The sequence below is a fragment of the Coenobita brevimanus genome, chromosome 28 (assembly GCF_032717465.1).
Source record: "Coenobita brevimanus isolate Jiangsu-jjx chromosome 28, ASM3271746v2, whole genome shotgun sequence".
Taxonomy (NCBI): Eukaryota; Metazoa; Arthropoda; class Malacostraca; order Decapoda; family Coenobitidae; genus Coenobita; species Coenobita brevimanus.
This window is the reverse complement of record NC_136981.1, coordinates 6960739-7027413: the sequence shown is the minus strand read 5'-3', so window position 1 is coordinate 7027413 and position 66675 is coordinate 6960739. Positions and strand designations below refer to the sequence as shown.

Here is a 66675-nt window from a genome sequence, read left to right as displayed (position 1 = left end):
GGATCACAATACCATCATGCAGTGACTTCTTAACTTCCATACTCACCTCCCTATTTCTCATCACTGCTTTCAGTGTGCCAACAGCCTTCCTTCCCTGCTGTACCCTTTCACGTACTTCATCCCCCAAAGTTCCATCCTTACTCATCACACTACCCAAGTACTTGAATGCACTCACATTCTCCATATCCTCACCATCCAACCTCACTGCACACTCTGTGACTTCATTCCTCTCAAACACCATAACTTTACTTTTGTTTACATTAACTTTCAGCTTCCTCCTCCTACACACTGTCCCAAATTCATTCACCAAACCTTGCAACTCCCATTCATCTTCACTCAACAATACTGTATCATCAGCAAACAGCAACACCGGAAGCTTCCAAATCTCACCCTCATTCATTAGGGCCACCCCCACATCCACTGCCCTACCTTGTACCTCCTTTACGACCCCATCCATATATATATTAAACAGCCATGGAGACATTACACACCCCTGTTTCAGTCCCACATTGAGATCAAAGAACTCACTCAGCTCACCATCCACTCGCACCGTAGCCCTAGCTCCCTCGTACATACTCTTCACAGCACTCAACAATTTCCCCTCCACTCCATATATTCTTAATACCTTCCACATACCTTTCCTATCTATTCTGTCATAAGCTTTCTCCAAGTCCATGAAGGCAGCGTACACTTTCCTTCCCTTCTCTAGATACTTTTCCACTAAACATCTTAGAACAAATATCTGATCTACACACCCTTTTCCCTTCCTAAATCCCCCTTGTTCTTCTCCAAATAGCTCCTCTGTCATATGCCTAACCCTATCAATGAGTATTCTACCATATATTTTACCAGTCACACTAAGAAGGCAAATACCCCTATGGTTACCACATACTTCTCTCCCCCTTTTCCTTTGTACAGAGGAACAATTATACCTGATTTCCAGTCCTCTGGAACCCTTCCCTCTTCCCAAGCCAATCTACACAACTTCCATATCCACTCCACAACAATCTCACCCCCATACCTAAGCATTTCACCACACACTCCATCAATTCCTGGGGCCTTTCCCAGCTTAATCTTCTTCATCGCTTCCACTACTTCTGACCTACTGATCTCTTCCTCCCTCCTCTCATCTCTTCTTCTCCCAGCCATTCCCCAACCACTTATACTCACACTGCTCTCACTCTCTACATTCAACAAATCCTCAAAGTGCTCCTTCCATCTCCTCAATTTCTCTCTCTTCTCCACCAACAATCTATTATTCCTATCTTTCACTCCCCTACTATTTCCCCTTTCACACTGCCTTACTTTCTTTACCTCCTTCCAAAACAATTTCTTACTCTCCCTCCATTTCACACTCAGATTCCTCCCAAACTCTTCATCCACTTTCTTCTTACTCTCCTTCACCAGTCTCTTAACCTCCTTCTCCTGCTCACATATACCTCTCTCTTCTCTCTCTCATCTTCTCCCCTACCTCTACTCGCCAACCATTCACCATATGCCTTCTTCTTTTGTTCCACAGCTCGTTTCACCTCATCATTCCACCATGCTGTTCCTTGCACACCCTTGCATCTCCTCCTCACTCCACAAACCGCCTCACACGCTGCGCTTATCTCTTCCGTGAATATCTTACATACGTCTTCCACCCCTTCCATCTGCTCTAGCTCATACCTTCCCAGTCTTTCTTCCACTATGCTCTTATACTCTGTCCTCTTCTCACTATCTTGCAATTTCTCCACTCTTCTCACAGGAGCTGCTTCCTCCTGTCTTCGCCTTCGCCTACTCAACCACTTTCTTTGCAGCTCTACCTTGGCCATCACTAAGTGATGGTCCGAGACTCCATTCCCCCACCCTCTCCACACCCTTGCATCCAACACTTGTCTTCTCATTCGCTCATCCACACACACGTAGTCTATCATTGTCTTTCGTTCAACAAGTTCACCATCCATCCTCCTCATTACTCTCCATGTATACCGGTGGATCATCTTATGACGAAAGTAGGTGTTGGCTATTGCCAACCCCTTACCAGCACAGATGTCCACCAAAGCACTACCATTCCCATCTACTTCCGCTGGCACACCCCACTGACCAACCACTCCATCCACTCGTACATTCCCGACTTTGCCATTCATGTCTCCAATCAACAGCACTCTCTCGCTCCTCTCAAACTTGTCCATACATGCTTCTACTCTCGCCCAAAACTCATCTTTCACTCTTGCCACTTGATCCTCTGTTGGAGCATACACACATACAATCGCCCATGCTTGTATACCTACTTTCATCCTCACCCATACAATCCTTGCACCCACTGTTCCATACTCTCTTATATTCTCCTTCCACTTCTTGCTGATCATCAGACATACTCCCTCTCTTGCCCTCTCATTCTCACTGACTCCCGCAAATATACCTACACCGTATTCCCATTCTCTCATCCTTTCACCTTTCCATTTAGTTTCAGTCAATCCACATATATCCACTTTTGCATCCTCAAGCACCTGGACAATCTCTCTCTCTTTCACTTCATCATTCACTCCTCTCACATTCCACGTTCCTACTCTCAGAATGTCCTTTGTCCGTTCCTTAGTCGTCAACGTATGGTCCGTCCGGGTCCGAGGCGCTTTATTTGCTTTTTTAGTTAGTTCTTTTTACGGGGTGGGGCACTAACCCACCACCAACCCTTTTAGTCGCCTCATACGACAAGCAGGGATACTGGGGGAGTATTCTTGAAACCCCCCTACCCCCAGGGGGGGAAAAAGGGGACAGTAACCACCCACTTCGTCAGTGAACCTTTTCGCAACCTGAGCGAGGCGCGAACTCCCGTCCACCAGTTGGCAAGCGGGAACGTTACCACTGCACCGATTCTGTATGTTTGTTTGTTGGTTTGCTGGTGGTCGAATCAGGCCACCTGTTCCCAAGTTATGATTCATTTCTGGCCTTTTGACATCGAGCGGAGGCCACCGAAGGCTGCCTTTAAGCGAGTAGTAGTAGTAGTAGTAGTAGTAGTAGTAGTAGTAGTAGTAGTAGTAGTAGTAATAATAATAATAATAATAATAATAATAATAATAATAATAATACATTGCAAAATATATTAAAAATAATAATAATGATAAAAATAATAATCACATTCATCATCATCATCATCATCATCATCATCATCATAATAATAGTAATAATAATAATGATAATAATAATAATAATAATAATAATAATAATAATAATAATAATAATAATAATCCATAACACAGGTAACCATGCAACCAAAAATATCAACTTAAGTGAAAGGAAGAGGAAAGGATGAAGGCGTGAGAGAGAGAGAGAGAGAGAGAGAGAGAGAGAGAGAGAGAGAGAGAGAGAGAGAGAGAGAGAGAGAGAGGACTGTATGCCCATTAAATTCGGATATTATAAAACATTAACTGAGGATAAACCGGAAAGGAAAAAGTGTTAAGATAGGCAAACATGCTCTTTAACTTCGAATATTTTAAAACGTCAACCCAAGTGAAAGGAAGAGAGAGAGAGAGAGAGAGAGAGAGAGGGTAAGTATGGAACGTTCCTTTGTTGCAGCTCACGTGACAAGCTACCCAGTCTCTCTCTCTCTCTCTCTCTCTCTCTCTCTCTCTCTCGTCTGCCTTTCCCCTCTCTAAATGTGGACGGCAGAGATGGACAAAGGAAGACCCGAACCAGTACTACTAACCTCTCACTACAGACAGACAGACAGCAGACAGACAGAAAGACAGATAGATAGACAGACAGGCAGGCAGACAGGGATACGCAGACACACACATACAAACAGACAAAAAGAAGGGAAGAAAGACAGACAGACAAGCAGACAGGGACAGACAGGCAGACAGACACACAAATAGGCAGACACAGAGGCAGACAGACAGACAGACAGGTAGACAGTAAGACAGACAGACGGACAGGCAGACACAAACAATGGCAGTCGATTTCCATTACCTTAAGGGAGTGCATTCATAATAAAGTAATTAGGTAATATTCAATAATTCCTTCATCTCGATTTATTATTATTATTATTATTATTATGAAATTGCAGTATATTATTTTCCTTTATTGAAGCCTCGTATGAAAAGGCTACAGATGAAGTTAAAGTTGACAAAAATAAAGGTATAGTAGTAGTAGTAGTAGTAGTAGTAGTAGTAGTAGTAGTAGTAGTATAATCAATAGTACACAATTACCATGAAAAGATAATTACAACTAACAGTATTTCGAAAAATAATTGAAATTCCCTTATCACGTTTTCACTCTGACAATTAATTATTTTTTTTTCTAACTCTCCAATATCATGATAAATAAAAATTGTACTTATTTCCTCAGTTATTTAAGTTCATTATCACTTTTTTTAATTTGCAGGTCATTCTTTTAGTGTCTGATATAGATAGATGGATGGATGGATGGATAGATAGTGGGACAGAGAGATAGATAGATAGATAGATAGATTTAAAAATAGATAGATGATGGCTAGATAGATAGACAGATGAATAGGTATATAGATAGACAGATGAATAGGTATATAGATAGACAGATGAAAAGGTATATGGATAGATAGATAGATAGATAGATAGAAAGACAGACAGGTAGATAGATAGACAGATAGACAGATAGATAAGGAGTCTGGCAATCAGTACAATAATTCCCATACATCTTTTCCTCATTGACAGGTAAAAGAAATTCAGCTCATTAACCAGACACCACCCATTTAATCACCTCTCATCTCCTTCCTTTTCTGACAGGTCCGAAACTCTTATCTCTTATCTAACCCCTTCTCCCCGTGGATGACTGTCTCTCCCCTTATCTCCACGGCCTCTCCTCTCACTCCTGTTTGCACTGATAGGGAGATAAGACCTTGGATATGGCCTGTCTCCTCACTCTTCCTCTCAGCAATATTTCCTTCTCTTGCAGGTTAGTTTTCTTAAAGGTGGGGGTTAAGAGTGTTCTAAAATTATTATTATTATTATTATTACTATTATTATTGCAGTATTAATTCTTTTTCCGGAACCTGCGTCTTATTCACCTAATTTATGAAGAGAAATAATTATTTTAATAAAAATAATTATTATCATCATCAATATTATTACTATTACTATTATTATTATTATTATTATTACTATTATTATTATTATTATTATTATTATTATTACTATTATTATAATTATGATTATTATCATTACTCTACTGCTACTACTACTACTACTGCTACTATTACTACCACTACTGCTATTACCAGTACTACCATCATCATCATCATCATCATCATCATCATCATCACATAAAGGAAACTGCCTAAAATTTCTCTCTGTTAACGTCACCGTGTCCCAATTTACGACAAAATCCGGGAGCTGGTGCCAAGGTGACAAGGAGTGCCGGAGGGGAGTGCCAGGTGACCCTACAAGTGTGTCCTGGCATCCTACGTGTCCTGGGCAAGGGGTGGACTGCGGGACAGGCCAGATGGTAAAGGGGGAGGGTGAGGCAAGAGGCAGGACACACCAGGGCAGGCGGGGCCACACGCGATATTGCTTCATCAATGTGTTACCCATCCCCACTTTCCCTTTACCCCAGTCACGTTGCCTTCCCTGCCCTGCCAGACGCTGATGGATGCAAGGTCGCCGGGAGAACTGACATGCATTATATATATAAATTCAGTTCTCTCGTGTGTATATGTATGTGTGTGTATTGCGCATATATTTCTGGTGTATATCCATCTATCAATCTATATCTATCTATCCACTGTATCTATCTATCTGTCTATCTATCTATGCATATCTATCTATCTACTGTATCTATCTGTCTATCTACATCTTAATTCGTCTATTGATTCATTTCCCACTGTCGAATTTTTATGCTTTTTGATAAGAGCCGCACTGATCTATTTTTACAAAGTTTGAGAGGCGTAAGATTTTTAAAGTCTGGGATCAGAAAGATTTAGAATAAGATGTAGAAAGTTTAAGAAAAAGTAAGATTTAGAAAGTTTGAGAAAAAGTAAGATTTAGAAAGTTTGAGAAAAAGTAAGATTTAGAAAGTTTGAGGAAAGTAAGATTTTGAAGATGAGAAAAAGTAAGATTTTAAAAGTCTGAGAAAAAGTAGGATTTAGAAAGTCTGAGAAAAAAAGTAAGATTTAGAAAGTTTGATAAAAGTAGGATTTAGAAAGTTTGCGAAATGTAAGAACTGCTTCGTAACCGCACAATCTATTAGCTAAAAATAAGTTAATGATGCTGATTATGACGATGACGATATATATTTTTTAAACGTAAGATGAAGAGAAGAAGGAAAAACAAATTAAAGACAGAAAAAAAGAAATCCTTTTGGCAGACTACAGGCGTCCTTCATTCATTAAAAAAAAAAAAAAAAAAAAACAGTTGGACATGGATTGCCGTGTGCTGGTTTTTTTTTTTTTTTTTTTTTTAAGTAAAGCAACGTTATACTCTTTTCACCGTAACTTGATTCAGTTTTTCGTCCTTTTGCGGATAATTGCACGCAGCTCGATGATAAAATAAGCCAGTACTACGGCTCTATATCCTCCCCATCGCCAATCTTCGTGACTAGCATCATGTTCTAGTGCTGAGCCATCACTGCAACTGAGCCTTCAAGTTGGAGAGAAGTTTGTTTTAGGTCAAGTTGAAGTAAAATGGGTTTAGTTGATCCGGGTATACAAATAAAGACCCAGAAATGATCCCGTTAGTGAAGATGTACCAGATGACAGCCTCAGTGCCACAGCCTTCCCATTTCTCAAGCAAAAACAAGAGTTCGATAAGTGGCCGAGACTTCCGCGTTGGCCACTGCTGCGAGAGGCCACGTCAACTTCCAGGATCCCACGGGCATTCCCACACGCCCACATCCCCCACACCAGCACCTCCCCCACACGCCCATATCCCCCACACGAGCGTCTCCCCCACTCATTCTTTACCCTAATATTCCCCTACACCTCCCACACTTATCCCCCAACACCCATCTCCCTGATCCTTCCACTGCTATACCTCCTCATTCGACTAACACCTCTCACACCCACGCCTCCCACACTCACCCCGCCCACTATCACCCTCCCTCACCCACTAACATCTACACCAATCCCTCCCACACACACACATTCCACCCATTATCATTATTACCCCCCCACCCAATCCCACCACCCATATCCATCCTACCATTTCCCTGCCACTATTGCCCCCCTCCCATTTACATCTCCCACTAATACCCCTCCCCTTTACTCCCACTAGCACCTCCCTCCCAGCCCCTCCCTCTCACTCCCACGCCCTAACACCTCCCACATAGCTCCTTCCACTGGCACACTTCCCCTCCCACACCCACACCTCCAACTAGCACCTCCTACCCAGCCCCTCCCTCTCGCACCTCCCCTCCACTCACACGACCCCTGGCATATCCGGTGCGACCCCCCGACCTAAGTAGGAGGGAACGGACAGAGTGAGAGAGAGAAAGAGAAGCGCACACACACACACACACACACACACACACACACACACACACGCACAAAAAAAAAGTGAGATGAGCCGACCTCGAGTTGGGTATATAAGCTGGTGAGAGAGACTCGTGGGACACCATCATCTTCACTCCCTCGTGCCTCTCACACCTTCCCCACCACCGCCTCCTCCACCGCCGCCATGCAGCTTGTGAGTAGTTCAGCATCTGTAAAACTCAGCACTTCTCCTGTGCATCAACACTACACCACTATCACAATCCGAGCAGCCAACGACTCTGCCACAGTAACCTCTGACACTATCAACTCTGCCACCACCATTACCATAGAGAATGATTAACAGCCGCACAACGTAGCCCGTCCACTCCATATGTGTCAACACTGTCACTACCAGAGCAACGAGTGACTCTGCTACAGTAACCTATACCACTGTCAACCCATCAGCTCTGCCACCATTACCACCACTTCCACCACCAGAGTACGATTTGCCACCATTGCCACCACCCAAGAGGCGACCAATTCTGCCACAGTAATCTCTGCCACCATCACAGAAAACTACCGACATTGCCAGTACTACCATTACTATCACCACAGCTCCGGACAACTCTGCTTCACTTTCCCCTGCCACCATCACAGACATCGGCATCACTATCACCGATAAAACCACTATAAGTTCTGACACCATTGCCAACACCACTACACATACCAGCACACGCACCACTAATACTTCCTTCACCGCAACGATCACCTCTGCTATATTTATTACCACAAGTACACATTAGCAGAGCACCAACCATCTACATCATTTACCATCTGTCACCGCCAACTCCATCACCATCACCATCACCACTACCACAGTCTGAACACCATCCTTCTGTACCACCACGAACACTTCAACCACCATTCCTACGGCACAACCACACTCATCGCTCCTACCACAAAATTGGCTACCACTCTCACCCCTACCACCTCACCATCACCTCGTCGTGCCCAGGATTAATTGGAGTTTTCACCGCTGCTTATGTGAACGATGGAAATTTTTTGACAATACCGCAATGGATTAAAACCTTTGGAAGCCCCAGTATATACATGAAGCCTCTGGAGTTCATTTTCGCGTCGCTATCAGTTAACAATATCCGTATCAAGACGTCTTTTCACTCTCGCTACCACCGTACAGTTTATTCATCTCGGGAAGGACTTTTCGTGCTAAAGGATGAAAGCAAAATCTTCCGTAATCCATTTGGTATCTTGACACCTTTTCTATTATATTCTCACTACCACCAGACGATTTTCCTCAACTTAAGAAAGGTAATCTCTCGTGCTGAAAGGATTAACATGGATTTTGGTTTAGGTTTCCAATGACTGCCTCGAGATCTGGCTGGGTGCTTCTTCTCTGATGGGGCAGCTTGAATCTCTGTCCCACACCCGACGACTGAGCCAGGATGATAATATTCAACCAAGAGCATAATATTCCCCGTGCACTCTAACCTCGAAAAAGCTGGATTCTTTTATTCCATCCAAATACGCCTCACAGCATATAAAGTTATCCGAAGTTGCATAGTCTAAGTCCTACCACTCTATCCTTTCGCTGCCTTACACGATCTTGGGTATTTTGGGCTATTAAAGCTAAAACAGGGCCACTGTATTTAACTGCGAGAACTTTTAGCTGTCCGTATGTTAAACGAGACAATTTCCAACCCCTTGACTAATAGTGTTTCCCTCAGCTGGACAAAATCATCGTGTGACAACCCTCATAAAATCACTTAATGCATCCACAGAGGAGTAAAAGATAAAAAAAAAAAAAAAGCCTCTCTGAAATTTATTTTACCTTATATACTGGGAAGTAAAAAGAAATCTAGCTTTATATCTTATCGTTAAAATCTAGCTTTATCTCTTTAATCATTTCGCCTTCTTTGTTGACACCAGATTTATATTATTGTAAAGTAATGTGGGTTTGGAAAAAGGCTGCAAATTCGTCTTCCCAATTCCTTAGTCTCCAGTCCTTTCACTCCATTCTCTGGGTTCACTTAAAGGTCGAGAAAAAGATAACTGTTTTATGTTCATTTACCTTTTCTGTTCATCTCTCTCTCTCTCTCTCTCTCTCTCTCTCCATGCATGCCCTATCGTTACCTTGATGCCGTTTTTCCTTCCTGTTCAGCCATATAATCTTCCACCTTACTCTGCCCTCCGTCCCTCTCTCTCTCTCTCTCTCTCTCTCTCTCTCTCTCCCTCTGCTCATCCGTTAGTGTGCATAATACCCTATACCTAAAATCTATCTATCTATCTATCTATCTATCCATCCATCCATCTATTTATATTTCTCTCCATCCATTTATCTACACCTTTCCTCTCTCTCCCCCTTTCTTTCTTTCTTTATAAGCTCCCGCCCCATCTCCTCCCTCTTTCTCTTTCTCTCTCTATCTACCCTCCAAAATTCATCTATCTACCCCCACATTCATCTATCTATATACCCCCCAAAATTCATCTATCTATCAACCCCCCAAAATTCACCAATCTATCAACCCACCCAAATACATCTATCTATCAACCCCCCAAAATTCACCTATCCATCTGTCCCCTAAAATTTATCTATCTATCTACCCCCCAAAATTTATCTATCTATCCATCCTCCAAAATTCATCTATCAACCCCCCAAATTCATCTATCTATCTACCTTTTCCCCCGCCAGCTCCTTCTCACCTGCCTCGCCGCAGTCGCCGCAGCTGCCCCTCAGTTCACCACCCCGGCGTATCGGCCCGACTACCGACCGATCGCCATCTTGAGGGACGAGCGCGAGAACTACGGCGACGGCAACTTCCGCTACGAGTTCGAGACCGAGAATGGCATCCTCGTGAACGCTGTGGGCACCCCAGGGTCGCAGGGGCAGAGCAACATCGCTGGCTTCTTCAGGTGGGTTGGCTTGGGTTTAGTTAAGGTGGGTTGGGTTGGTTGGGTTGGGCTGAAATGGGTTTGGTTTGGTTTGGGCTGGGTTGGGTTAGGCTGGGTTGAACTGAGCTGAGGTGGGTTGGGTTGGGTTAGGCTGGGTTGGACTGAGCTGAGGTGGGTTGGGTTAGGTTGAGGTGGGTTTGGGTTGGGTTGGGTTGGGTTAGTTCAGGTGGGTTGGGCTGGCTTAGCTTAATTTATAAACAAAACAGATGAACCTTAGTACCAGGGAGGTAAAAGCAGTCATTGCAAGACTAAAAGAGGAAGGTATTTACTATGCTAAAGGGGTTTTTAAATAAAGCCTTCATCAACACACTCAAACACTATCGATCTCTGTTATACACTATCTATCTGTCTATCTATCTATCTGTCTATCTATCTACCTATTGCCAGATGCCTGAATTCCTGCCCTCTTCTATAAATCTCTCCTCTCTCCAGCTTACATCCCCCTCCTTCATATACCTCTCCACCCTATCCCTACATCTCATCCTCGGTCTCCCCTTCCTTCCTCCCCCTCCACCTCGACAACGCACAATACAGCACCACATCAGTACAATAAAACACCCGGAACAACTCAACACACTGAAGACAATGCAATATCAGTCATCATCATCCACATAAAACAAACACAAATGCATAGTAATTCCGACACACGCACACACACACACACACACACACACACACACACACACACACACACACACACACACACACACACACACACACAACACTGACTTTAATAATTCATCTAATCCTTCATAGTATATCCAGACACAAATTTGAAGCTGCAAGAAAAAATATTGATGTTAATTCTCTCAGCATACGCATTTCACTAATCCATATATACATTTTCTTTTCCTGTCTTCTTTCTTTCATTTTTAGTTCATAGCTATCTGATGTTATATTCACCACGCCTTACAAGCCAGCTCTCTCTCGTCCTACGTGGAAAAAAAATAGAATACATGTAGTTTCTCTCGTTGGGTATAAATTTCGTCAGCCTCTCGTCCCACACACACACAAAGGGGGCACAGTTTATCAGATGACACACTTAGGATATATCACAGTTAGCCCTACGAACAGGTTTCAAGCCCTGTTGATTTCTTTTAAGTCTCTCCTTTCGACTCAGCAGACCAATTTAAAAATAGAGACGAAAGACTAAGAAAACTGTCAGGAAGCTAACTGATTATACGTGCTTAATTTTTTCATCTATGTAATTGACTTTCTTGTTCCTTTTGCTCTATAATTGCTCTATAAATTCCTTCCGTCTTGAACAGGAGAATCTAAAAATACACCAAAGGAAAGCGAGACACAAATAAGAATGAGACCCGCTGTCCGCCCTTCGAACAAATTTTGCAGACTGACCTTTTTTTTTCACGTGGCCCCCTTTCCCTCCATCTTGAGAGGAGAAATCTAAAAAAAAAAAAAAGAAAAAGAAAAAGAATGAGTGAGACATTAAAAGGTCCACTCCCGCCCCTCTCAAGAAATCTTACGCCCTTCTCTCTCACACCTTTCTCTTCCTGGACACCCAGTTTGGTAATTCTTTTATCTTTGTGACTTCCTTTTTTTTTGGGATCCTACCTCGTCCCGTCCTTAGGTGGGAGTTAAGATTGTGATGTTGATGATCCTGCCTCACTCCATCCTTTAGGTGGGATTGTTTAGATGATGATGATGTGATGATTATGATGATGAATGATATTACCTCACTTCATCTTTTTGAGCTGGTTTGAGGTTAGGCAGAAATGATGATGATGATGATGATGATGATATTACCTCACCTCATCTCTCAAGCCAGGTGTGAATTAAGGTCGAGATAATGATGAATGATGATGATAATTTCTTTCCCCGCTTTTCTCCCCATCTCGACCGGGAAAAAAGTAAAAAAAACAAAAACAAAAGACAGATTTGGAAAGTGAGAGTAGGTGAAAGGCACCCACCCCAGTGCCCTAAGACCCCCAAAATGCAGTGGAAGGAGAGAAAAGTGGAAAGAGGAACAGGGAAGCTGGGAAATAAAGAGGAGGAAGAGGAGGAAGGGGGGGATGCAACAAGGAAGTGGAGAGAAGGAAGAAGAGGATGAGCTGAAAAAAGATGAGAGGATAAAAAGAGAGAGGAGAGCAAGGAAGGGAAACGGAAGGGGAGAGAAGGAAGAAGAGGACGATGGGAAAGAAGAGAAGACAGAGTAGAGAGAGGGAAAAGAGAGGTGGATAGGGAAGGGTGTGACAGGATGTGAGAAGAGAAGATGAAGAGAGGATAGAAAGGATGGAAACAGGAAGGGGAAGGAGGAATAGGAGAGGGAAGTGGAGGAGAGGAAGGGGAGTACAAAGGAGCACAAACAGCAAAAGACTTATTGGTCCTTTTGAGGCTGTTTGCTGTTGCGTAAATTATAACCAACGTAATTATTTTATGGAATAGAGATGTAGCAAGAGAAGGTAAGGAAGAGGATGAAACACGAAGAAGAGACTGGGGGAAGAGGAAGAAGAGTACGGCAGGTGGAGGAGGAGGAGGAGGAGGGAGGGAGAGGTAGAGAAAGAGGGGAAGAAGAGGTAGAGTAAGAGGGAGGAAGAGGTAGAGGATGAGACTGCATCGAGAGTAAAGATAAATGTAGTTTCTTCACACGACTAGATATCTGGTTTCTCTCATAGGTTAACCGAGTCTGTCTTCACCTCCGACCTGACCTAGGGAGAGAGAGAGAGAGAGAGAGAGAGAGAGAGAGAGAGAGAGAGAGAGAGAGAGAGAGAGAGAGAGAGAGCTGTACTGATCATGTCTGTTCTCTCTCTCTCTCTCTCTCTCCCCTAGTTCATGTTACTTTGGTCAACAACTCTCCTGCATTCAAGGTCATGTCACTCTCCATCTATTTCCCAGGTCATGTCACTGCAGGTCACATTTTTCACGGAGCCTGGAGTTCACGTCACTCTCCCATCTCGTAGGTCATGTCACACTCGAAGGTCATGTCACTCTCGAAGGTCATGTCACGCGATGGTCATGTCATTCTCGATGGTCATGTCACTCTCGAAGGTCATATCACACGACGGTCATGTCATACTCGAAGGTCATGTCACTTTCGAAGGTCATGTCACTTTCGAAGGTCATGTCACTCTCGAAGGTCGTGTCTCCTATCTCAAAAGTCATGTCACGCTCGAAATCCATGTCACTCTCGAAGGTCATGCCACTATCTCATCTCCAAGAGCATGTCAATTGAGGTCATATTGCTCCCCTAGCCAAAAGTCCCCATCCTTCTCCCAGGTCACGTCACAGCAGGTCAAATCACTTCTCCTCTCATTCACAAGACCTATTATTCCCCCATCCAAGAGGTCATGTCACAGGTCACGTCAGTTCTTAACCCCGGGTCACGCTGATGCAATGACTTCCTCTGAATGGGATGAGGAGAGAGAAACAGCTTTGTCACTCCCATTCACATTCCACATACATTCACCTAAGAGCCCAATTCAGTAATACCCATCTATCTACTTGGATGTATCTATCTACCTACTTATCTATCTATCTATCTATCTATCTATCTATCTATGTGGAGGAAGAGACACCTTGATCACTTATCCACACCACTTGCATTCATCAAACAGCCCGAGTCAATAAAACCCATCTACTTGCTTATAACACTCTATCTATTTATCTATCTATTGTCTAACTCCGCATCCTGTGAGGCTGTGGTTTCGAGGGAAGGGCCACACGAACTACCTTCCACGTGTAATAAACAGTTCTGCCAACATTAACTCCCCGAAAAACAAAAGAAAACATAATCCTAATCCTGCCTTTAGATATAACGCAGTCTAATTTCCTACCAATAATAATCTGTATACTGTAGTTCCCTGACTAAGAATAGTTCCAATAATTAAGCAAAAAAAGAAAGATCTCAGTCCCCCTGTCAAAATAAAAGCGGCATATTCTCCTTCCTGTACCTCAGTTTCCAGACAATTACCCCTAAAAAAAAAAAAAAAAAAAAAAAAAAAAAAGATAATGTCTCCATCAGCCTTTTTTATCGTTTTTTCCCACCTATTAAATATACGGTTTCCTGATCATAATAACCCAGGTCCCGAAGAGGGCAAAGAAAAAAATTAATCTTCCCATCATAGTTTTTCTCTTCTTAAGCCCCTCCCAGTGAAAGGGGGACAAGTTGTGACTCACGGGACGTTGAGTCGTGGGCAGGACAGAATGTGTGTGTGTTGTGCTATCAGGTTTATCGTCACTCAGTCCACAATGGTGACAGGGAGGGGAGTCGAGTTCCCTTTGTAGTGAGAGAAAGTGTGCTGTAACTTTATTCCCGGGTTCAAAGGGGCGTGAAATTTAGCGCTGATTATGGTGTAACAGGAAATGGTTCATTATCTGAGATGTTCGCAAAAGAATAAGAAAAAGTAAGGAAAATATACAAAGGAACCTCTTCAAGAACACGACCCCCCTCCCCCAAGTCCTTCGTTGCCATGATGTATGTTTCGGTGGTTCATCAGAGTCGATTCAGCCACGAACAACGACTGTTTCTTCAACATACAAATCACCGTGCAACTCTGAGAATGATTCGTCTACATTCTGGGGTTTCGAACTAACGAAGCAAGATTCGAACACAACTTTTCATTTGATGAGTCGTTCAACAAGATCTCTGCATTTCTGTGGAATCAGACAAACAAAAGCGCGATTCAAACACAACTTATATTTGCTGAATAGTTTTGCAAAGCCTTTTTATAGTTTCTGCAGATTCGAACATAGAGAAGCAAGATTCGAATCCATCTGATCACTAATGAGTTGTTTATCAAAGCCTTTATATTTCTGTGGTTCCGACTAAGCAAAGGCGAGACTCGAACCTATTTGATTATTGCTGAGTCGTTTAGCAATATCTCTAAAGGTTAAGACACATTTTCGATACAGCGTAAAGGAGTAGTTATCCCTATGTGAACACTGACACATGTTCTGTTTTTACTTCTTTTATCCGCTTCTCCTCACCTCCCACACACGCTTTCATCCCACCTTCCTCATCCCTTACCCACAAACATTCCTCAGTTTCCCCCACCCTCTCACCTGCCGTCTTCCTGTCCCCTCTTGCTCCTTTCCCACACGCCACCCTGCCTGCTCCCTTCCTCTTCCCTTCACACACACACACACACACACACACACACACACACACACACACACACACACACACACACACACACACACACACAGAACCTACTTTCCTTTCACCCTATCTTCATTTCCCCAACATACCCTCCTTATCTTCCCTCTCTTTCTCTTACTTACTCGTCACGCACATATATTTCTCAGCTTCTTTTTCCCTCATAGTATCCTCTCGCCCTTCCCCCCTTCTCCTAACCACACCTCATCCTCAACTTTCCCCTCTCTCTCACACCTGCTTGTACTCCTTCCTCCCCACCCATCTCCTCTCAGACACATTCCTCCCCATCTACCTTTCCCCTCATCATATCTTTCCCAACATGCTTTCCTCTCGTCCCCTCCTCATTCTTCTCAGTCCTTCGTCGACTTCCCTTCCTCTCTCTCCGTGATACCTGCCCATTCTTCCTCCTTCCTTCTCACTGTTCCTCCAACAACACCCTTCCTTCCTACTTTCCTTTTGCCTCACGCGTCATCCTCAACTTCCTTTTCCCATTTCCTCCTCCCACCCTTCTCCAACTCTTCCTCCATTCTTCCTCACACCTGCCGTCCTCCTTTCTTTCCACCTTGCCCTGTCTAGCACACATCTTCAGCTTCCTCTCCACACACACACACACACACACACACACACACACACACACACTTCTTTCTCTCCTCACCCTATCTTTAACTCTCTCTCTCTCTCTCTCTCACACACACACACACACACACACACACACACACACACACACACACACACACACACACACACACCTGCCGTCCCTCTTCCTTCTCACCTGGCCCTACCACGCCCTAATACCAGTTCCTCACATTCACTCTCTCGCTCTATCTTGACCTGGCGTTTTTGTCGGGGTCTCTCTCTCTCTCTCTCTCTCTCTCTCTCTTAATTTTCTTAGATGTATTGTTAAAGTTTTATTGAGTATTCCCAACAACTTTTCTTTTATCTGCTTTTTTTTTTTTCATTCAATAATCTTCCTTCCCAAGTTTTCCATGTTTTAATAAAGTTATCGGTAATTTTCAAAAGGTTTTCTACGTTTTGCCTCTCCGTTAGCTCATCAACTATCCCTTCCAAGCTTATTTATTTATATTTTTCTAGTAGTCTTCTTCGTTTTCTTTTCACTTACTCATCGCCCATTCTCTGTGAAGTGTGAGAGTCTATGTGTTTAAAAATTTAGTTATCAGTAATTTCCAAATGGTTTTCTTTTTCGTTCTCATTACTGTTTAACCCAGTTTATTATTGATTTTCTTTTGCAAGATCTTAATAGGACCTGCCAAGATTTCGAGGCGGTACAAAAAATCACAACTGGCACACACACACACACACACACACACACACACACACACACACACACACACACACACACACACTTCCCCCACAAACACACCTCCCCTATCCTATAACCTCACACTGACCACATCCCTTCCCGCTTCTCCACCCCACAGCTTCCCCCTGGACGACGGCACCATCGCTGAGGTCCGCTATGTGGCTGACGAGTTCGGATATCGCCCCGAGTCCCCCCTGATCCCCACCCCCCACCCACTCCCCGCCCACGCCATTGAGCAGATCCGATTCGCCGAGGAGCAGAGAGCAGCTGGCGTGCAGTGGGATCAGTATGGCTTCAGAATCAATAAGTGAACGTGACCCGGAATTTCCAGCTAACTCCAAACTTTGTACAGATTTCTTGGCGAGAGCACGCAGCACGAGGCATCAACGATATCATTATGTAGTGTGTAGCAAGATTATATATGTATAATTGTATATCCGTGTTTGTGACGATTTGCATGGCTTTCTCTTCTGTGCCACAAACCCCACACACCATAATAGAAGCTCACAAGACACTACAGCATCCAAGCTCATCTCACCACCAGGGGCGAAAGGAGCTCCACCCACACACCATTACAAAAGCTCACCTCACACTGCATCTCATGGGTATCCAAGCATCCTCTCAACCACAAGGGATGAAAGAGAGCTCACTTGCACTTTACGCATCCCCACGACGCAGAAAACACACTGAAGAATGAAAGTGGAAAGACATTAGCGTTGATCGTTCCATGTTTCCACGGTGTTAATTGAAGCAACAGACGCCCCTACACACACAGCACAATGACTCGTAGCTCTTAACACGATAACACAGGTTTGCAACACTTCCGCCACGCCCTCCTAGTCGCTTGTTGATCAAACGACTCGAGGTAGCGACACGGCCCCCAAAACAGGTCTCTTATGTTCAAAAGGAAAAAAAATAAAAGACGACAACAGCAACTCCTCCGCTTGCACACACACACACACACACACACACACACACACACACACACACACAGAAAGGGATACACAGCTAACCCACATGCTCATTTCCTGTTCGCGGGATGGTAAAGGGGACACTACACCTCCACTCCTCCCCCTCCTCTCTCTCTCTCTTGATCCAAACACCACACAAGGCCACACCACCCATCCCCACCAACACACAACAAAGGAGCATCATTCACAGGGTATATTTATTACATTGATCAGCAGCCGCAATAAAGTCTTCCTGATGTACGGATGCATTGTTTCCTTACAGCCCAAAACTGCCGTGTCAAGGATGTCTAGCGGTATTGTGTCATGTTCGCTAAATTGTACCGTATAATCCAACTTACTTACGGTGCGCTGAATAAGTGTACCGTACGCTAATTACACACAGTTTATCAGAGTCAAGAGCTCTAAATTGTCTCTAAGCTCTGTCAAAGTCTACTATTTCATTCCCTAAGCAAACTAGTATTATTCTGACTTGTATTTTTGGGGGTTGCAGAGTCGATTCATTTGTCTATAATCCCCCTAAAATATACAGGGATTTTGGACAGCAACTTCACAATCGTCTCCAAATGTTCCTTCACACAACTAAGTATTTCTTTACACCTTGCTAGGAAAATCAGTGATAAGGAGGTTTGAATCTCGTCTTATTAATTTGAAGTCTTAAATGTGTAAAGGAATTATTGAATGTTGATAAATAGAAAGGAAACATTGAAGGTCAAGTACCTGCACACACACACACACACACACACACACACACACACACACACACACACACACACACACACAGGCAAATGCACAGACACAACCCTGCACAGACAAACACACACAAACAAACAGGCTCAATCACACACAGTCACATATACAAACACACATACACACACAAAAGCGCACATACACTCTCACCCAAAGCACACACACACACACACACACACACACACACACACACACACACACACACACACACACACACACACGACCAGCTTCCAATTTGCTAACACTGGTCATCGGGGGAGGCCATAATGAATTTCGACCAAGCAAAAAGTATGAGAGATAATTACAGGTAAAAATTTGCATTTTTTCTGACCTCGGCGCCGTGATGATGATGATGATGATGATGATGATGATGATGATGATTGTGATGAAAGTGGTGGTTGTGTTGATGATGATGATGATGACGATGATGATAAGTGGTGGTTGTGATGATGATGATGATGATGATAGTGGTGGTTGTGATGATGATGATGATGATGATGGTGATGATGATAGTGGTGGTTGTGATGATGATGATGATGATGATGATGATGATGATGATGACGATGGTGATAATAGTGGTGGTTGTTGATGATGATGATGATGATGATGATGATGATGATGATGATGACGATGATGATAACAGTGGTGGTTGTGATGATGATGATGATGATGATGACGATGGTGATGATAGTGGTGGTTGTGATGATGATGATGATGATGATGATGATGGTCGTGATGATGATAAAGGTGATTTTTTTTTTCCTTGGCGTCGTCTGCTCTTAGTTGTTACCTACCATGGTCTAACACCTTGTGTATCTGTCTCTCTGTCTGTCTGTCTGTCTATCTCTCCAGCCATCTATCTATCTGTCTGTTCATCTATCTGCCAATCCAACCAACTATCTATCTATCTGTCGCTGCATCTATCTGCGAACCAAACCAACAATATCGGTATACCTGTCTGTCAGTCTGTCGATCATTCTGTTTGTTCGTCCATTTATCTGTCTGTCTATCTATCTGCCTATCTGTCTGTCTGTCTGTCTGTCTCTGTCTTTGTCTGTCTGACTATCTGTCTCTCCCATCCTGACAATCTCTCCATCTATTTTCCCTTCTAACATGCACTCTACCACCCTAACTACATAATCTCCATCAGGTTCCCATCTCAACACTCACACACGCGACCTCACGACACCCTACCCTCCTTCGCTCTCACGGGGAAACGTATGTGGCCTTCGATGTGGAGGGAAACGGTACCCATTGCTCGGGTAAAAGGAAAATTGTGGGAATATGGCGTGGGGAGGATGTGGAAGGGGTGTGGGAAGGTGAGACGGCAGGGAGAAGGGAGATGGAGGGCTGAAAGGAGGGAGGGAGTGAGAATGAGAGTGGAGAGAGGGAGAGGGAGGGAGAGAGAGAGAGAGAGAGAGAGAGAGAGAGAGAGAGAGAGAGAGAGAGAGAGAGAGAGAGAGAGAGAGAGTTAGCATATGAAAGAATGGTACAACAGATAAAACTGAAAGATAACTGGATGGATAAGAAGAAAAAGGAAGAGAGACTGATGTGGAGTGTAAAAATTCATAGTGAGAAGGTCGGGAGTTAAGGACTGAAGCTGGGAGAAAAGAAAATAAAGATCGAAGAAAAGAAGGAATGATAACCATTGATAGGTGAGAGGGAAGGAGGCGATTGAAGAAGAAAGCGAGAAGGTGGGGATCGAAAGAGTGAACCTCGATGAACAACGAAATGAAACGAAAATCAAGAAGAGGAAGAGAGGTAATAGAAAGGAAGAAGAAGTGGAAAAAGGGAGAGGGAAGAGGGAGTGAGGGAACAGAGGATGAATGGATAAGCTGAAAGATGTATTTGGGAGAATGAATGAAGATTGAGAGGACCCGTAGTGAAAGGTAAATTATTCTGGGAAGTTGACATGAGAGAGCAGTGAGGAGGCGATGGGAGGAAGTAGAAGGGATGGGAAGGAACAGGAAGAAGACGAAGTAGGAAGGGAAGAGGAGAGAGAGAGAGAGACGATGGAGGGAAAATGGAGGGAGGGAAATATCGGAAAGCGGGAAGAGGTGAGGTTAAGGACGAGGATGAGAGGTTGCGGGAGAAATGCGGAGAGTCTTCCCACAAATATGGTGATGTAATTTTTCCTATTTTTTCCTTTTCTTTTTTTTCTTACTTTCTTGCCTGCTTGCTTGCTTTCTTTTTTCTTTCTTTTTCTTTCTTGCCTGCTTGCTTTCTTTCTTTTTTCTTTCTTTTTCTTTCTTGCCTGCTTGCTTGCTTTCTTTTTTCTTTCTTTTTCTTTCTTGCCTGCTTGCTTGCTTTCTTTTTTCTTTCTTTTTCTTTCTTGCCTGCTTTCTTGCTTTCTTTCTTTTTCTTTCGTATTTTCTTTGAGCACTGGAGAGGACCCTAGTAATGAAGGGGTTAATGAAGGCTATCTATCTGTTTGTTTATCTATTCATCTATCTATCTATCTATCCATCTGTGTATGTATGTACGTACGTATATATGTATGTATGATTCCATTTATCTATCCATCTATTATGAATGAAAGAAAGGAAGAGAAAGAAAGAAAGAAAGGAAGGAAGGAAGAGAATGAAGAAAGAAAGGAAGAAAGAAAGAGAGGAAGAGAAAGGAAGACAGGAAGGAAAGAAAGGAAAAGAATGAAGGAAAAAAAGGAAGAAAGAATGAAGGAAAAAAAGGAAAAAAGATAGAAAGAAAAAAAGGAAGAGAAAGAAAGAAAGGAAGAGAATGAAGAAAGAAGGGAAAAAAGAAAGACAGGAAGAGAGGAAGAAAGAAAGAAAAGAAGAGAACGAAGGAAAAAAAGGAAGAAAGATAGAAAGAAAAAAAGGAAGAGAAAGATAGAAAGAAAAAAAGGAAGAGAAAGAAAGAAAGGAAGAGAGTGAAAGAAGAAAAGGAAGAGAAAAAAAGAAAGGATGAAAGAAAGAGAAAAAAGAAAGAAAAAAGGAGAAAGAAAGAAAGAAAAAATCCCAGCACTGAAATATTAATCCCTTCTTTTGCGACATTTATATATTAACCGTAAGACAAATATATTAATCTTCCAGGAATTATTTTAGCGGATGGATCTAAGAAAATGAAATGTTTGGGAAATGGAATAAAGTTCTGGAAAAGGAAGAGTGGGAGAAAGACAAAATAAATCTGGAAAGAGAAAATGGAAAGGAAGATACAGGAAGGAAAGGAGAGGGAAAGTGAACACGTGGTGGCCATGAGGAACAGGTGAGAGAGAGAGAGAGAGAGAGAGAGAGAGAGAGAGAGAGAGAGAGAGAGAGAGAGAGAGAGAGAGAGAGAGAGAGAGAGAGAGAGAGAGAGAGAGAGAGAGAGAGAGAGAGAGAATGTTGGGTTTTGAGAGGGAGAACTGCAGTAAAAGAAGGAAAGTCGATTCAGTATTACGTTGAGGGACGACAGATGGTGAGAATGTGGAAGGAGTGTTTGTGGAATATTACTTCTATTACTACTACTACTTATAATAATAATAATAATAATAATAATGATAATAATAATAATAATAGGAGGAGGAGGAGGAGGAGGAGGAGGAGGAGGAGGAGGACATGATGAAGAAGAAGAAGAAGAGGAAGAAGAGGAAGAAGAACAAGAACAACAACAACATCAACAACAACAACAATAAATACTACTACTACTACTACTATGATTACCATTACTATCACCACCACCACTAGCACCACTCCCAACTCCACCCTCACCACCACTTGTATTGTTACTACTACAACTTCTACTATTACTACTACTATTGCTATTACCACTACAACCACTGCTACGACTACTACTACTACCACTACCACCACCACCACCACCGTTACTACTAGTACTGCTACAACCACCACAACTACCACCACCACTACTAGGAGAATTAAAAGGAAAAATAAGCAAAAAATCATAAATAAGTAAGGAAGAAGGGCGAGGAATCCGTGAACCCACTTCTCATCAATTCAGGGCTTCCTTGGGTTATTTCCCGCCCCCTAGGTCATGAGGTCACACACACACACACACACACACACACACACACACACACACACACACACACACACACACACACACACAGCACACACAAAAACACTTAAGCAGAAACGTAAAACACACACACACACACACACACACACACACACACACAGCACAGCACAGCACACACACACACACACACACACAAACACAAATGTAAAACACACACACACACACACACACACACACACACACACACACACACACACACAGCACAGCACAGCACAGCACAACACAGCACACACAAACACTTAAGCAGAAACGTAAAACACACACACACACACACACACACACACACACACACACACACACACACACACACACACACACACACACACATTCATCCAAGCACTCCCTCTTTCATAGCCATTCCTTTTTCACTCCACAGACATTATCTCAATTTCACACTTCTCTCTCACTCATCCACACACTCAGTCGCTTACTCTCATCCCATCTTTAGTAGGGAAGAAAAAAATCGACCCTTTCTGTAGAAGTCATCCTTAAAGTGAACTGTCAATCGATCTATATATCTATCTATCAGTCCGTATTTACTGTATATATCTGTCTATTCATATATCTATCCATCCGTCCATCCATCTATCAGTTAATCAATTGGTCTATCTATCTCAATCTATCTATCCATCTTTTTATTAACACATATATATATTATCAAGGGACTTATTTTTACAGCATTCTAGGTGGAAACGCTATTTTCTTGTGTATTTTCTTTGTTCGTAAATATTCGTCTGAATGTAGAGGGCTTTTCAGATACCTTCAGACATAAAACGGTGAAATATACACTGCATTATTCTATTCCTGTGTTTTTCATCACACCTTATAACCTGTACGAAAATTAAATGAAAAAAGAAAATAATAGATGATTTGGGAGCATCGGTGTCGTTATAGCATACGCAGACTAAGAACATCATATCCGAAAATCATTAGAGAGTGACTGACGTACAGCTTTGATTCTAGAGATGCTCCTGTATCCAAAACACACACACACACACACACACACACACACACACACACACACACACACACACACACACACACACACACACAAGAACACTCACCAAGCCAGGAGCTGTCATGGGGGCGTGAGTGAAGTCGTAGCTCCACACTTCCTCGCCGGGGTGGGCCTCTCGTGGGACGTGTTGTGTTTATATGCTCCTTGACTGCCTCCTCGATGTAAAGCGTATGAACAACAGAGATGGGTAAAATTCTCGACTCCCTTATTTGCTTAGAGGTTCTCCGGTTATCCTTTCACCTATACAAACATCTATTTTTCTATGACACACACACACGATTAATTCCAGTGCTTCACGGCTTTATAATTAGCTCTTACCATCACAATCATATTTTTTTTCATACACACAAAGCCAGTTCTGCAGCTTCACAAATGACTAGGATAAACTTGGCGTATTACTCATTTTTAATCACATAGCCAGACCAGGTAAATAATGCACAACAATTTTAGCATTGCAAAACCGCACGCCATCTTCGTTTAGTTAAAGCCTGCAGTACGATAGCAAACACACAAACTTCACTTCACACTAATTCTCTTTTTAACATTTCACAAACTGCCAGCAGGACATAGATACACATTATTTATTATAGCTATCAACTGTCCAGAGAGAATCCAGTAATTTCACCTATTTCACCACGTCAAAGGCATAAAAACAGTGATGCTTACATGGTGGATAGATTTTACATTTAGGCACATTGTTCGTTCCATAATTCACACTTCGACACACCACGCACTGCCAGTCTGATCACATTTCAATCTCAGGGATACACCGCGCACTTCCTGACCTTTATCTCTGCTACTAACACTCACTTTAGCATCGTATAATCTTGAATAGTTCCGAGGGAGACGCAAAAAATCCAGAGTACTTCCCGTGTGATCTGTGGCCGCGAGAAACTGAGATGGCGTCCGGACACATCTCCCTCAGGACGGTCGCTGATTGGCTCTGGGGATGACGTCAGACCTTGTCCCTTTTTTCATTAGCCGCCGAACTGTTGCCTTTGTTTACAGTCCACTACCAGCCATCACTGCTTTTTAAACTACACGGGCATATTTCACCGTGCAACTGGATTTTACAGGCGGTGAGGCTTCTCGAATAGCATCCAAAGCCTTTTGGTTCTACCACACTTGCCCGAAATCCACACGATTCGAACACACAAAAAATGACGCACACAAGATTCGAACTCTGTGAAGCAGCACTGACCCTGCGCTTCGTTTCCTCGTATCTATTACATGCTTCGACCAGGTGTATACGGAAATGATTATCTTACCTTGAATTTTGATGCAATTATCGTAATCCAGAGGCCAATACTCGACATACTGAATATATATAAGGGAATCAAACTCTTTTCAGGTTGGCCATGAGGAGAGGATGGGGACAAATTTGGAGAGGATGGAGAATTGGAGGCTGACTAGAGGAGTGTGTGTGAATGATGTGGAGGGGGAGAGCGGGAGGGGGAGACCGAGGATGAGATGGAGGGATGGGATGGGATGGGGAGATGCATGAGAGTGAGAGCTGGAGGGAAGGCACTAAATGACAGAGGACAAGGTGACACGGAGGCGATTTGTTTGTGCCCACTCCTTACAGGATCAAAGCGCCTACCTAGAGATAGATAGATAAATAGATGGATAGAAAGTTAGATAGATAGACAGATGAACGGGGAAAGAGAGGAAAGGCGTAAAATAAATTAAAGAGAAAAAGACGACATGAACACGTAAAAAGAAAAATGGTAAAGGTGAAAGGAAACAGGTTGGAAGAAATTAGGGAAATGGGTGACTAAAGCATAAATAAATAAACTTGGCGACCTTCTCATCCCTTTTTCGTATTTCTTCCCATTCTTTATATTTGTCGTCACTTTCTTTATGTCTCTCAGATTAACACAATGACTTATGACCAAATGCTTGAAAAGAGAGAGAGAGAGAGAGAGAGAGAGAGAGAGAGAGAGAGAGAGAGAGAGAGAGAGAGAGAGAGAGAGAGAGAGACTAAATCCATCACCCAATCATTTTCTCACATTTAAAGCAAGTCTGAAAATAAACCAACAAAGTATGTAAAAATGAATATATACATTAATAAACCACTAAAGGAGATGGTAAATAGGTGAATAAATACACAAATAAAGGCTGGCTAATAACGGGAAGGTCCTGAATAATTGTGATAAAAAAATTTCCTTCTCATCATCTTCGATCATCCTAATTGTGGTGATTTAATACTTCTCGCCAAGTAACTTTTTTTTCCTGTACCCCCCCCCCCTGGTGAAAGTGGGCAGGCGGGTACGTGGGAGGTCAGTGTCACAGATTGATAGATAGGCTGATAGATAGATAGATGGACGATGGGTGGATGGAGAGTGGGAGCAGATAGGTAGATTGACAGACAGCCAGTAAGACGAATAGTTAGATTTATAGGTACAGAGAGAGATAGATAGATAGATAGATAGATAGATAGATAGATAGATAGAGAGAGAGAGAGAGAGAGAGAGAGAGAGAGAGAGAGAGAGAGAGTTTGCATCTTCACATCACCAAGTTAGGCATGATTCTTGTAATGGTGCGAAGAAATCCAACTCCATCACCAAGATGAACATGATTCGTATATAACTGCATCTAAGAATCACACCATTTCACTAAGGTCCTCTTGATTCTTGTGCTGGCATGTAAGAATCAAGCCATTTTGACGGCTGGTGATGATTCTTTTAATGCCATAAATAACTCCCACTTTTGATTCCAAGTTTTCATTTCCGTTTGTTATTGTTTTTTAGAATCTGGCGAATTTTTCCTGGGATAATCAGATTCCTTGGTATGTGTAACTCCCTTCCCCCTGTGTGTGTGTGTGTGTGTGTGTGTGTGTGTGTGTGTGTGTGTGTGCTTATTCTGAGTAAAAAAAATATTAAGAACGTCTCGCACTCAAGGTCCCCACCACCAAAAAAAAAAAAAAAAAAAAAAAAAAAACTCTCTGAATCTTCCTACCATCTATCCCTTAACGCCATTCTATTAGTATTCATTCTCTGATAGGTCTTTCATTTCTCTTGTTCTCAGCACCTCAAAATGATCTACTTAAACGACGGGTGGCTTGTGTGGTGAAGAGAAAAGCAAGTCTCCAGTCAAACATTATCATTTCCTTTCATTCCACCGTGTATCATTTCCACAGTCGTTGGAGAGGGGAGCCTTCATGTGGTGGCACTGATATAACCATGCGGCTCCACTGCCCGGATAACCATAAATCCATCAGTTCCCTCCCTGGTCCCCGAAAGGAAGACGGTTGACTGCAGGAGGAGGGCAACCACAGTCTGTAGTCCACCATCTGCTACTACTACTACTGCTACTACTACTACTACTACTATTACTACTACTACTACTGCTACTATTACTACTACTACCATCATCACCACCACCACCACCACCACAACCACCAATACTACCACCAACACCACCACCACCACCACCACCACCACCACCACTACTACTACTACCACTACTACCAAAACAACTTTCATCTAACTTAAGTCCTGTCGTAGTGAAAGGGTGAAAGGGAGGCTGAGGACAGAACATAAAGAAGTGAGCGTAAAAGATGAACTAATAAGGACACAGCAAGAGAATTTTCTGTCGTAAAAGTATCTGGGTTTTATTGCGAATTATCCTCTTTACTACAAGAATTATTTTTTATTAATTTATTTATCTTTTAAGTTGGGTATCATTAGAGTTTATTTTAGAAGAATCCACTCGCCTCTCTCTTTCTCTGTCTGTCTGTTTGTATGTATGTCTCTCTGTCTCTGTCTCTGTCTGTCTCTGTCTCTCTCCCTCTCTCTCTCTCTCTCTCTCTCTCTCTCTCTCTCTCTCTCTCCATCCAGGTCAAAAATTTTACAAGAAAGGTTAGATCAAGTACCAGGGAATAAACAACAAAAAAAAGGAAAAAAAGGAGTATTTGCTTTTTTTTTTTTTTTTTTATTTCTGTCTGTTGGCGATGGAGAGATTTTTTCATTAACACTTGCAATATTATTTTTTTCCTGGTCTTGCCCTGAATAGTCTAGCTGTGAATTATCTGTCTATCTATCTATCTATCTATTTATCTGTCGTCAGTAACCTTAATTCCGTAAGGGGTGCCACAGACAAATCGCCTTCATGTCCCCCTGACCCCTGCCATTCCACTGCCCTCCTCCTAACTCACGCCTCTCTCTCTCTCATATACCGATCCGTGCTCTCATCAAGGCCCGTATTCTCGTCGGTTCCCTAGCACCATTTCCTAAGCGATTTATTTTCCTTATTACACCTTACTGTCTTGCGTGTTACATAAATCCCTCCACTGTCGCCATACTCTGAATAAATAACGTACAAAAGGGTACTACCCAGCCGTATCCAGAAATAAATAGCTAAGGAAGTGGTGTTAGAGAGCTTCCTGACATAAATCCATAGCGCTGGGTTGCATGCTGAAACTCTAAATCGCAAAGGAGGGGAGCTGAGGGACGTTTGTATACCCGGGCAGTGGAGCCAACCTGTATCAATGCCACCACGTGAAGGCGCAAGGCAGAGATATCCAAGCATACTCCCAAACACACTTCATACATTCTGTCACTAACCCCGATGACCCACTGACCCCACACAAGGTCAGAAGTCAGCTAATCACTTTCCCACACATCTGCACTGCACTCAACCTGACCACTCTTTCAGGGACCTCAACTTGGCTGGGATTTTCGTCCTCTTTCAGCTTATTTCCGTCAGCTCAAGGGGTGTGAGTAGGGGGAAGGGCAGTGTTAATGGCAGGAGACAGGGTGACATGGAGGCGATTTGTTTGTGGCCCCCCTTACAGGATTAAGGAGTCTGGCTATAGATAGATAGATAGAACAAGCCTTCATCTTTTCAATAATAATTTGCTCCAGTATCCAAAGTTAGTAGAGATTTGTCTTTTTTTTTTTTTTTTTTTTTTTTTCCCGCTCGGTGTCAGAATGAGAATGTTACGAGTCCATCCATAGAACTTTTTGATCACTAGACTCCTTTTACCTTAACTTGGCCCTGATTTTCGTCCTTTTCATCTTATTTCACGCAGCTCAGTGGCAGAAGAAGACAGTGCCAGGGCTCTACATTTTCCTTCCCATAGCACTTCTTTGTGACTAGCAACATATTCTAGTGTTAATCTGTTTAGGCCAAGTTAAAGTATACAGCATTTTAACTATTACCCTTTCAGTCACATGGCGTTTTATATTTTTGTTCCAGTTACCTTCAGGCGATTATTTTGAGTTTGGGAGTGAAATTAGATAATAAATGGGTTAATGGAGACAATTTCTATCCCCAATACTGCGAAATTCCAAAGCTTATTTAAATCATCTAGCACCAACAAGAATAATATATATATATATAAAAAATAAGGCGTTGGAGTTTAGACGATAATCTATTGTTAAGGTTCAGTACTCAATGTGGAGAGAGGGACAATTTTAGATCAGGTTAATATGAAGAGAGAACAGGATCTTGTACTCAGCATGCATGATGGAGAGAGGGATAATTTTAGGTCAAGTTAATGTGAACAGAGCATGATGACTTGTTCCACATAAGGGCAGGGGCTGTTGGGAGAGGGAGGGAGAAAGGGGAGATGTAGGAAAGGGGAGGGAGGGAGGAAGATGGAGAGGAGAGATTTTGAATAAGAGGAGATAATTAATCAGGGGGGGAAGAAAATGGGAAGGAAGGGACCTTGAGGAGGGGGAGATGTGAAAAATGGGGAAGGGAGGAAGGAAGGGAAATAATGAAGGGGGATCTTGAGCAGGGGGAGATATGGGAGAGAGGGATGGAGGAAGATGGGGAAGGGGGATCTTGAAGAGGGAGGGGAAGAGGGGAGGATGGAGAAGAGGAGCTGGGGATCCTGAAGCGCTAAATAAGAAAAACCAGCCGGCTAAGTAGGACAGGGGAGAGGGGAACGCCTGTGTATATAAGCCTCTCTCTTCTGTCTCAGTCGCCAGTGGCATCCAGTCTTGAAACACACCAACATGAAGCTCGTGAGTAGACAGCAGGATACCCTCAACCATTTCACCTCGATGCCTTTTCATGCATTATTGCTTCTTTTTAGACGAATCTCAGTTAAAAGAGGGGAAAAAAAAAAGGGAGACAGAACGAAAATCTGGAAGTCTACGAGAAGGTTGCAAAGCTGAACAAACGAAGAATCCATTGCGACAAGTGGAAATTTAGGGTGGGAGAGAGAGAGAGAGAGAGAGAGAGAGAGAGAGAGAGAGAGAGAGAGAGGTTTGAGCTTGACTTCTCTATTTCCTCTAGCTTTTCGGGTTACATAGAGCTGAGACTCGCTGGAGATGGGTCCTGCGTAGCCGTAAACGTTAGAGTGAAAAAAAGAATTCATGCTCTATCTCGACTCTCTCTCCCATCCACCATTTCCAAAAGAGAGCTGAAATCAAAACTCCTTCATTTCGACATGGAAGCTCCTAAGACTGGATATCATAGGCAGAGGGACATGTAGAGATTAAAGAGGACAGTTACAGAACTAAGAGCATCGGTAAACTTTAGGATTTGAAAGCAGGGCAGAAAAGGTGAGAGAGTACGTTGTTAGGCGGGTGCTGAGCGCTCTTCGTAATCGGGGAGAAAAACTAATAGTCAGATCAAAGAAAAAAGTACAGGGAGAGAGAGAGAGAGAGAGAGAGAGAGAGAGAGAGAGAGAGAGAGAGAGAGAGAGAGAGAGAGAGAGAGAGAGAGGGGGCAGTAACAGGAAGGAAGTAATGAATCGAAAACTACTTTGACTCCAACCTGTATGGAAGCGCTGCGTAGGATTTTCTTTTTAGTCATTAAGGGTTAAATTTAGGTTTCATTTTCTCCTTTCCTAAGTTAAATATAAACGTCTGGAAGCTGCAAGAATAAGCCATTAAAACACAGTATCTGATTCTATTGGGTTAATTCTATTGCTACTTCTGTAACAATAATAATGATAATGAGAAAGAGAGAGAGAGAGAGAGAGAGAGAGAGAGAGAGAGAGAGAGAGAGAGAGAGAGAGAGAGAGAGAGAGAGAGAGAGAGAGAGAGAGAGAGAGAAACAGTCGTGAGCAAAAATTTGTCGCCAATTCTCCTCCGGTATTGCATCTTGCCTTCCCTATTAAATATCAATTCCCTCTAAACGACAAAGAGGATCCATTCTTCTCGTACTATTTGCTTACGTGTTCCTTAATGCAATCACGTAAAATTAATTCCTATAACACCTTCCCTCGTTTCAGCCGTCAAAGAAATGATGAAAAAAAACTAAAAATCTCAGTCTCCTCTCTCTTCCCCACCAGGTCATCCTCTCCTGCCTGGCTCTGGTCACCGTCGTACGAGGTCAGAGCTTCAGCCGCCGACCTGCCAGACCGTTCCGCACCGAGACCGCGAGACCCCTGCAGACCGGCCCGCAAATCGGCATCATCAGGGACCAGAGAGAGATGCACAGTGACGGCAGGTTCAGTTACAGCTTCGAGACCGAGAATGGCATCGTGGTGGAGGCGGAGGGGACGCCGGGGGTGGAGGGACAGAGCAACATAAGGGGGTCGTACAGGTGGGTATTACGGGGTCGTACAGGTGGGTATCAAGGGGTCGTACAGGTGGGTATTACATTAGGGGGTCATACAGGTAGGTATTACATTAGGGGGTCATACAGGTGGGTATTACATTAGGGGGTCGTACAGGTGGGTATTAGAGGGTCGTACAGGTGGGTATTAGAGGGTCATACAGGTGGGTATCAAGGGGTCGTACAGGTGGGTATTACTTTAGGGGGTCGTACAGGTGGGTATTACTTTAGGGGGTCGTACAGGTGGGTATTACTTTAGGGGGTCGTACAGGTGGGTATTACTTTAGGGGGTCGTACAGGTGGGTATTACATTAGGGGGTCGTACAGGTGGGTATTACATTAGGGGGTCGTACAGATGGGTAGTACATTAGGGGGTCGTACAGGTGGGTATTAAGAGGTCGTACAGGTGGGTATTACATTAGGGGTCGTACAAGTGGGTAGTACACTAGGGGGTCGTACAGGTGGGTATTACTATTATTGGGTATTACTATTATTACTACTACTATTATTACAACTGTTACCACTACCACCAGCACCACCACCACAAGTACTATTACTACCACCACCACCACCACCACCACTACATTCCCACTACAACTATAACCACAACAACAACGTCAATTTATAAGTTCCCCTAATCACCCCACACCCCCACACCCCCACAGCTTTCCCCTCCCAGACGGCACCATCGCTGAGTTCACCTACGTAGCGGATGAGAATGGGTACCGCGTCGATTCCCCACTCATCCCCACGCCACACCCACTCCCCATCCACGCCATTGGACAGATTAAGTAACGTGGCCATTTTTGTCTTCATAGTTATGGACAGATCAAGTAACTTAGTCATTTATTTCCCCTACAGATCAAGTAACGTAGCCATTGGACAGATTAGGTAACGTAGCCATTAGGACAGGCCAAGTAACGTATTATTTTTTTTTTATGGACAGATCAAGTAAAGTAGTAATTGTTATTTTTTTCGATATGGACAGATCAAGTAACGTATTAATTTTTTATGGACAGATTAAGTAACGTATTATTATTATTATTATCTTTTGTTATGGACAGATCAAGTAACGTGATAATTTTTTTTGCTATTTCTAGACGATTCTCTTAAATTCAGTACTGATTTTTTGAACTAAAGGCGTTTGACATATCTTTTAATATTTTCTTTATTGTTGAGGCTCTCTCCTAAGAATTAAGGCTCACTTCCTTGACGCCTTCAGTCCGAAGACTCTCTGTTCCTCCTGTCTTATCCCTGTGCTGGAGAGGGACGCCTTCATGTGGTGGCACTGATATAACCCGGTCGCTCAAGTACCTGGTTATAAAAGAATCCCTCAACTTCATCACTATCCCCCAAAAGGAGGATGGTGGACCAGAGGAGAACTTAGGATTGCTTTTCACTAGGTTCACATCTCACATGAACCCAGGGCTACAACAACAGCTGCTACTACTACTACTACATCCTTACTACCCAATGGCGATTTTATTCACCTTGGGGAAGAAAATGGAATGATTTAGGTCATATTTAATCTCTTTAATCCAGTCACTTCAAAGCTTAAATAACCTGAAGACAGCAAGAACAAACTGAGAAATGCGTCGTCGGATTCAAGGGGATGGAGCAGGAGTTACCTGTTCTATAGATTAATTAAGGTAAATATTAAGACGCTCTCCGATCACCCTGACAGAAAAGCCGAGGAGGAGAGAGCCAGGGGAGGATTTCCTGACCGTGTGGATTTACGAAGCAACACCCGACCGCGATTCTTCAGACGGTGATTCTACTCTCCACTGATTCACTCTTCCTCCGAAATGACGATTCTTCTCTCCTTGCGACTCTCCCCTCCTTCCAAATGATGATTCTGCTCTCCACTGAATTACTCTCTCTCAGATGAATATTCTCTCTTTGCAAGCTCTCTCCTTCCCAGACTATTATTCTACTTTCCTTTCAACGTCCCTTCCTCTTCAGGACCATGATTCCTCTTTTCTTTCTCTTACTCTAGCAATTATCTCCTCTTCATGCGTTTTCGGTTTCCTCTTCCTTCACACACACACACACACACACACACACACACACACACACACACACACACACACACACACACACACACACACACACACACACACACACACACACACACACACAAAACTGCTTCTAGTCAACGCATCACAAGAGCTTCCCTTTCCTAAATAGAATCATCTGTTATTAGCAAAAGTAAACAACAGTGGAGTCATCATGAGGAAAAAAAGCCTCTTTGCTGTAGTACTTTTCTTTTTCTTTTTTGTGGATGAGTGAAATCGTTCGACGGTGGGCGAAATAAAGCATAAAACACCATAAATAAAACAGTAAAGACCATAGTCCCCCTTTGTTTCACTCTCCTTCGCTCACCTGACGCCCTTAACCCATTCCAGGCCAGGTATGCTTTATTCTTCCTTCAGCTTTTTCTGGCCATTTCCTGACGATTTTATGCAGCTCAGGATTATTTTTAGAACTGAAAGGGTTAAAAGTAATCAAAATAAACCTCTTCAGTACGAGAGGCCATTCTCAAACTGGACAAAATATGTGCCTGGGGAAATGGGTCCAAGTAGGAAAAAAAAAATCCAATAGGTAAAGACAGTTCCATGGGAGAAACAGGTCCATGAGAGAAACAGGTCCGTGGGACTTGTTTCTCCCATGGACCTATTTCTTCCATACACACACACACACACACACACACACACACACACACACACACACACACACACACACACACACACTCACGTCAAGCATAGTATATTCCACGCTCTCGTATTGCAAGAGAAGGTGTAAAAATACCCTTGGTAATAAAGGAGTTAACACGTTATACTGATATCAAGGCAGCACTGGGATAAAGACAGTGTTTGTTGCTAAGTTTTATTCCAAAGTATAAAATGAATAATAATGTGTTGCGTTGTGGCAGGATCTATATAGGTGTTGGATCATTGCAATCTGGTGCCCTTTCTCTCTCTCTCTCTCTCTCTCTCTTAGTGGTGGGGGCGGCGGTCACCACAAAACAACGCCATTCTTTTCACATATACTAGCAAACTTTGTGTATAGGTCTGTGGGGCTTGGTAAGATGTAACTCTATAATTATATTTGTGTGTTTGTTAGGGGTATTATCTGTGCATGGACTCTAGGCTTAAGGTGGTTGCAAGGTGTGATTGTGTAGGTGTTAGGTGTTGGCCAGGTGTGATTTTACAGGTGTTAGGTGGTGGCAAGGTGTGATTGTACAGGTGTTAGGTGGTGGCCAGGTGTGATTGTGTAGTGTTACGTGGTGTCAAGGTATGATTGTACAGGTGTTAGGTGCTTGCAAGGTGTAATTGTATAGTGTTAGGTGGTTGCAAGGTGTGATTGTACAGGTGTTAGGTGGTTGCAAGGTGTGATTTAGTGTTAGGTGGTTGCATGGTCTGATTATGCAGGTGTTAGGTGGTGGCAAGGTGTGGTTGTGGAGGAGGTAGATGGTTGCATGGTCTGATTGTACAGGTGGTAGGTGGTTGCAATGTCCAAGTTTATAGGTGTTAGGTCGTGGCTAGGTCTGTATACACAAAGGAAACAGGTCGTGGTAGGTCGTGGCAAGATCGTAGCGACTCCCACCGAGGTTAGGAGGACGGAGAAGGCAGGAGACGGAACCCATTCTCGTCGGCGACATAATAAACCTCAGTCCTTGTGCCATCAGGAAAGGTGAAGCTGGAGGTGGGGAGACAAGAACAGGTAAAAAAAATCTAACATAACCCTCATTATAGAGATATCGTAAATTAAAACTACCTTCCTCCCCTCAGTGCCTGTATTCTTGTCCAGTCTCCCCTTTTTTAAGTTTTATTTTTACCATCTCATAATAGTGAGTCGTCCTTGAACACCATTTTCTTTAACTGCGAGGGACACTTTGGGTATACTTAAACCTTAATTCGTAAATTGGAATGCAACCCCCAGTTCTTTCATTGTCATTTCTAGAACGCCTGTGGATATTAGGTATGATTAGCCTGCATCCCATATTACAGAATGCAGTCAGCAACCATATAGGAAGGCGTAACATATCCCATCCGACTCACTGGCATCGGAAATTATCGTCAGGAATAGGGACTTTGCTTTCCACTACGCGGTTCAGTGTTTATGTATTGGACCATTACTGCCATCATCAATGTTTTTTCCTCTTAATGCCCGTCCACACCATGTGCTTGCTGGTGCGGACGGCAATTCTGCATCACTGTAACCTATTGAAGTTCTCTTTTTTGTCCACCTGAGTCCACTTGGGCCACCTTTATGAGTTACGATAATGCAAAGCTCCTTCCCTCACCCACCCGCACACACAAGCATCTGGTCTGGACGCGGTGATGATGATGATGATGATAATGAAGGTGGATTCGTGATGATTAATGATCGATGATTGATGACAACGATGACGATGATAGTGACTACGACGACGACGATGATGATGATGATAACGAAGATGGGTTAGTGTATGATTAATGATTAGTGATTGATGACGGTGACAACGACGATGGTGATGACAAAGACAATTGATGAAGACAAAAATGATGATGATGAAGAAAAATATGATAATGGGTCTGGTTAGTACTTGGATGGGTGACCGCCTGGGAACACCAGATGCTGTTGGCATCCCTACGTGTCAAGTGGGGTTGGTGGAGGATTAGTGCCCCTCCCTGTAAAACAATTAACTCTAAGCCATTGGCCACCCCGTCTGGGATACACGGCGTCTGGCAATGAATGAATGAATGAAAAATGATGATGATGATGATGATGATGACAGAATTGATGTGTATGAAGCTGGAAAATCGTAGACAGAAAAATACCCAACCTGTAGGATCCTCGAATGTTGCTTTGACCTTTTGACCCTGGAGTTCCCACCGCCTCCACTCTGACCCCGTCCCTCGTCTCAAAATCATAGGCGAATCTCCCATCTCCCGTATGCTCCACCCGATTGTCGCTCACGATGTCGATATCCTCTACAAAATCGATGGTCGGACCCACTGCTCGTAAAGCCGCATCTGCAAACTTGGCGTGGATACTCTGTGGAGCTGATTCAACGACGCGAAGGAGAAGACAGGCAAAGAGCAGCTACGGAAGAGGAAAAAATAAAACAGGAGCTCTGGGTTAGGCAGACGGTGCCTTGTGTGAAATTAACTATACTCTTTCTACTCTTACCTGGCCAAAAATTGCCAACTCTCTACCTTGAGTGATGAGTTGTAAAAGTGGATTGACACTGACTGTGATGCTAGTCATGAAGAAGTGCTAAGGAATGTATGTAGAGCCACCGATACATGTGAAATGCAGCTACAAAAGGCCCAGGTTAAAGGAAAAAACAAACATCATTAGCTACAGGATAATTTCATTTTACATGACAAGCATTCCCAGCCCTTTTCAGCTCACAGTCAACCATTACTCGTAGTTCTCCATGTATTCAGCAGGTCAACTCTGGAACTGTCATCCTCTGTCTTTATTTCCTATTGATGATAGCTTTCAGTCTTTTAACAATCCTTTCATAGAGATTTGCTTTTAGAAATGACTGGTTAATATCCTTTTGCAAGTTATTTATGTAGAGTATGGCGATGTTTGAAAGTTAAGAAACAGAATAGGACAGTAATGTGTAAAATGTAAAATAAATCGCTGAGGACAAGGTGTCAGGGAGCTTCCTTAATTGACGTGGAGACGGATCGTGGTGACTGCACAAGGCTCCTCAACCCTTTCAGTATGATTGTGTAAATGTCACCTTGTTCCCGTTCTCCTCAGACGATTTTAATAACTTAGCTGGAATTCCACTGTTTGAAGGAGCAAATGAAGACTTTATGTAACCCCTCCAGCTCAAACCGTCTCTCTTAAAGCTAAATAAAATCGCCTAGAGACAGCAGAATGAAAGGAGACAGCAGGAATAAAGCAGAAATAAAGGAGACAGCAGGAATAAGACAGAAACTGATGTCCAGGGGTTCAGGGGGTGAAGGCAGAAAAACGCTATGCATGTGCAAGTTGTGAAGTGAAAGTTCCGTGACCTCCGCCTCTCTCCCAGCTTGTGTAGTGCCTGTGTGGGTGTGGGAGGGTGTTCTGTGGGTCTGTGTGTGTGGGTGGGGGTGTAGGTGGGTGGGTATCTGTGTCTGTGTGTGGGTGAGGGGGTGGGTGGGTGGGGGTTCGGATGTATGTGTGTGGGAATGGGGATGTGGGTTTGGATGTGTGTGTGTGTGTGGGAATGGGGATGTGAGTTTGGAGGTGTGTGTGTGTGTGTGTGTGGGAATGGGGATGTGGGTTTGGATGTGTGTGTGGGGGGGGGATGTGGGTGTGGATGAGTGTGTGTGTGTGGGGGGGATGTGGGTGTGGATGAGTGTGTGTGTGTGTGTGTGTGTGTGTGTGTGTGTGTGTGTGTGGGTATGTATGTATGTGTGTGTATGTGTGTGTGTGTGTGTGTGTGTGTGTGTGTGTGTGTGTGTGTGTGTGTGTGTGAGTGGGTTGGTGGGTGGGTGGGGATGATTATGCATGTGGGTAGGTGGGTGGGTGACTGGATGTGTAGATGTGTCTGCCAGGGTTTACTCTTACCCTAAGTGTCATGTTTTGTTCCATTTACACACTGCAATTTCCACATAAAAACTTCTAATAAAGCACACAGATAAATAGGCAATAATATATGTCACACACCGTCTAAAAGCAGAAAGGGTAACTATTAAATGCCCCATTGGACTGAAGAGGTTAAGGCAGTTGTTCGTAATGAAAGAAAGGAATGACATGGCACGAGAAAAAGATGACTAACCAGCTTCATGCTTGTGGACGCTGTTGTAGGTTCTACTGGAGTTCCTGCGTCGGAGCTTACAGTATATAGATGCGGTCCACCTCTTCCCCCTCCCTCCTCCTCCCTCCCAGCTCCCCCTCGTCTCCCCTCCCTCCTATCCCCCGCCCCTCTCTCCCCCACATCTCCCCCCACACATCCTCTGACCTCCCAGCCAATCCAACCTTCCCTCTCCTATCCCTCACTTTTCTTTGTACGTATTCTGCCATTCCCCTCCATCTCCACCACACTTCCTTTGCCACCTGCCCATTCTCCCCTTCCCCTCCACATCCCCCACCCTCTCTCTCTCTCTCTCTCTCTCTCTTTCTTTATCTCCTACCCATTCTACCTTTCCCCTCCATCCCCACCCCATCCTCTACCTCATACTTATTCTATCCATGCTACTCTCCCCATCTCCCCACACCTCCCAACCCTCCCTTCCATGTCACCTCTACCCCTCCCCCTCTCACAGCACCTTGCCATCTCCAGCCCTTGTCTGGGAAATATACATAGCACACACGTATCGCTATTCCTCCCCCCCTCGTCCTTGCCACTCCCCATTCCTAACCCCTCCGCCACTCCCTCCTCCCTTCCCCCATTCCTATCCTCCATCCACCCACTCCGACTCTCAAGTTTCTGGCAGGTGTGTGTGTGTGTGTGTGTGTGTGTGTGTGTGTGTGTGTGTGTGTGTGTGTGTTAGTGGTTTGTAGTGCGTAAGTTAGCGTAACTGAGTGTGTGTGTGTGTGTGTGTGTGTGTGTGTGTGTGTGTGTGTGTGAATGTTGATGGTTACAATGCGGAAGTCAGCGTAACGACGTGTGTGTGTGTGTGTTCTTACCTAATTGTTTTTACCTAATTGTATCTTTACAGGAATGAGTCAAGCTCGTACTGTCCCGTGTCTTAAACCATATTTATCGTACATATCCTTAAATTTGTGAATTGTGTGTGTGTTTTGTGTGTGTGTGTGTGTGTGTGTGTGTGTGTGTGTGTGTGTGTGTGTATCCCTGCTTGCTTCATCGCCTTAATCAGAGTATTCTCCTCTTTAATATTCTCAGCTTCCAAGTCTCAATCACTAGCTGCATATAAAAGTTCGTCACATACCATAAGAGAATACCAGAGTCGTCCTGAGCCTAAGAAATTAATGGTGACGATAGAAGCTCTCAGGGTCCAGTAATTTACCCCTAGATGAAATAAATCGTACGGCATTAGCTGGGATAACATTGTTAGAAACGACCCGACTATGAAAAGGCTAAGACCAGATTCTAAGGCCAGCTTTGATTGGTGACGCAGCTGACATTTTATATTGGAAGAAAGATGCACGTTGGCTGGAACATCTTAAATACCCCTCCAAGAAAGATGCACAGTGCCTGGAAAATCTTAAATACCTCTCCAGAAAGATGCACAGTGACTGGAACATCTTAAATACCCCTCCAGAAAAATGCACAGTGCCTGGAATATCTTAAAAATCCTTCAAGACAACTACACAATGACTGAGAAAGCTTAAATGGCCTTCAGAATTATAGAAGCCTTCACACTGAGACTCCCATTCAGCACACGATTATCCGGTCTGCGAAGGAAGCTCCCTCACACCTTTTCCTGAGCGATTTAGTTTGCTTATTACACCTCATTGTATTCTCCTGTCTTGTATGAATCCACCGGAGTCCATAAATTCATAGTACTGTCTTTTTCTGCCACTGAGCAACTTGAAATAAGCTCAAGAGGGTCGAAAATCTATCTATCTATCTATTGCCAGACGCCTCAATCCCGTTTGGGGTGGCCACAAACAAATCGCCTCCAAGTCGCCCTGTCCCCCGGCCATTTCACTGCCCTGCTCCCAACTCACACTCCCCTCTCTCATATACCTCTCCACCCCATCCCTCCATCTCATCCTCGGCCTCCCCCTCCCTCTTCCCCCCTCCACCTCACTCACATACACTCTCTTCGTCAGTCTTTCAACCTCCATCCTCTCCACATGGCCAAACCACCTCAGTGTGTTCCTCATAACGCTTCCTATCACATCCATATCAACACCACAACGCTCCTTTATATCCTCATTCGTCAGCCTGTCTCTCCACGTGACTCCACAGGCTCCTCTTAAATAACTCATTTCTACTGCTCTCACTCTTGACTTGTGTCCTTCCAATAATGTCCAAGCTTCACTTCCGTACGTTAGAGTTGGTATCACAATACTGTCATGTAGTAACTTTTTCACTTCCATGCTCACTTCCCTGTTTCTTATCACTGCTTTCAAAGAACCAGCAACCTTTCTTCCCTGCTGTACCCTTTCAAGCACTTCACCCTCCAAACCTCCATCCTTACTCATCACACTACCCAAGTACTTAAACGTACTCACAGTTTCCAAATCCTCACCATCCAACCTCGCTGTACATTCACTAACTTCACCTCTCTCAAAGACCATCACTTTACTCTTCCCTACATTCACCTTTAGATTCCGTTTCTTACACACTCTCTCAAACTCATTCACCAAGCCTTGCAGCTCCCCTTCGTCTTCACTCAACAAAACAGTATCATCTGCAAACAACAGTACAGGGAGTTTCCAAACACTATCCTCTCTCACCAGGGCCACTCCAACATCCACTACCCTACCTTGTACCTCTTTTATTACCCCATCCATGTACAGATTGAACAACCATGGAGACATGACACATCCCTGTTTCAAACCAACTTTCAAAGAGAAAAATTCACTTAGTTCACCATCCACACGCACTGCAGCCTTAGCACCATCGTACATACTCTTCACAGCATTCAACAACTTCCCATCTACTCCATATATTCTTAACACTTTCCACAATCGAAAATCATAGGCCAAAATTAGTGTGATAAAACAAAAACATGAGTCGGTCAGCTTTGGTCTCCCAGTCTTTGAGCCGAAGTTGCCATATTGTATCAGTAATAGGTCTGACTTTTTTCTTTTTTTTTTACGTGGCTCCTTCCCTCCCATCCCTTTTCCCCAGCCACCTGACTCCTTCCCTCCCATCCCTTTTCCCCAGCCACCTGACTCCTTCCCTCCCATCCCTTTTCCCCAGCCACCTGACTCCTTCCCTCCCATCCCTTTTCCCCAGCCACCTGACTCCTTCTCTCCTATCCCTCCTCCTCAACCACCTAACTCCTCACATCCCTATTATCCCAGGGGCCTCCTCCTTCCTACCTCCTACATTCCTTTCCTCTTTCCCATCTACCTGGTATTTCCTTCCTTTCCTCCTCCTCGCTTCTCGCTCCCTGTCTCTCCTCTCCCAGATCAAGCTAGCACACACACACACACACACACACACACACACACACACACACACACACACACACACACACACACACACACACACACACACACAGCCGTCATCGTAGTGAAGGGGTTGAGCAATCTCTGGGTTTAGCTGCTAACTTTTGTATATATATCTATTCTAACTTCAGTCGATTTTATTATTTTAAGGGAATCCATACACGGCAGTGGAGGTGATGGCTAATTTTTCTTTATTATTATTATTATTATTATTATTGCTATTATTATTATTATCATTATTATTATTATTATTATTATTATTATTACTATTACTACTACTACTACTATTACTGCTCCTGATGTTTCTGTTGTTGTCGTTGCTATGATTGTAGTAGTAGTAGTAGTAGTAGTAGTAGTAGTAGTAGTAGTAGTAGTAGTAGTAGTACTAGTAGTAGTAGTAGTAGTAGTAATAGTATTAGTAGTGATGGTGGTAGTAGTAGTAATAATAATAATAATGTTAATAATAATAATAATAATAATAATAATAATAATAATAATAATAATAATAACAACAACAACAACAACAACAACAATAATAATAATAATAATAATAATAATAATAATAATAATAAAGTAAAAAAAAATAATAACAACAACAACAACAACAACAATAATAATAATAATAATAATAATAATAATAATAATAATAGATAAAAAAATAATAATGATAATAATTGTTGGTTTTGCTATTATTATTATTATTATGATTATGATGTTGATAATGATGAAGCCAGTTCACATTAACCAGCTTTCCAGATAAGAAAAAAAAAATCGATACGAAAATAGTTACTGATTACTAACCAGACAGTCTTAATCACAGTACTGAGTGTTATTTTCTTTCTTCTGTCTATTGTTTATTGTTAGGCGGTATAAATATCACGAAGAGTATTAATTCTTTTTTACATTTACAATACAAACAGTGGAAAAGTTATTGAAAATGCAGTTACATAGATATCGCTGTTCAAGACGGAGCATTCCCGTACTTGGTTTGGTTCATCTTGACTTCCGTGGCGTTTAGTTTTTTTTTTTATTTTTTGTTACTTTCCTCCAATTTGCAGCTTAAATTTAGAAGAACTCACACTTTTCTTCGTCTTTGTGTGTATTTGAGTGAAACCATAAGCAGATGGAAAACAATAACGTGGGTTACAATACAGTACTGTACTCGGGACTGGCCAAGGCATTGTTTACAAGATCTTCCTCTTAGTTAGACCACACGTAACATCCATGGCAATATTTCCGTACATCTCGTCATTTGTGAGAGCCAGTTAAGTGCATAAAAAGTAACATTTAATAAGTGCACAGTATTATGTCGCCAGTCTGTGATCTCAAAGGGTTATTTACAAGATTATCTGGGGAGGTAAGTAATGTCAATTGAGGTACAGTCGGCTCCACTTCTGCGTGCCCCACCCAGCAGTGCAAGCGTTGTCTCAGCAGTCGATTAGCATTATTCTGAGCCTTCATATCTTCTTCACCTCTTTCCTGATCAGCAGTGTGTCAGATTATACTTACATTTCGTGGTTATCAGTTCGCATTATGAAGCTAAGACAACACTGGCAGCATTAGGTGGGTCACGAGGGAGTGGAGCCAATCGTACAATAAAGGAGAATGAGAGGAAGGCCGAAGAGGTGTGAACGAAGGACTGTGTGAGCGATGATTTGAGAGAGGAGCTGACGGGGGAGGAGGCGAAGAAGTAAGCAGTAGGGCGAGAATTAATGAGGCACAAGGAATCAATATAAAAATGGAGGATGATAGATAATAATGAAGATAAAGACTGATAAGGATTAGAATGTGGGTGGGTTGGACTACACCTGGGCTCTTTTACGATACTCAGGTGTTGTCTTGGGTTGCTGGTCAATACTAAGTGGATTTCTGGAAAAGTGTGGCTGGATAAGAAGGATTTATCTGTAATGTTGTGTTTGTTATTATTATTATTGTTATTATTATTATTATTATTATTATTATTATTGTTGTTGTTGTTGTTGCTGTTGTTCGCCTTCTTCTTCTTCTTCTTCTTCCTTTTCTTTGTCATCTCCTTCTTATGTCTCTTGTGTACTATTATTTTTACTCATTATTATTATTATTATTATTATTACTAGGTGCAGTACCGGTAGTAGTAGTAGTAGTAGTAGCAGCAGCAGCAGCAGTAGCAGCTGCAGCAGCTGCAGCAGCAGCAGCAGCAGCAGCAGTAGTAGTAGTAGCAGCAGTAGTAGTAGTAGTAGTAGTAGTAGTAGTAGTAGTAGTATCAGGAGCAGTGGTAGTATCGATATTTTAGGCCAGACCGCTTCAGAACGATGCTATTATTATTTTTTTTCTTACAACGGACGGGCGATTTTAGCCAGATTATGGGAAACGTTTCGAAGAGAAGGGGTAAAAAACGTTTGTACTTCTCTTTCCAAACCATACGTGCTCCCTACGTGTCAACAAGTGGGTTGGTGGAAGGTTAGTGTCCCTCCCCGTAAAACAAATAACTCAGAGTCAAATGGCCACCCCTTGCGGGATTATGGCGTCTGGCAATAGATAGATAGATAGAGACTTCTCTTTCTCTCTCTCTCTCTCTCTCTCTCTCTCTCTCTCTCTCTGTTACCACGATGCTTATTAGAGAACAATCAGTGAGAGAGAGAGAGAGAGAGAGAGAGAGACGATATACACAATCCACAAGCGTCTGACGTCATAAATGGAACAGCTTGAGTACTGAACGTTGTAGGTTGCATGCCATGTTGCAAAAGGTATTCTGCAACAAGGAAGAGAAGACGACCACGCTTTACCTTAACCCTCTAGAGCCTAATGTTCCTTAGGGGTGACGATTTGGGGGCTTAAAAGGAGAAGAAGAAGAAGAAGAAGAAGAAGAAGAAGAAAAAGAAGGAGAAGAAGAAGGTGAAAAACAAGAAGAAGAAGAAGAAAATGAAGAAGAAGAAGAAGAAGGAGGAGGAGGAGGAGTATTACACAGGATTACACAGGAAAGCAAACAGCAACAGACCTTATGGTCCTTTTGAGGCTGCTTGTTAGAGAAAACTATGACTACAAGATCTAACTCTACATGCTGAAGGATAAGGATAGTAAAGCAAGAAGGCTCCCCCCACCACCAAACCCTCCAGGAAAAAGTGAGAAAAACCGCCATGCAGCATGGGAAAACTGACATGGAAATTTTATAGGAAACACTGGAAAGGCAAAGTCACATTCTATAATACTTTATCTATAAGCTACCCGATAGAGTAACCTGAAAGAGAAAATAAACAAATAAAATAATAGTTACGGCATGACATTATAAACCGGTACATTGAGTTAATGGGAAGTCTGTGGACATAACGTGGAAGCTACACACTGCACAGTGTGGATGTTTAGGGGTGGTGCGGCAGCCTTGCCTGGCGCTTTTAAGGTAAGCAGCAGTCAATCAGGCCCTAGCTCCGTTTGCTTCACTGAGACAAGGGACTCTCCCATGTGGGACAAGTACACAAGTTTCATCCTGAAGCAGTGACCCCTGGTACATTAAAAAAATCCCAATGGTGGTCACTTGACTAACAGGGACCCTCAGTGATCCACAGCCCATCACAGGTCGAAAGCAAGAGTAGTGACCGTTAACTCAGGGTTATCTGTGCAGATCCTAATCTGTGCTTATATTGCTTTCTTTGCACTGGGGAGATTGCAAAATATATAAAACGGGTGTCTTAGATAAAAGGGGACTGCACAGTGCACAGTGTGGATGTGCAATGCACAGAGTGGATGTTTAGGGGTCGTGCGGCAACCTTCCCTGGCGCTTTTTAGGTAAGCAGCAGTCAATCAGGCAATAGCTCCGTTCACTCCACTGAGACAAGGAACTCTCCCATGTGGGACAAGTACACAATTTTCATCCTGAAGCAGTGACCCCTGGTACATTAAAAAAATCCCAATGGTGGTCACTTGACTAACAGGGACCCTCAGTGATCCACAGCCCATCACAGGTCGAAAGCAAGAGTAGTGACCGTTAACTCAGGGTTATCTGTGCAGATCCTAATCTGTGCTTACTGTATATTACCTCATTTGCTTTGGGTAAATCGAAAAACGTATAATGACGTGACGTGACGCTATGTTAAGTTTACGGGGTGTCCTGTAGACACGAGGGGACTGCACAGTGTGGATGTTTAGGGGTGGTGTGGCAGCCTTGCCTGGCGCTTTTAAGGTAGGCAGCAGTCAATCAGGCCCTAGCTCCGTTCACTCCACTGAGACAGGGAACTCTCCCATATGGGACAAGTACACAAGTTTCATCCTGAAGCAGTGACCCCTGGCACATTAAAAAAATCCCGATGGTTGTCGTTTGACTAACAGGGACCCTCAGTGATCCACAGCCCATCACAGGTCGAAAGTAAGAGCAGTGACCGTTAACTCAGGGTTATCTGTGCAGATCCTAATCTGTGCTTATATTGCTTTGTTTGCACTGACTAAATTGAAAATGTATAACAGTGTGACACAACACTATGTACGGGTACATTGTTTACGGGGTGTCTTGTAGACAAAAGGGGCATGAACTTACATGTACCGTAGCTATAAAAGCAAGTTATTCGGACAGAAAAAGAGTCAGCTGGGGATTCTCGTCCAAATACTTGTCTAATTTGTTTTTGAATGTCTCAATTGAGATACTGTTCACGGTATCTGAGGGTAATCTGTTCCAGATATTTACAACTCTGTTAAAGAAGAAGTATTTTGCTTCGTGGAGTTGGAATCGCTTTCCCATAATTTTGCAGCCATTACTTCTGGTTTGACTCGACCGGTCTATATCAAAATATTTATTCATGTCTAAGTTGTCATATCCCTTCATGATTTTGAAAACTTCAATAAGGTCCCCTCTTAACCCGCGCTTCGTTAGGCTAAATAATTTAAGTTCTTCAAGGCGTTCCTCATATGGTTTGTTTCTAAGTCGTGGTATCATTTTTGTGATTCTTCGCTGAATTTTCTCTAATTTTTCAATGTCCTTTCTGTAGTACGGAGACCAGAATTGCACACAATACTCAAGATGGGGGCGCACTAGCCAGTTGTACAAGGCAAGTATGACTTTTTCCGATTTAAACTCGAAAGTTCTTCCAATAAAACCCACTAGCTTGTTTGCAATTTTAACCGCATCGGTACACTGCTTGCTTGGTTTTAGGTCATTTGATATTATCACACCAAGATCCTTTTCACTGTCTGTACTTGATAACTGAATATTGTTCATTTTGTAATTTGGATGGACATTGTTACTTCCAATATGAAGTACTTTACATTTTTCTGTGTTGAATTCCATTTTCCATTTTTCTGCCCAGCTTGCTAAAGTATTAAGGTCATTTTGTAACTGCTGCCACTGTAATTTTGAAGTGACTTTACTGGTTATTTTAGTATCATCTGCAAATTTGGATACTTTACAATTTAGACCCTCATCAATATCATTTATATAGATAATAAAAAGTATCGGTCCAAGTACTGAGCCTTGGGGAACGCCACTGATCACATTACGCCATTTGGATTCCTTTCCGTTTATCACAACTCGCTGTTTTCGGTCTGAAAGCCAGTCTTGTAACCATTTTTGCGTATTTCCTTTTATTCCATGTGCTTCTATTTTTCTCATGAGACGCTTGTGAGGGACAGTGTCAAATGCTTTCTGAAAGTCGAGGTAGATTATATCTACTGCTCTTGAGTCATCGTATGATTTGTAAACATCATGGAAGAAGTCCAGTAAGTTAGTTAAGCATAAATGACGATGTCTGAATCCATGCTGCGAGTCTTTAATTATATTATTTTCTTCTAGATAATTAACTATTTTATCTCTTATGATTTTTTCCATTAACTTCCACACTACTGATGTTAAGCTGATTGGTCTGTAATTTCCTGGGTGCGACTCATTTCCTTTTTTGAAAATTGGTGTTACATTTGCTAGTTTCCATTCACATGGAACTATCCCAGTACTTAATGATATATTGAATAAGACAGAGAGTGGCAGCAGTAACTCATGTTTTGCTTCTTTGAGAATTCTCGGTGATATTTTATTGGGGCCAGGGGTTTTTGTTTATGTTCGTACTATTTATGGCTGAAAGGATATCGTTATTATGGATAGCATAGTTACTAAGGACTGTGCTATTTGCTTGGTTTGTGGGTAACAGTAGGTTTCTGGTGGTGTTTTCTACTGTAAAAACAGACGCAAAGTAATCGTTAAGAATGTTTGCCATTTCGACCTCATTTTCAGTGTGTCTGCCATTGTTTGTTTCTAGAGGACCTATTGATGTAGTCATAACCTTTTTCTTTCTAATGTAACTGTAAAATTCTTTAGGATTTGATTTGCACGTATTAGCAATGTGGATCTCCAGTGCTGTTTTGCTTTGTTTAATAAGTCTTTTCGATATGCGGCGAAGATTATCGTACTGTAATTTATCATCATTATTTTGTGTAGCTTTACATTTATGGTATGTTTGTTTTTTGGCTATTAAGTTACTTTTTATTTCACTGGACCACCACTTTGGTTTACTATTTCCAGCTGGACGTCTGTTACGTAGTGGCACACATGACTTTACCACTTCATTAAATTTTTTGGTGAATATTTCCCATGCTTGGTTTATGTCATCGGTTTCAGACATCTGATTCCAATCTGCAGTTGCAAGTAGCGCTCTGAGCCTGCTGAAATTAGCTCTACGATAATCTGGGACCTTTTCTTTGCTCTCCGTTTCTTTTACTTTTTCAGTAGTAATATTAAACTGTATAATTCGATGATCACTGGAACTAAACTCAGGTCCTATTTCAACGTTGTTGACTAGGTTATCATTTGTAGTCCAGATGATGTCTAGGATATTGTTTCTTCTCGTTGGGTATTCTACGTGTTGGGAAAGGGCGCTTTCTTGAAGATTCGTATAAAGCTCTTGTCCTGAGTGTGCCGTCAGTGGTTCACCCCACTTTGTTACCTGTAGATTAAAGTCTCCAAAAATTACGCTATCCTCTTGACAACAAATTTCCGCAATTTGATCATAAAGTTTTTCATCTGTCTCAGTTGACTGTGCTGGAGGACGATAGATGAGACATATATTTCTTTTGTGTGAATTAATGCTTAGCTGAACATAACTGGCATCTATGTTGGTAATACTGGGTTTGGATAGCACAAGGGGATGGAGACTAGTTTTCACATATAGTAAAACACCGCCACCAGCTCGATGTGGTCGCTCACAGCTGAAAATATTGTACCCTGTTAATGAGTATTCCTCTAGAAAGTCACAGTCAGATGTGTTAATCCAGGACTCTGTGATGCCAACGATGTCATAATTTTCTAGGTAAATTAGAGATTCTAAATCCTCAGACTTGTTACGTAGACTACGTGCGTTAACATAGCAGACTCTAATTCCGTTCCAATCAGTTGGTGATCTGACTTTGTGGGTATTTACGTTAAGGTTACTGTTCCTGGACGTGCCGCGTTTTTTGATCTGAAGAGGGCGACTTTATCGTGTAAAAGTCTACCTAGCCGTGCCGCTCCTACTGAGTTCAAATGGAGACCATCTTTCTGGAATAGAGTATGTTGCTCATAAAACTGGTCCCACAGATTGACAAAGTCGACTCCCTCTTGCGTGCAGAGAGATTTGAGCCGGTTATTTGTGCTGAAGGCCTTATCATAGAAACTATTCTCTGCCTTGATCCTTGGGAGTATACCAGATATTATCACATTAGTGGACTTAGTTTTGAATCGTTTGATCATTTCATGATACTTTGCTAGCAATTCCTCTGATCTATTGCGCATCAGATCATTTGTACCAACATGGATAACATATAGAGTTTGATCATTTGCGTCTTTTGTGACCTCATCGCAGGCTTCTGTGATATCACATAGTCCACCTCCTGGAAAACAGTACCTCTTTCTGCCGATGGGGGCGCGTCCACAAAATCCCTCCAGCTGACTGCGTACAATAGAGTCCCCAGTAAGCCTTGTTTCTTCTGTCTCATTAACCGCCTCAAACTCTGCCTTGAGTTCCCTGTAATTTCTCTGCGATTCAGCTAAACCATTTTCTAGATCTCTTCTCAAGATGCATAGTTTGCACACAGGCGTCGAAAAGTAATCCGAAAAATACTGAGCCGCAAAGCGACCAGTACACTCCTGGCAGACCTTCAGGTTAGATGGCATTTTGCAGCAATATTTCCACAATCCCACACAAATAAAAAATAATATACAACTGGTTAATGGATGTTGTTACAAATGGTCAATTTACTCTATATATGAAATATTTAATTTCTAGGGAGATTCACTTACTGAGAAGGAGGAGGAGGAGGAGGAGGAGGAGGAGAAGGTGAAAAACAAGAAGAAGAAGAAGAAAAAAGGAGGAAGAGGAGGGGAGGAGCAGGAGGAGGAGTAGGAGGAGGAGGAAGAGGAGGAGGAGAAGGAAGTGGAGAAGGAGAAGAAGAAGAAGAAGGAACAGAAAAAGATGAAGAAGAAGAAGAAGAAGAAAAGAAAAGGGACAAAAAATAGGCAGGGAACACTAGCGTCTGAATCTGTGAACACCGTGACTATGAGCTGGTAGGCGAAGGGTGGCACGCTAAGTATCCTCCCTCACAAAATTCCACATTGAACAACACTAGGCTCTGGATAATTAAATACAGACTTAAGAAATTGATTTTAGCCTGCATGCCACGGTACAGAGCGCATGCAGCAAGGAAAGGAAGAAAGGTGTATGTTTTTCTCTCAGTTAAAAAAGAAAAAAAAATCACTTGACACTTCTAAAGCTGTCTTTGCATTCACCTTGATGATTTTGTTTTTAAGATGCGAGAGAGTGTAAGTTGTTTTTTTTTTTAGCGATTTTGAGTGATTTATGTGTGTGTGTGTGTGTGTGTGTGTGTGTGTGTGTGTGTGTGTGTGTGTTGGTAGGCACTCCTGTAAACGGGTTTTTCTTCTTCTAAAGGTGCCATGAGCTTGTTTCTTTGTGTACAGGTGTGTGTTTTACTTCTCTGTGTATGTGTTTGTGCGTGTGTTTTGTCTGCTTATTTGTGTGTGTGTATGTGTATGCATCTATGTCTGTGTGAGCGCTTGTTTTTGTGTGTGTGCATGTGTATGTATGTGTGTATATGTGTATGTATGTATGTGTATGTGTATGTATGCTTGTTTAATGAGATTCTGGCCTTGTCTTTTCATTAACCCTCCCATGATCGCGTCAACTCCCCCACTTCCCTTTTTTTTTTTTTTTTTTTTTACTACTATCAGACGATTTTATTTAGCTGTGAGTGTCAATACTGCACCCACTAACCCACTAATGGTCGGGATAACTCTAGTCTTTATATCAGCTAACTTCTATCACTTTTCTTGTAGGTGAAAAACGAGACCTTGAAAGTGCTGAGAGGGTGCATCAGGTCCCCCCTTACTTGATATATTAATGCCCTTATTCACTTCAGGGTAGGAGGCCACGTAACACTTCTTCCTTAGCGATTTATTTTTGGGTATGGTTGGTTAATATCCTTTTTTACGTTATTTATTCAGAGTATGGCGATGTTTGATGGATTTATATAAGGCAGAATACGACAGTAAGGTGTAATAAGCACAATAAACCGCTTAGGAAAAGGTATCAGGGACCTTCCTCAACCAACTAGAACAACGGCCTAAGACTTTCAGATCCATATTCTCATCGGTTAAGGAAGCTTCGTAACATCTCTTCCTTAGCGATTTATTTTTGGATATGACTAGTTAATATCCATTTGTACGTTATTTATGCAGAGTATAGCGTTATTAGAATGATTTACGTAACACGGAGATAGAAAAGGGTAATAACGAAAATAAATCGCTTAGAAAAAGGTGTTGGGGAGCTTCACCAACGAGATAAGGACCTCACACGCCCATCTCTGTTTTAATTACTGTGCCATTTACTTTACCCAGGACGGTGATTTTCCTTCTACCATTTTACTTCTACGTATTAAGTTTTTTTCCTTGGATGATCACCCTTCCTATTTTTTATTTTTATACTCTGACCTAACCTATCCACTCCTAACTTAACCTAAGATTACCAGACTAACCTAACAAACTAACCTTACACGATACTAACAAAACAGTCCTAACCTAACCTAGCTTTTCCTGGATTAAAAAAAATGTGCAAATATTGTATACCGAACGAAAATCAGCATCCTGGACTTAATTATTTTTTTTATTTTGTCTGACTCTGTGCATAGGTTTCAGAGCCCTTTCCCAAGACCCAGAAGTCCTCCTACATACCCTACACCTGCACATGTCACCCCTCGGCGCTAACACCCACCGTCCATATTGAATACATGCTAGGGGCTGTCTCATACAGGACTGGTGTATTGGTATTGGCAGGGGTATTTTTCCATGTCGGTGAGTTTTCTGGTAGATCAGTAAAGGCTGTTTTAACGAAATGCAAATCCTTAAATTGTTCCCTGCCCCAGCCGGGATTCGAACCTGGGTCCATTAGTATTTCAGGTCACCTCTCTGCCGATTTGGCCACCGCCTTCCCATGTACACGATTGTTCCAGTGTATCTGCCCCCCAAAAAAATAAGATAAATAAATAAATAAATGAATATATAGATAAATACATAAATAAGTCGATAGATAAATAGTCAGATAAATAAATAAATAAATGTGGAAAAAAAATGCTTTCTTCTGACTGAGAGGCCTTGTAAGTGGATGTGTCTTGTTGTGCGTGTTTTTTATCCGACTGACCTAGGTGCCTTTCCATTTTGTGTGTGTGTGTGTGTGTGTGTGTGTGTGTGTGTGTGTGTGTGTGTGATGCCACCTTCCGTATTTGCATGAGCGTTTCCTGAGATATATGTGTACCATAACGTGTATCCTCCTGACATCCACAACCCAAGGACATTGACACACATACCGTAAGACAATGTTCCTGTCTTAACTACAATCTATTTTAGTAAGAAGGACAGGTAAGAGGGAGTGTAGAATCTTCCAGCACCTGTTTGTCCTCTTGGGAGAATATATTTTACTTACGAGAGAAAAATGATTCGTAGGTAAGTTTTTGTATCACTAAGTCGAGTTCTCTTCTGTCACTCCTCTCCTAACTTGCTTTTCTGCTAGTTCTCCTTTCCCTCTAAACTTTACTCGTTCCTAATTTGCCTCACTCCAAATTTGTTCTTCTCCTAGCTCACCTTCTCCAAATTCACCCCTCTCCTTACTTGTTTTACCCTAACTCATCCGCCCTAATTTGTTCCTATCCGAAGTTACCCCTCCTTACTCGTCCCCATCCTAACTCGTCCCTATACTAACTCACTCCTCCTAACTCGCCCCTCTCCTATCGCTCATTCCTAGCGTAACTCACGCCTCTTCTTACACGACAATACTTTGATTCACCTCTGTCCTAACTCACCGCTTTTCTAATTTGGCCCTGTCTTAGCTCGGTACCCTTCTAACTCAGTACTTTCCTAATCTTCCTTCACCTAATCTAGTATCTTCCTAATCCTCCTTCATCCTAACTTATTACCTTCCTAATTCGTCTTTCCCTTTGCTCATCCCTTTCCTAATCCGGTCCTATTAACTAGGTCCCAATTTGTCTTTCTTCTTACTCGCCTCTTTATTAACACATTCATCCGCCCCTCTCCCGGTGACTACTTGAGTTGCCTGGAACCACTGTCTGACTCACTTCTTCATTTCTGCAACATTCGCTGCCTTTCCTCTAACTTTCGCTCTGTTGAGCACCACCTCTCCTCCTCTAAACCTCACCTTCTGTTTCTAACTGAGACTCAGCTGCCTGAGGCAACTGACAGCAGACCCTTTTCTGTTTCCTCCTACTTTCTCTATACTCATTTCAAAACCAAAGGTGGATGTTGTGTATCTATACGCAACGACTTATCTTGCTCTCGTGTTCCTGAACTCGATTCTTCTGAATTCTCTACACTCTGGCTTCGGCTTTCCTGTCATTCTCTGACTAAATATATCTGTGCTGTTTACTTATCCCCTAATTCTACCATCAAAAATTCTTCGACTATCTTACTTCTACGATGGAACACATTCTATCCATTTCTCCTTTCTCTGAAATCTCCATTTTAGGAGATTTCAATGTTCACCACCACCTTTGGCTCTCCTCTCCTTTCACTACTCCACCTGGTGAACAAGCCTACATTATTTCTATCCTTAATGACCTAGAGCAGCTTGTGCAGCACCCTATCCGTATCCCAGACCACCTTGGAGAGAGCTCCAACATACGGTACTTGACCTCTTCCTTACAACTAATCCTTCTGCTTACACTTAATCTTTTCTCTCCGTTGGGCTCCTCCGATCACAACCTTATCACCTTAACCTGTCCTATCACTCCGGTACGGCCTGTGGATCCTCCAAAGAAACGTCGTCTGTGTCACTTTGGAGCTGCTGATTGGGAGGTCCTCAGGCAGTACTTCTTTGATTTTCCCTGAAATGCTTATTACTTCCATGGCCGGGAGCCATTTGAGTGTGCCTTGCGCATTACAAAGGTTATTCTCTCGGGCATGGAAGCATACATTCCTTTCTTGTATCCTTTGTCTAACGCAAGAAAGCCTTGGTTTAATCACGCTTGTTCTAATGCTGTCCGCAACAAGGAGAGAGCCTACAAAAGGTACAGGAGCCAACCCACCCCTGAATTACATCATCTTTATGTTTCTGCCCGGAATCGTGCTAAGTGTGTTCTTTGGTTCTTTGCTCTGCTAAGAATAATTTCATCCGTACTAAATGATCTCAACTCTCCAACTCGAATTCTTCCCGCTCCTTCTGGCACCTTGCCAAAAATCTTTCTAAAAACTTTACCTCATCATCCTTCCCTCCTCTTTTCTACTCTGATGGTTCTGTAGCTATTTCTTCTACTGATAAAGCAGATCTCTTCGCTCAGACTTTCTCCTCCGATTCCACCTTAGACGATTCCGGTGCTGTTCCTCCATCACTTTCCCCCTCTGACTTCCTCTTGGCTGACTTTAAAATTTCTTCAGCTAATTTCTTTTCTGCCATCACGGGCCTCAATACTAACAAGGCATATGGGCTTGATGGAGTCCCTCCTGTTGTTCTTAAGAACTGTGCTTCTGTGCTAACACCCTGCCTAGGTAAACTCTTTCGTCTTTGTCTGTCAACTTGTACCTTTCCTTCTTGCTGGAAGTTTGCTCTCATTTAGCCAATCCCAAAGAAGGGTGACCATTCCCAACCCTCCAACTATCGTCCAATTGCCTTAACATCCTGTATTTCAAATGTTTTCGAGTCAATTCTTAATAGAAAAATTTTAAGGCATCTTTCCTATCACAACCTTCTTTCTGATCGTCAGTATGGGTTCCGTCAGGGACGCTCCACTGGCGATCTTCTCATCTACCTTTCAGACTCCTGGTCATCCTCCTTTCGGGACTTTGGCGGAAGCTTTGCATCGCACTTGACATCTCAAATGCTTTCGACCGAGTCTGGCATAAATCTTTAATTTCCAAACTGTCCTCTTACGGTTCCTATCCTTCTATCTGTGCCTTCATCTCTAGCTTCCTTTCTGGTCGTTCTATAGCCGCTGTTGTAGACGCCATCTTTCTTCTCCTAGATCTATCAACAGTGGTGTTCCTCAGGGCTCTGTCCTATCACCAATTCTCTTCCTTTTATGCATCAGTGACCTTCTAAGCTACACATCTAACCCTATCCACTCATACGTTGATGACTCCACCCTTCATCTTTCCATTCGATTCCCACATCGCCCATCTCAGCAGTTACTTCAACAAACAAGGGATGAGGCTTTGGAACACCTAATGTCTGACTTGGCTAGTATCTCTGACTGAGGTAAAAATAATCTGGTTGTTTTTAATGCATCTAAGACTCAGTTCTTACACATATCAACCCGACAAAATCTTCCACAGGTATACCCACTAATGTTTAATAATATTCAGTTTAATCCTGCATCATCCTTGAACAAGCTTGGGGTTTCATTTACTCGGGACTTATCTTGGAAAGATCATATTACATCTCTTGTGAAATCTGCTTCCAAGACATTAAGTGTGCTAAGCCGACTCCGTTCCTTCTTTACCCCTGCACAATTGTTGACTCTATACAGGGGTTTTATCCGCCCCTGTGTGGAGAACAACTCTCATGTGTGGGGAGGCTCCCCACATACAGCTCTTCTCAATAGGGTGGAGTCAAAGGCTTTTCGTCTCATTAACTCTCCTCCTCTTACTGACTCCCTTCAACCTATGTCTCTTCGCCGCACTGTTGCATCTTTATCTCTTTTCTATCGCTACTTCAATGGTCACTGCTCCTCTGAACTGTCTGCATGCATTCCTCCACCTCTACGACGGGCGCGTAGCACCCGTCTAACAGCAAACTCTCATCCCTTTTCAGTCCAACTCTCTAATGCAAGAGTGTACCGTTACTCCCAGTCCTTCATTTATGCAACAGGTTAACTCTGGAACTGTCTCTCTCTGTCTGTATTTCCTGCTTCCTATGATCTCCAGTCTTTCAAACGCAGTGTGTCCAGGCATCCCGAAATGATCGGATCTTGAATTTGGCTCTCTCTTGTATTTTGTTTTTCTCTTGGAGGGAACTGTTATTGCGGGCTCATGGCCTTTTGTTCCTTCTTCCTCGCATAAAAAAAAAAAAAAAAAAATCCTCTCCTCTACGCTGCTGTTTTATGGAGGGAATTCTCGCTGCTTCCAGCCCATATTAACATCAGTATAATAATATATTGTGAAGGGAAAGGGGAAGGCAATGTATTAAATTTTAAGTCCATATATCCACCCTATCCTAAAAAAAAAAAGTGGTGGCCGGAGTAAAAAAAAAAAAAAAAAAAAAAAAAAAAAAACTTGAGGGTCGGAATGTAATCTATCCAGTTCGTGAAGTCTGTCCCGGGATAAATAAAAACTCCGAAGTAAAAAAGTAAAAAAAAAAAAAAGAAAAGAAAAGATGTTACCTCATTATTTTAGGCTCACTCGGCCTCTACTCTAACTTGCCTCTCTAACGTGTCTCACTCTACTCTAACTTGTCTCGTCCTACCCTAACTTGTCTCATTCTACTCTAACTTGTCTCATTCTACTCTGACTTGTCTCACTCTACTCTAACTTGTCTCACTCTACTCTAACTTATTTCATTCTACTCTAACTTGTCTCGTACTACTCTAACTTATCTCATTCTACTCTAACTTGTCTCATTCTACTCTAACTTGTCTCATTCTACTCTAACTTGTCTCATTCTACTCTAACTTGTCTCATTCTACTCTAACTTATCTCATTCTACTCTAACTTGTCTCATTCTACTCTAACTTGTCTCATTCTACTCTAACTTGTCTCGTCCTACTCTAACTTGTCTCATTCTACTCTAACTTATCTCGTCCTACTCTAACTTGTCTCGCCTACAACTCACCCAGCAACTAACTAATCTCCCTCCCAGTTCCGCAAAACTCGTCCTCACGTCCACTTTCTTAGGTGTTCCTGCGGCCTTGAGGCGTCTAAAAAGGGCCATTCTCGAGAAGGGGAGAGGTGGAGGGGGCAGGGGAACAGCTGGTAAGAGGGGGGGCCAAGGGGGGAGCTAAAGAGGGGGCAGGGGGCGGGTGAGGGAGGTCAGGAGGGGGTCTGTCGAGAGATGGAAAGGGGGTGGAGGCTGGATGACTGACAGAGGGTGAGGGGGAGGGAGAGGGGAGAATGGGGCAGGGGGATGGGGTAGGGGTGGGAGAGGGATGGGATGAGCTGGAATAGGAGGCAGTGAGAGGGTTGGGGGATAGGGGGGAGGGGGTAAGCCGGTATATATAAGCCTCCCTCATGGATTTCTGACCAGCAGTTGATCTGGGTACACAAGCAAGCCAACAACATGAAGAGCATAGTAAGTTTTGGGGGGATGTAACTGTATAGGAATGATGTTCTCTCTCTCTCTCTCTCTCTCTCTCTCTCTCTCTTTCTTTCTTTCTTTCTCTCTCTCTCTCTCTCTCTGAATTTTTTTTTAATTTCCCAGTTTTTAAAAATCTGTCCCAAGCTGAGCAGGATCGTCTGGATGGAGAGAGAGAGAGAGAGAGAGAGAGAGAGAGAGAGAGAGGAAAGGGCTTCAGGTGACGGAAAACGGCCCGCATCAACACAAAAACATTCCCAACTTCCCCCGTGTAATATCTTTTCAATATTATTCTTAATTTTATGCTTCCTTGATTACACCAGACCTCTTCAATCACCGCAAAAATCATCTCGTTTATAATTTTGTTGTCTTTAGCATGATGACGCTCTTGTTTTTATTTTTATTGATTTTTTTTAATTAGTTACCGACAGGCTATTTTAGTTACCAGCGCTCGTTGTGAAGGGGTTGAAGGTAAACTCTAATTATTCCTTCAGGTAGGCCTTAAATACGATGACGCCGCTCTGTTTCCATGATCACTATGCTATTTCCTTTTATTTCAATGATAATTATTATTATTATCACTACTGCTACTACTACTACTACCACTACTACTACTACCACTATTACTACTACTACTACTGCTATTATTATTATTATTATTATTATTATTATTACTGCTACTACTAGTACTATTATTATTATTATTTCTTTTCTTGTGCTACCAAACAGTATTAATTATTACTAATACTACTACTATTACTGCTACTACTACCACCACCATTATTTTTATTCTTGCGGATACCAAACCATATTAATCACTTGTAGAAAAATCCCAAGAAGTATAAGGCTCTTCATTTTTCATCTCTTAAATTATCAGGTTATCTCTAGTTTATTCACTCATTTATTGATTTGTTAATTTATTTATCTACCTACATTTTCATTTAATTATCCATTTATTATTATTATTATTATTATTATTTTAACCAAGGACCTGATATTGTGATGGGTAAGCGAGACACAGATAAAAATTCAAGAACACGTTTTCTTTTCGGCATAAATCACGGGGGGACTGATGCATATTTATTTATTTTATTTTTCTTTGTATATCTGAGAGAGGCTTTAACCCCCTGGCCTTAGCTGAGAAAGAATACAAGAGCTGACCCGACAGTGAGAGGGGTAATAAAGAGAGGGACTTGTGTTACTGTAAAATTCTGTTAATCTTATAGTCAGCCTGGTAGCTATCCTTGTCAGAGATTCCTTGCCCCCCCCCCTTTTTTTCAACTCAGTAGATGGCCAAGTGTAGTCAGATTGGATGGGGGGAATTTGACTATACCCGTTTCACTCTAACTTGGCCTAAAATTGACATCTCTCCATCTGGAATGTTGAGGTGGTAAAACTAGATTAACACCAGAATATGATTGCTTGTCACGAAGAAGTGCTATGGAAAAGATGTAGAGCCGTAGTACTGTCTTCTGCCACTGAGTTACATGAAATAATCAGCAATAGGATGAAAAATTTGGGCCGAGCTAAAATAAAATGAGATTAGTAACCAAGGAGACTCATTCCTAGAAAAACATTTTTTTAGCCTCTATATTTTATTCGGGGGATGAAGATGACACCAGGTGATCACTCCAAATCCGTAATACCTTTTCCTTAGCGATTTATTTTGTTTATTACACCTTACTCTCCTCTTCTGAGTTATATAAATCTGTCCAACATCGCCACACTGTGCATGCATAACGTACAAAAGCATATTAACCAGCCATATCCAAAAATAAATCGCTAAGGAAGAGGTGTTAGGGAGCTTCCTTACCCGACGGGAATGAACCTGATTGTGCAAGTTTATTTTTTTCTTGTTTTTTCTTTTTTTCTTTTTTCTTTTTTTTAAATACAGGTTTTTCATTCATTAATATACTTTCACCTGACCTCAGTGAGAAATCTAAGCTGACAACTACAATATGATTTTTTTGATGTGTGTGTGTGTGTGTGTGTGTGTGTGTGTGTGTGTGTGTGATTTACATATATCAGTGGCTAAACACACACACACACACACACACACACACACACACACACACACAAACACGAGTACAACAGCCTCACCCCCCGTCTGACATTATAAGCGTCACTGACAAGGAACAACAACAGCAACACCGAACCATCCATTGATAAACCCAGGTCCCCTTTTTTCAATTTTATGTGCAAAGAGAGTGAGGAAAAAAGCTCCTCTGATTTTCCTACATTCCTTTTATTCCAGTTTATCTTTTCCTTTTAGTTTTCCTGCATCCTTCTCTCTATATATCAGGTCATCATCTCCTCCTGATAATCCTTCTTTCTTAACTGTATATTTAGCCCATCTTTTCTTTCGTCTAATTTTCCTGGATCTTTAACTGTATATCTCAAGTCACTCTTTCCTTCCCTGTAATTTTCCTTCAACCTTTACCTTATATTACAGCTCATCCTTTCTTTCTCGTAATTTTCCTGCATCCTTTACTTTTTATTTAGGTCATCCTTTCTTTCTCCTAATTTTCCTGCATCCCTTATATTTCAGGTCCTAGTTTTCTGCTTGGTGGTAGTGGCAGTAGAGTCCCAGAGGCCTCGCCCTTCTTCCAGCTTCCCCAGGAGGACCTTCCCCAGACCCCTGAGTATCCCGGCCAGACCAAGCATCCCCGCCAGACCCGTTCAGCCCGTCAGACCCGTCACTGTGCAGACCCGATCTGGCCAAATCATCGGCATCGTTCGGGACAACAGGGAGGATCGCGGCGACGGGAACTTCAACTACAACTTCGAGACCGAGAACGGCATTGTCGTCGAGGCCATAGGCACGCCGGGATCCGCAGGCCAGAGCAACATCCGCGGCTCCTACAGGTGGGTGGCTGCTGACCTTAACCCCACTAAATCCCTTGACCTGTTCTGCATCTTAGGGTCATATGTTTCAACCCTATATCGCAAAGTGGAATTGAAAACCCATAATTCTTTGCTCTCATTTTTGGAACGCCTGTGGTTATGAGATGTGGTTAGCCTGCATCCCACATTACAGAGTGCAGTCAGCAAGAATACAGGAAGGATACACACTTTCCATTTGCCCCACTTGCATCAGAAATTATCGTAAAAAATAAGGTGTTTGCATTCTACTTTGCGGTTTATTGTTTAAGAATAGGATCATTATTTCTTCGACTTCCAGACATATCTCTCGAATCCAAAGACGTAGTCTCCATCTTATCCCTGCCACCTCCAGACATATTAAAATCCGTGGGACATATTTTGCAGCTTGTTCTCTCTTCCTCCCGAAATTGAGAAGTTATACACAGCCTTCATTAACCTTTCCCTACAAGACATCTCCCCATAGCTTAGTAAAATCGTCTGGAGATAGCAAGAATATGTTAATTAAATCCGCCACCGGACTGAAACGGTTAAGAGGGGTCGTGTGTTACTTGCCTCCCAGAGCTAAGGAGGGAGGCCTTCACGCGGTGGCACGATATGGTCAGACAGCTATATCCCAACTCGGTCTTGTCCTAAATTGTCCTTACCCCAACTCAGCCTGTTCTAACTCGGTCTTGTCCTGGCTCGACCCTATTCTAACTAGGCCATATTCTAACTAGGCCCTGTCCTAACTCGACCCTATTCTAACTAGGCCATACTCTAACTAGGCCCCGTCCTAACTCAACCCTGTCTTAACTAGTCCCGATACTAAATCAGGGCTCTCCTAACTTGGTATTGTCCTTACTCGACTCTGTTCTAACTCGTCCCTATTCTGTCTCACCTCCATCATAACTCGCCTCTGTCCTGGCTCTCCCGCTTCTAGCTCACTCCTGTCTTAATTCTTTCCTATCCTCACTTATGCCTGCAGGTCTGTCGTTCCATTTAACAGTAATGTTACTGATAACGACGATGATAGTAATAATGATAATGATGATGATGGTGATAATAACAGAAATATTAATAATAATAATGATAATAATGATAATAATAATAATAATAAATTGTGCTAACGACGATGTTGATGATATCGATATTGACGATTGTGATACTGATGACGATGAAAACGATACTGACGAAGGTGACGACGATACTGATGATACCCCCTCCTCGCCAGCTTCCCCCTCCCTAACGGCGTGGTCGCAGTGGTCACCTACAACGCGGATGAGAACGGCTACAACGCGGAGTCCCCCCTGATCCCCACCCCGCACCCCCTCCCAGCCCACGCCATCGAGCAGATCCGAGTCGCCGAGGAACAGCGGGCTAGGGGCATCACCTTTGACTAGGAACCTCGGACTGCATTCCCATTTGAACTTAGAATTCCTAGCACATCTTCCTTAGCGACTTGTTTTTGTACACCCACTTAAAAAAAAATATTCGATATCCTTTTGGTGTGATGCGTTATGACACACGGACTATAGATTCTGAAATACCAACTGTACTAAATGGACACTGTTTCATTTTCACAGATAATTCCAAAGCTCATCGCTCCCAGGGGTAATGTACTTTTTTTTCGTGGGTGTATATGGAACGTTAATGGTGAAAAATTCCTAGCGCCTCTCTCTTAGCGATTTGTTTTTATAAGGAGCGTTGACGGTGGAGAATTTCTAATATGTCTTAATAAATTGTTTATTTTTTTTTGTATACGGAATGTTTACCTCTTTAATCATAGGACGTTCTTATCATTTTTATCACACCATATCGCTTTTTTCAGAAACAATGATTCTTATGAGCTAATCCGGAAAATGTCTAGCAGCTTCTCCTACATTATTATTTTTTTTTTTGCGTGTGAACTGTCAAAATTTTCAGTAACAAGGCATCTTTTTACATTTAATTAGACTACCACCACACGATTATATTAAAAAAATGGTATTAAAATCGAGTACTGAAGGAGTAAATTGAAGTTATATCTAAACTCTTCTACTCATAGTCTTTCCTTAGATAAAATAATTCGTCTAGAGGTAGCGCGAAGATTCAAGAAGTTAATAGTCCCTTTATACATTATTTTTGAAAGACGTGCTAACATTAAGAAGAAGGAAGAAAACGGGAGAATTTTTAAGGTGAACTACGTGGAATTTTGAAGACCAGGGTGATGATTAATAACCGTAGCCTATATCACTGGTTTCTTTGATTTTGGAGTTTGCATTACCACGTCTCGTACATGACATTTAAAGACACACACTGATGACAAAATACGCCTAATAAGTCGCTATGAAAAAGGTGTTAGGGAGCTTCTTAACCCCCCTTCCCTCGAGGACGTCTTTTAAGCTTTCTGTTAACATTAAGCTATTTTTAAAACTTAGGAAGAATAATTCGCAATGAAGAGGATGATAAGCACGCACTTCTCCATCCTCCAATACGATTTTTTTTCAATAAGCTTAATAAAATCGTTAATAAAATAGGAATAAAATAAATAAAGGTCGTGGGAAGGAAGGGGTTAAATCCATGAGAAAAGGAGCACAGGAATTTTTTGAGATCAACTGAGGACGCATTTCTGACGACACTGAATTACTTACGAGTCTCACACATTCACATTTATTCTCGCTACTCTCACGCTTCCTATCTTACACTCTCTCACTTTCTCACTCACTCTGACACTCTCTCTCACTATCCCACTCACTCTCACTGTCACTCTTGCTGTCTTACTCTCTCTCACTCACTCTCACTCTTGCTGTCTTACACTCTATAACTTTCCCACTCGCTCTCACTATCACTCTTGCTGTCTTATACTCTTATTCACTTTCTCACTCACGCTCATTGCTCTCATAAGCATACCATACTCTTACTCTCACACTCTTACCCCTCTCACACACATTCTCCCTCTCTCTCTCTCTCTCCACCAGCCATCGACATGCCAATTCTTCTGCACAAATGAAATCCAACGATTGTTTATTTAATTTGATAAATAAATCTATGCAAATCATGGAAAAGTGTTTGTTTATGTGTGTGTGTGTGTGTGTGTGTGTGTGTGTGTGTGTGTGTGTGTGTGTGTGTGTGTGTGTGCGCGTGCGTGTGTGTGTGTGTGTGTGTGTGTGTGTGTGTGTGTGTGTGTGTGTGTGTGTGTGTGTGTGTGTGTGTGTGTGTGCGTGCGTGTGTGTGTGTGTTTGTGTGTGTGTGTGTGTGTGTGTGTGTGTGTGTGTGTGTGTGTGTGTGTGTGTGTGTTTCTCTAAACCTTGCCTCACTCCATCCTTAGGTGGGAAATGAAGTAAGGATGATGATGATGATGATGATGATAATGAAAGAAATTCCTCCAGCACGGCCCTAAGCAACACTGCAACATTATGCAACACACTACAGTACACTAAAGCCCACATTCTCGGTTGAGGCAGCTCCTTAACACCTTTTCCTGAGCGACTTATTTTGCTTATTACACCTTACTGTCCTTCCCCGTGTTACATAAATCATTCTAACATCACCATACTGTGCACAGATAACGTTCAAACGGATTTTAACCAGCCATATCCAAAAATTAATCGTTAAGGAAGAGGTGTTAGGGAGACACAGGTGGAGGTGATGAGGGGTGAGTGGGCGAGGAGGAGAGGGGTGAGGGAGTGGGAAGGAGGGATGAGAGGTAAGGAGGGGTGAGGGATGGGGAGGAGGGATGAGAGGTGAGAAGAAGCGATGGAGTAGGAAGGAGAGGATAGGAAGTATGAAGGAGGAGGAGGAGGAGGAGGAGTCATGGGGTGTGGAGGGATTAGGAGTGGGGAGGAAGGGTCAGGGGAGGAGAGGAAGAACGGGGGTGAAAAGAAGAGGTCATGGGGCGGAGAAGAGGGGTCAAAGGATGGAGAGGAAAGATTAGGGGGTTGAGAGTGGAGATCAGGGACGAAGGGGGAGATGGGGAAGGTGGGGAGCAGGTTGGGGGGAGGTGGGCAGGAGCTGGGAGGATATGGGGAGATAGGGAGATATGAGGAAGAGGATAAGGAGAAGATCAGGGGGCGAGAAGATGGTGTTTAGGGTGAGGGAAGGGGATCAGTGAGGGATGAGGTTAGGGATGAGGATGAGACATTGGTTGCGAAAGGTCAAAGGGGAAAATAGGTCAACCTGGGGAGGAGGGAAGCAGTAGATGAAGGAAGGGAGGTCAGAAGGTGAGGAGAGATAAAGGTCAGGTAATATTGAGAAACATGCGAGATTAGGTCATAGGTGGGGTGTGTGTGTGTGTGTGTGTGTGTGTGAGAGAGAGAGAGAGAGAGAGAGAGAGAGAGAGGCCAGGCACTAGGGAGGCCGTGGGACAAAAATTCGGGTGTGTTTAGAATGTGATAGGAAAAAAAAACTTCGTGTTTACATTGACCATTGGTGACCCCAGAAGGTATTTTTAATGGATTTTTTTTTCGTGGTACAGACAAGAATTCGAAAGACTGAATGATGAGGAAACAGCCACTTTATAGGACTCGTATTTTCATTGGTAAAGGAAACTCCCTAAAATTTCTTTCTCAGCGATTTATTTTTGGATATAGTTGGTTTATATCCTTTGGTATGGCGATATTAGGAGTGGTATTACATGGAAAATGATAATAAGGTGTAATATGCAAAATAAATAGGTTAGGAAGAGGTGTTAGGGAGCTTAGGATTTTTGAAGGAGTGAGTGGTATGGGAAGCAGAATTTGGCCAATTTTTTCTGGGTACCGAAGAGAAAGATGTTTAGTTATTATTATTATTATTATTATTATTATTATTATTATTATTATTATTATTATTATTATTATATGCTTATGTGTTTGTGTGTTTCTGAATCTTGTCTACCACCTTTATTAGTGATGATAAGGCTGAGGAGACGCTGCTGTTGATGATGATGATAAAGAAGAAGAAGGAGATGAAGATGATCATAATGATGAAGATGATAATAATGGTGGTAATAAAGAGGAAGAAGGAGCAGATGATGATGATGATGATGATAAAGAAGAAGAAGCAGATGAAGATGATGATGATTGTGGTAATAAAGAGGAAGATTATGTAGATGATGATGATGAATATGATGATGATGATGATAATGATAAAGAGGAAGAAGAGGCAGCAGCTGATGATGATGATAATAATAATAAAGAGGAAGAAGAAGCAGCTGATGATGATGATGATGATGATGATGATAAAGAGGAAGAAGAAGAAGCAGCTGATGATGATGATGATGATAATAATAAAGAGGAAGACGAGGCTGATGATGATGACGACAATGATGAGAACATTAAAACAATTATTTTTACCAGCGTTTATAAGAGAATCCGAAGCAAAGATAAAAAAAAAAAAATGGAGAATCACTATTTCAAGAACAACTTTATTTAAACTATATATTTTGATCCTGATACAGATATATTAAGAAAAATATGATTACCGGTACATAAAAAGTGTCTCATATTCATAGATTGCCGTGCAGGTCAGGTGAGTCGTCAAGGCAGGACAGGTGGCTCGTGGAGATGAGTCAGGTGCGACAGGTGGGTCATCTGGATCATGAGAGGAAGTCAGGTGGTCTATGAATCAGGTGGGGCAGGTGGGCTATGAAGGTGCGTCAGGTGGGTGATGAAGGTGGGTCAAATGGATCATGAGAGGAAGTCAAGTGGTTTATAAATCAGGTGGGACAGGTGGGTCATGAAGGTGGGTCAGGTGGGTCATGAAGGTGGGTCAGGTGGGGCATGAAGGTGGGTCAGATGGATCATTGGAGGTCAGGTGGTTCATAAAAGATCAGGTGGGACAGGTAGGTCGTGAAGGTGTGTCAGGCGGGTCATGGAGGTGGGTCAGGTGGGTCGTGAAGGTGTATCATGCGGGTCATGGAGGTGGGTCAGGTGGGTCGTGAAGGTGGGTCAGGTGGGTCGTGAAGGTGGGTCAGGTGGGTCATGGAGGTGGGTCAGGTGGGTCATGGAGGTGGGTCAGGTGGGTCATGGAGGTGGGTCGGGTGGGTCTTGCAGGTGAAATGCAATGGTGGTCCAGGTGGGTTGCAATGAGGGGCGAGGGGTGGGTTAGGTGGGCTGCTAGAACAGTAAAAAAAAATAGTTGCACAAAAAGTCACAAGGAAAACAGACGAGGGAAGTTGCAGTCTTGCTCGTGTGGCTTATGTGTTTGTGTCTCCCAAATATGCATCCTACTTAAAACTTGCCTAATCTCTCTCTCTCTCTCTCTCTCTCTCTCTCTCTCTCTCTCTCATTCTAAATATATACACAATTTTCTTCTATTTGAAATGGAAGCTAGCTAGTTTACAAAGCAATATTTTTTCTAGTCTTGTAAGGCAAAAATAAAATCTAACTCAAAGCCAATCATTATAAAAGGTGTCCACTAAGATGAATAAAGGAAAAAAATATATATATAAAAGAAAAATTAATAATCAGCTGGAATGCACTACCCAGAACTACGTTAAAAAAATAATAAGTACCCTGAATGAGAAGAATAATATACAAGGCTATAGGCTAACATGCTAAATAAGTCGCTTACGAATGTGTGTTAGGGAGAGGACAACACATCACCCTTCACATTGTAGGAAAGCACACGAACCAGGGGAGGGGTTGGATGTGGGTGTGAGGTGTGAGAGAGGATGTATGAAGGGTGTAGGGAAAGGTGCAGAAGGGTGTTGGTTGGTGGGGTGTGGGGGAGAGTGTAGATGAGGGTGTGGGGGAGGGTGGAGGCTGGATATGTGTGAGGAGGGGAAGGGAGAAGGTATGGAAAGGGAGTGGAGGAGGGTGTGGGGGTGCGGGGGAGGGTGTAGGGGTGTAGAGGAGGGTGTGGGGTGTACAGGGGAGGGAGTGGGGGTGTGGTAGAGGGTGTGGGGGGCATGGATAAGCAGGAACAGGAA

At 42.7% G+C, this 66675-nt stretch overlaps 2 protein-coding genes and 2 pseudogenes across 2 annotated transcripts; 3 read left to right on the top strand and 1 right to left on the bottom strand.

The window, feature by feature from the left end:
• Nucleotides 1-7628: 7628 nt before the first annotated feature.
• Nucleotides 7629-17138, top strand: LOC145394790 (cuticle protein AM1199-like). The gene is made up of 3 exons (XM_080268575.1): nt 7629-7637; nt 10134-10354; nt 16946-17138. Exons 1-3 carry the CDS (start codon nt 7629-7631, stop codon nt 17136-17138), a joined length of 423 nt encoding a protein of 140 aa, XP_080124701.1.
• A 12423-nt stretch (nt 17139-29561) lies between these two features.
• Nucleotides 29562-32885, top strand: LOC145394654 (cuticle protein AM1199-like). Its single transcript, XM_080268432.1, has 4 exons — nt 29562-29570; nt 30848-31101; nt 31779-31904; nt 32798-32885. Exons 1-4 carry the CDS (start codon nt 29562-29564, stop codon nt 32883-32885), a joined length of 477 nt encoding a protein of 158 aa, XP_080124558.1.
• Nucleotides 32886-34724: 1839 nt separating this feature from the next.
• Nucleotides 34725-56564, bottom strand: LOC145394653 (cuticle protein AM1199 pseudogene; annotated as a pseudogene).
• Nucleotides 56565-56909: 345 nt separating this feature from the next.
• LOC145394652 (cuticle protein AM1199 pseudogene) lies at nt 56910-61186 on the top strand (annotated as a pseudogene).
• Nucleotides 61187-66675: the final 5489 nt, after the last annotated feature.

Excerpts from the sequence above, each read along its gene's own strand:
- LOC145394790 (XM_080268575.1), top strand. Across the intron at positions 10,355-16,945 it reads AACATCGCTGGCTTCTTCAG|CTTCCCCCTGGACGACGGCA; the intron begins GTGGGTTGGCTT and ends TCCACCCCACAG.
- LOC145394654 (XM_080268432.1), top strand. Across the intron at positions 31,102-31,778 it reads AACATAAGGGGGTCGTACAG|CTTTCCCCTCCCAGACGGCA; the intron begins GTGGGTATTACG and ends ACACCCCCACAG. Across the intron at positions 31,905-32,797 it reads CACGCCATTGGACAGATTAA|AAAAGCCGAGGAGGAGAGAG; the intron begins GTAACGTGGCCA and ends TCACCCTGACAG.